Here is a 69351-nt window from a genome sequence, read left to right on the forward strand (position 1 = left end):
CACTTTTTTGTAAATTCTATATTTCGGTGGTGTTAATCTTCAAAGTGCGCATTGTGTTACAGTGGCTTACAAGATTAAAAACACTTCCTCGTTTTTTATTTTAAAAAAAGTATTTGTTTTTAAGGTGATCCTAGACGTCGGAGAACAACGGCTCCACTTTAAAAAAAAAATGATGAGCGCTTGCCGCCCTCTGCTGCATGCCTATTTGCATTACAGCAGCAAAAATCAATCAACCAATTGCGTGTGACCTGAAAGACACCAAAAAAGGATGAATACTGTACTTTTATACAGTGATTTTATTCAGGATGATTGTCATGAGTGCAGCTGTTCGAAAACAGCGCTTCGGCAACAATAATATGGTCTAACGTGCAACAAGGCACCAGATTCTGTATAAAAAAGAAAAAACATGTTTCATTGTATATTACTAAGGACAGAATTCAAATAACTATACACCAGTAATAAGACACTGATAAACAGTACTCAAATGATGTGTGCAAATTGACAAGGTGAAGTCACACAAGCTCTGATTTGACACAGCCCGGCGTTATAAAGAGAAGAAAAACGGAATTCAAGTAAGGCTACGATCTGCAAGCTGCAGACAAGCCTAACGGATCCAAGTTGGGATTCCAAAAGGGACCGCGGCAGAGCTCATTGACTTGCACCTCCTTCGCCCCTTGCGTGGCAGCCATCGCGCGAACGGTTCAGAGCCAGCTGCATGGCCCAGATGCTGAGCGGCCTCATGTACGCCAGCGAGCGGTAGATCCCTTTCTCGCAGTAGGCTTCGGGCGTTTGGAAGGCCATGCCAAGCCTTTCCCAAACGGTCCGGTAGCAACCCTCTGCCGTGCGCATACCTTCAGCCAACATACCCTGAGAAGGGGGGAAATAAATAAATAAAAATCATGCCACTACTAGCTTAACGCTAACCTATAACAGAAAAATTACATTCACATGCTAGTGGTTAGCAATGATTTGTAGCGGTTTTACAACCCGTTAAGCAATGAATATTAGAACATAAATTATGGTACAACACATAGACTGGTCGGATAACAATAGTTAGAGGTGTATATTCTTTGTCCTCCACAATATAAGATCAATTTTATCACAAGTGGGAGTAGTCGAAGTCTTCTTCACTTGTGCCTGCAGACTGCATCGTACGGTACTGCCTAGCAGCGGCCAGTGAGGGCACACCAAAAGGAGCGGGACACTGAACTGGATTGCGGCATTAAATCATAACTTACAAACAGTTTAATGTTATACTTAATTATGTTTTTACTTTTACCTCGTGGATCATAGTGGCGGCCAGTCCGTAAACCACGCCGATCCAAACCTCGTCAGACTGGACGCTGGAGCGGTCGGCTACGCCCTCGGGCCGCATGCCGTTGACGGCACCCATCTGACCACCGCCGAAGCTCATCACGTTCAAGTCAAAAACTGATTGGAGTGCGGCCCTGATGTTTTCCTTGGGAAAAACCTGGATGGTGAGAGGAAGTGTAATCATGAAATTGACACTTTTGATTTGATCATTTCCAACTTAGGATCTTCAAATATACCAAGAATATAATGTCCACTTCAAATTGTAGCTTTTGGTTCTGTCATGGCCACTTTGGGAAAAGGAAATGTTTTTCTATTTCTTATTTCCTAAATTTTAATTTAAAGTTTAACTTGGCCTAAAATTCCAAGCTCAACACTTAAACATTTTCGTTAGTATTTTCTACTAGATTACATTATTTATCAAGTTATGGACAGGCTAGCAATTCATTTTTAAGTTCCCAAAAAGGCTTTCCTGCATTCCAACGGAGCAAATAAATGAACCAATTCTGATTGAAGAAGTTATGTGACTACATGAGAAAAATGACATTTTCTACAACGACCACAATGAAAACACATGACGTTAGCTAAAAACGTTATGCCATAACATCTTGCAGTAAGTTAGTTGCCTGGAAGTCTCCTTCTCCGAGTCCAGAAGCTCTGAGGAACCATTGGCCAGCACACTGGTCGGACATGATACTGTTCGAAAGGTCTCTCCCACTGCTGTCGTAGTTGTAGTACTTGCCTAAATTATTTAGGGACAGATTACATCAAAGTTGCCCTTGTTTTAAGTACGATGAGTTCAAAGTGTTTGGGGATCAGGGTGTTATGAATGCAGGCATCCATCAGGGATCAATTCCTAGCCCCTGGGAATAGCCAGGGCTCACCGAATATATTGGGTCTTACCATTCCACAGTAGTTTATCAAAAGCGACGCTGCCTCTGTCTAAGATGTCTTTGTAGTGCCGTTGAGCCGCCTCGTTGTCGAGCAACGCGGCCATTTTGCACATGACACACAATGACGCCAGCCACAGCCCGCCACAGTACGCACTGCAACACAGAATGGGACACTGAGCGTACAGGGAAACCACGCAGGCGACAAAGATACAATCTTGAAATAAGAGATGTAACTTAGGTTACATTCGAGTGTCAGTCCAAGATGGAAAAGCCCCAATTTCCTGTTTTGACACAAGTCATGCTTTTCCTATCGCGATTTCCTTCCCTTCATCCCTCCTCCCAGCTGCCCAGAGCAGACACTGACTTAAAGGAAATGCAGTGTCCCCCCACCCCCATGTCCCCCTTACCGTATCTATCAGAGAACTGACTTTTCACAAGATGAAATGACGTAAATGGCTTGTGTAGATTAGATAGTGTTTGGATATAAAACATTTCATTCTCTTTTCGTTCATGTGTCAGTCAGTCTTACAATGAAATTTTACTGGGAGTGCGGATAAAAAAACAAAACAAAAAAAGCAGGTTAGGTCTCTTCGGAAGTCTCCTCTGACCTTGGTCCAGTTACTGTCCAGCCATCATAAGTCTGATCAGGAAAGCCAGAGTTTTCAATCAGGCCGTCTCCGTCCAAGTCAAACTTCAGCTCCGACTCCATCACTGCCTAGCAGAGCGAGCACTAATCAATCCACAGTCAAAAAAATAAATCAATCTGACAGTGCAAAGAAAGTAAGGTCAGCTCTACCTGGCAGATGGGCCACATGTCCTGCAGGTACTGCTTGTCCTGGGTGAGATGGTAGTCCCTGTAGACCTGCAGGACAAACTTGAGGTTCAAGTCCTTCCAGTAGGCCGTGTCGTGAATGAGATAGGCGTTCACCCTTTGCCACGGCTCATCGTCTACACAACAAGAGACATCAATGACTTCCCTGCATTCAACTGGTCCATAAAATGTCTCATTTCATGCCAAGACGTGAAAGTACTTGTGCCAAAACGTAAAAAGACGCTTGACGTCTGAAGTGAATCAATATTTAAGTACAGTTAATTTGCAGTGCTAATGTTGTCCTTCTAGGCTCGTGTATTTCAATGTTGGTCATGAAGGGGGTGCCTGGAGTGGCGAGACTTTTTTTTCAGAGCGTACTTGGTTCAAAACGTTTGAGAGCCACAAAGTGAAGTCATTCCAAAGCACTCGCTCCTTGTACCTGGATCCCCAATGTCGTGAGGCACCACATTTTTGGCCTTGACTGCAGCGCACTGGCCACTCATCAGATGCAGCCTCTCAGTTAAATCCTGCTGAACCACACTGCCAGCTAATAGGAGATTCAAGTTAGGGAATGGAGTGAAATATTACCACCTCTCACCCCACCCCCAAAATATTTATCATACCAATATCATATTGCACACTCAAGGCAAGTTTGGGCCACAGCATGATAAGTGCAAACGAAGCGTAGAAGTGCACGTCGTAGGTATTGTACATCCTGTACTCTTGACCTGAGAGACAAAAAGCGAGCATGACATACATACACACAGAGCGGCTGGAGCCCAATTACGTTCCGTCTACCTTCGAGGTAGGCAAAGCGGCCGTACTCTTTAACGACGGCCGGCTGAGCGGGCAGGCCGCCGTCTTGGCTGCGCACGCCGCCGCTGACGTCGGCGTCCTTCTGCAGTTCCGTCCACACCGTGCCACCGTCGGCCACAAAGTACAGCTCGTTGAACAAGGCCGACTTGTACCAGGAAGGGAGAGAACTACAGGTAGCATATAAATTGCAAATGTGTGTCGGCTTAATTTGCCGAGCGCATAGACATTGTGCAGAGCACTCGATCAGCAAGGGTGGGATGCGTCCGGTGAGACTACTTCAGTCGATTTTTTTTTCTTTACAAGGAAAAATTTGTATTTTGGAAGGGCATCGCTTTGAAGTACCTGTCCTGCAGTATGGCCGCTTGCCACTCCTCAATGTTCTTCTCCCACAGTTGGTAGTGCGTCAGGGCGTAGTGACTGAGTGAGGGCGACGCGTCCCCTTCGCTCCCGAAGAAACGAGTGTACCGCCTGGAAGCAGGACCAGCTGCCTTGTTTTTATTTCGGTAAACATACGTTAGTAGCGCTGGCTGACTGATGGATATTTCGCATCCATACCACACAGCCAATCTGAACCAAAGAACCCACTTTGAGGTTATTTTGTTGCTTAATGTTCCATGGATTTCGGACAAAGAGATGAGGTGGCTGAGAGGCTTCGTACATGCCTGTACCGTACCTTACACGCCACCGGCAATCATCCAAGGCGCGTGATTGGTTCCCTGCGCGACATCGACCAATGATAGCACGAGTGGATTGATCCCGTGAGCCGATTAGCTGCGCATCATCGCAGCCTCACCCAGCATTTTCCCTTATCTGGCATGCTCTATCCTAGTGTTTTTTTGTTGAAGAGAGAACTTTTTTGGATGGCTTAAGCTGCGCTCCAACCTCCCGCCGCCCGCTGAAGCAATGTGTCCCAGGTATGTGGGAGCAAGTAAGCCCGCACGTCCCTCCACAGAGATGGCACAATCAACGGGGACACATTGCATTCGTTTGACCCAACAGTTCGGGTGAAATGGACAACCCAAAAAGTTGGGTCGGTCCCTTTTTGAGCCACTTTGCATTTGCCGTCTTTACCTGTGGTGCTGCCTCTCGCGAGACCCAAAGGTGATTTTGGGCATGTCCCACGCCAGACAGAACTCCAGGGTGCTCCGGCCCTGCGGCAACACGGAGCAGCCAACGGCCAGCGCTGCTGCCACCTCATCTCCTTTGGGCGTCGGCGGGCTGGAGCCTGCGGGGTCGGACGGAGAGGACGCACCTTTGAGTTGCTGATCCTCCACCTAAAGAGTGTTCCTCTCACTCGTTTAGTGATGCTGACCCGTGGGGGAGTCCAAGCGTCCATCGGCGATGAGGTCACCCCACAAGTGGCCGCAGGTGCCCTTTGGACTGAATGCAGTCTGATGGCTGATGTCCCGGTTCGTCTTCAATCAATCAATCAATCAATCAATCACGCTGTCATGGAATTCCCATGAGCAAAAATCAATTTCAGAGGAATATTGAACCTGCTCTCGAGCTGCGATGCATAAAGTATAAGGGTTGACGGTTGTGGAATGATGCAGCAACACTCCAGACACGGCCTCTCCCTGCTTTTCGAGATGAAATGGTTCATTCCAGTGGCCCCCACTTTTGTCATCCTTGTGCCCGGACCCGTTGAGCATTGTGAACATGATGGTGACATCCAGAGCGTAGTCATTCTTGTTCTCCACGTCCCAAATGAACACCGCCACTGGCAAACAGGAGTCCTGCCAGAAAGGAGACGCCGCTTGTCCAAATCTATTTTCTTTTTTTCCAATGGATGCTGCTTTTGTATTTTCTTTCTAAATGAGTGTTTTTAAATGCAAATTTATTGGGCACCCCTGGTGTACAGAGTGAACATTGATTTGAAGAAACTTGTCAATATGGATCTAAATTTGTCAGAAAAAAGAAAATCGCAATTCTCTCTTTTGCGAAACAGGTTCGGCCCTACAAAGCACGGCCACCGTGTCGTTCAAGTGGGTCACTGCTTACCTGGTAGTCGTGAGGAATGACGGGCGAAACCTGTCTGCACGTGAGCGTGACGTTTTGCCCCGGGAGTTGGTAGACGGTCCAGGCCCGGGGGTAAAGGGCGTGATAGAAGGCGTACTCGCCGCAGTAGCCCCAGTTCCAGCCTTGCAGCGTGGGAGGGCGCTCCACCGAGAGCACCTGTTGGTAAACCGTTTGTCCCCCGCGACGCAAGCACACAGTAAACTGAAAAAAGACAAACCACAGCGTTTAGAGAGAAGTCGCCGTTTGGGTTCATTATTCGGCGTCTCTTGTGGCTCTCTCGTTTGGTGGACGCCACCAGGATCCACTGTATACCTGGTTTGCCGCGACAGTCTTGTAATGGTACATCCCAGGCGTCAACTGCCATCGACAGAACTCACCCCTCCACCCTCGGGTGATAGTACCTCCTCCGATACCGCCCAGCGGGGCACCTGCCGAATGCGGAAGCGACTCGATTGGAGTGGATGCATCTCAGAGAGAAAGGCATGAAAGAAACGTGACGAAAGAGAGCGCGTGAACCCACCATAAATCTGTCGCAAGGGCTGTGCACGAAACATGTCGATGAAAGGTGCCTTCCTTTCCACCTGGGTCTTTTTGTACCACCATTTTAGATACCTGGATGAGCACATACAGTATTTTACATGACAAAAATCTGACAGCACACCACCAACAACTATATGCAGCACACCTCCCTCACCCTCGCACTGATTTTTGTTGCGAAACCGACCGGGAGCGAACAATTCATTCAAGTCAACATCGCAATGCACAATTGGGGGAAAAACAATTACTCATTTCACACAAAGTCTCAGTTTGGCAGATGGTGAGCAATTCTTCAAGCAGTTCACTGCTTCTCCCGGTTAAAATTCAGTGTCAAACTAAACATCAATCAAAGAGAATTACGTCTCGTGTATTTATAAAGTGATAAAATCTCGGAGGAAATGGCTTTGGAGAGAGAAGTCTGGGCTTCCCTGCTGAAGCTGCTGCCTCCGCAACCCGACCCCAGATAAGCAGTGGACAATGGACGATGGACGGCCCTCACATGTGGGAAAAGACATCCTCTTATTGAACTCCACGAGAACAGTAAGAGAGTCGGTGGCTACAAGGTTCATCAGAGATGCCCAAACACGTGATCCTGACTTGTAATCAATTACGCTGCAAGTGACTGCCAGAGAACACAATAACGGCCCATCCATCCACAAAACGAGATCAGATGAAACGCGAGGCCGTGGCGGGTTACGTCGCTTGTTATTCCGCAGGGTCAGCCGGGGACAGCGACAATGATTGTCATCCCGATCAGGATCTAGGACGGCAAGCCACAAACGCGGACCCGAATCCAACCTCAGCGCTAACATGGAGGAAAACAGGTTGCACTTCAGCTTACACATTTAGCGGCTAAATCCTTCAGCTATATTGCATTTTTTAAGGTACGTTTTTAGGATATAGAGGCAAGTACAAATGAAAGATTTGTAATAATGCGGCTTCTCCTGTTGTGCATGCCCCTGCCGCCAGGCGGCGGTACTCTACACATAGTACAAATATATGTGAGACGGTCACAACTGAGGATGCTTCAGTAATGTCAGTCGTTCTTTGCAGAGGATAAAGAATATAGGATGCGTTTATGTCTTTTCGTGATAAGTGGCCAAATTATCCGGCCTGATGTTGGTCGGTTGTGATTTCCCTTGGCCAAAGTGTAGAAAGTCTCCCTCTTCAAACAACCCGGCCGCCGGTGCAATGATTAACAACTGTTGCCATGGCGACAAACGCCACCACACCCTGTGGACAAGGGAGTGTTGTCCTCCAGATTGCAAAAGAAACACAGCATGCAGTTGGGCCAGCTCGGAAGCAGGATCCTGTTTGTGACAATTACATTATGTATGACCACATCCCAATCGCGTAACTGAAGAAGTCAGGGGGAACATCTTTCAGCCCGGTAATCGAGCCCAGGCCACAGAAACCTCCACATACTGCTGAGGATGATCTTCTTTCATTTAAGACATTTTTAGTGGCTTCCGTAGTTCAAAGCGCATCATCACTGACCTCCACTAACAACAAAGAGGAGCTAGTTTACAAAATCACAGTCAGTGGTGCCAACTTTGCTACTTTTCCCACCCCTGTCGTGATCATTTTTCAAAAGATAGCCCTGACAATTTTATGCCCGCCAAGAAACAGTAAAAACACAGGGAATTATTTCATTTTTTGTTTTCCATTTCAATGACTCAGTTACTGGTTTAGAAATACCTCAAAATGCTTCTGTAAACAGTGAACCAATAACGTGGTAATCGATTAGTAATCAATTAATCACTTAATTGTTGCACCTCTAATGATGAATAAAATCACCTGATCCCAAGTCCAATGTGCTCCACCATATTAGCCAGGGACACATCCTTTGCTTGAAAAGGTTTCCTCTTCTCCTTGAACTCATGGGCCAAACAGATACGCCAGCCGGCCGTGGGCACCCCATGTCCCATTTCTTTAGGCAGGTACTTGCTCATGAGCTCCGCAGTGGATCTCTCCCCCCAGTCTTCAGTCATCTTGGTACTTGCTGTTATTGTTGTTGTTGTCGTGAGTTCGAGCAGTGAGGGGAGTGTGACTACAAAACGAAGCTGCCACCACCCTTTGTCAACACGGTGTGTTTATCATAGAATTGGCGTGATCACTCTGACACACCAACCGGTTTCCACTCGTTTCTGGGCGAGGGGGCGAAAAGCCGATAACGAAGCCTTTATGTTGGAGTGCCCAGTGCCGTTATAGGGATATTAAAATCCACATGAGAGGCCGGGCTTCTTTGTGCAGCCTCGATGCCAGATCTTCGCCTGCGGGATGGGGGAACTCGACATGTATCGGTGACCCCTGGAATGGTGTGAAAAGCGCCATTACAATCCTTGTGTCGGTCTGCATTGACTAGGACTAGAATAAAAACAGCCATTAATTGGCACGGAAGAGCAGCAACCCGGAGTTTATTTTTTCCCCATCAACAATGTGCACAATACAAATGGAAAGCGCACGTACCTTGAAGTAGAACAGAGAGCTTTCAGGGCAGAGGATAACTCGATTAAGTGAGCAGGAAGCCTCAACCTTGTCTGACAACAATCAAGAAGCCCAGACCACCAACGGACGACTAAACCATATTTGAGTACAACTGCGGGGCGGAAGAGCTTTTAGCCATACTGGTTATCATAGTCTGTCAGCGACTGGCACTATCAGAAGCATGGACATATACGTTACAGAGACTTTCTTCCACCAATCAAGTGTCAAAAAGCTTTTAATGACGCGAGGGTAAAAATGAACAAATACATAATATGCCCACACCCCTAAAGTTAAGATAGCAACAAGCCGCCTGTAACGTGTGTTGGCTGTGCCACGTGATCTTTTATTTTTTTATTTTTTTGAGGTGGCCAACCAAAAAGCGGCGCTGTTATTCTATCAATGTTTTTGTTCCCCAAATTGTAAAACATGGAATTGGTTTACTGGCGCAACGTCTGATAAAATCGTACTGTTAACAAGTAATACAACATATTGTGTTTTTGTACTTTCATCCATTGAAAGTTTGTTTTTCCATGGTTAGATTTTGGTCGTCCTTACGGACACACTTTGTTTACCTACTGCGACTAGATACATTTTGCTAGGTGCGGATGAAAAATCTATGACAATGTATTAAAACAGCATTCCGTTTGCTTTGTAACTCGGACAAGAAAAGAACCGATACTATCTGGACGCAGACTTCCTGGGAAGAAGGTGTGTGTTCAAATTACGAGGCCAAAACATTAGCTTGGTTTAGCATACTAGCTTACGTCCGTGCAGTCGCTACATTGTACGCTGCAGATTATATTATTCGGTTTATAAATTGTCGTGTTCCCACATGCAGATGATCGAAGTGGTGGCTTCCATGGCTCGGGGTCCCGTGTTTCTGGCCGGGGAGCTAATGGAGTGTCTCATCACTTTCAGAAACCCCATGTCCCACGTTTCTACCTCCGCGAGCAGGTAAAGCAGGGACTTTAGTAGCATGCAGTGGCCCAAAAATCACAAGCACGGAGCTACAGTACATTTACAACCTAAAGTCTCATCATGTGTGTGTTGCCATGGCACTCTAATCAGCACAGAGCCTCCAAAGTGCTAGCCCATGTAACTTAAACTTTATTAGTAATGGGACTGTCTATTTTACACACTAAAAGGTCTGACGGTGCACATACCAAGTACACAGACCGCCTCTAATTTTTAAATTGGTTTTATTGTTCTGTGCCCCAGTGAGATTTTGGCGTGGGCCAGCGCCCAGATCCACTGCCAGTTTCACACCAGTGAGAGCCGAGTTAGTCTGCCAAGCCGGGACAACAAGCAGGATGTCCAGGCTGACAGCGACACCGTCCTCATTCCAAGCAGAGGTCAGTTAGTGACAAGGCAAAAGGCATCGTATGGTTTCCTGCGTGTGCTGAAATCTTACTTGACATCTTTCCGTCTTCACCAGGAGAGCGAGGCCAGTGTGTTCTGGACACACCACCCAAAATCCTGTTCTGTGACCTGTGTCTGGATCCAGGAGAGAGCAAAACCTGTGTGTCAATGTGCGATTGAAAATGGCAACACTGTCACAAATTTTTAAAATGATGTGCTGTTCTTTTGTATCGCAGATTCGTACGGCGAGGTCGTACCCGTTGACGGTCCTCCAAGTTTCCGCGGCCAGGCCGTGAAATATGTCTACAAATTAACCATCGGGTGTCAGAGGGTCAACTCACCCATCAAACTGCTTAGAGTTCCCTTTCGAGTCCTGGTTCTCCAAGGTGAGACCCTTTTTTTCCCATGTTTGAAAAGTGGATGGCAGGCCGCAAATGGCCCCCGGGCCGTAGCTTGGATTTAGTGTATGTAAACCTCTGGTTTGAACTGCTATTACTGCAGGTAGCTTAGTAGGGGACCTTCTCTTCCTCTTCTTGCTCTGAATGAACACGTTCAAATGTTGTACCTTCGGGTAACTGCTGTTGATGCTGTGATCATCTCTCCAGGCATGCCAGAAGCCTCATTCACGCAGGATGAGGAAGTGTCACCCTCAAACCCGTTCCTGGAGGAGGAGGAGGCGAGCCGGAGGGATGCGCGACCTTTGGAGAGAGCGCTGGACATGCTTATGGTCTCCACGTCCAGACGCTGCCCTCGTGAGTTGTGCTGGTTGTTGTCCGGATGAAGTCATGCGTGTTCACGTCGAAATTTGACCTCCTCCAGACATGTTCAACATCACCAACGTGCGGGGGAAAGTGGCAAAGTTCTGCATCTTCAAGACTATGTACAGACTCGGAGAGGACATCATCGGCACGTTCAATTTCTCAGAGGGAGACATTCCGTGCTTGCAGGTACTTTGTAAAAAGATTGTTGGTGTAAATATGTGACAGTGGGGGCCCTAATCAATCAACGCCCGTGGACAATTGAGAGATTGAATTTCTTTCGGAAATGAACAAACTTTGAAATTCATTAGGGGGATCAAATAATTGTTTGTAGCACTGTCACAGAACAATCTGTTTGTTTCACTTTGTTTTGTTTTGTTTTTTGCAAGTATTCGGTGAGCCTCCAGAGCGAAGAGGAGATTCAGCAGGAGTACCAGCGTCGTCCCGGTCAGCCTCTCAGTGTGGCGGGACACGGACGGCATCTGGAATCGTGCCTGCACACGGCGTCCAGCCATTTCTCCCTCCCCGTGCCCCTCAACGTCACGCCGGGCTTTGCCACAAACGTCGGTCAGTGGACAACATCAATGCGTGTTTCCTTTGTTCTTACTATTTTTCAACTGGCAGTCAAAAATCAAAGATCAAAAAAATGACCGATTACATTGTTTTCTCTGTTTTAGTTAACTTACAAAATAATTTTTGGACAATTCATTTTTGGCAAAGATCACAAACATTTTTTCGAGGAAGCTCTTCAAATGACTTCAACATGTTTCCATGACACCAAAATGCTACAAAATGGCGGCAAAGCTCTTTTTTTTTTTTGTCCGAATGAAACCAAAATGCCACAAGAGGGTGGCAAAGTCCACTCTTTGTCCAAATAAAAGTCCTCAACTCACTTCAACATAATTCCGTGGTCCACCGTGGTGCCAAAGCCTCATTTTTGTCTAAACGCAACTCCTCAAACTTACTTCAGCATATTTCCCGGACACCTTTCCCCCATCTTTTGGCATCTTGCTACCAAGGAATGATAATGTTATGTGAATTGAGGAATTTCGTATAGACAAAAGTAGTGCTTTACCACCGTCTTGTGGCATTTACAGGTAATTATTAACATTTGCGGAGTGGGGGGTCTTAAATTACTCCTAGATTGTTGCTTTTTTCAGGGGTCACTTTTTTTGGGGGTGGGGGGGGATTTTCAACTGCCAATTGAAAACGGAAAGAACATCCAGACTGCCATTATGTTCCCACTTAACAAAAGGCAACATTCCAGTGACCTTGAGGTGGCGCCTGCACTTTGAATTCGTCACTGCTCGGGAGCCCGCCGAGCCTCCCGTCGTCTGCCAGAATGAATCAAAGGCGACGGTGTGGGCCGGTGCCGAGAACGTCGAAGTCGACACATTCAGTTGGGACTTGCCCATCAAGATCCTGCCCACCAACCCAGCCTTGGCATCCTACGAGTCGCAGTTCACGGGGACCAACAGCATCAACATTTGACCGTGAAGGGAAAACATGCCCCTCAAAGCTTCAACACGCGCCATTTGGTGTCAGATGAACCCTTTTTTTTTTTATTGTTGAAATTCCAGTTTCACACCACAGACATGTACATTTTACGTGAAGACATCCAAGTTAAAAATGGGATGGAAATTGAACATGGCTTCAAATCCCTGTATTTTGGAACACAATACATTTCTTGACATTTTAGCTTGGTGGGCAATTTTCATTTATGACAAATGATACTTTTTTTTTTTGTTCATCAATCTCCGTCATCAGCAAAATAATGGCTGGTACACTCAAGCTGTATGGAAAAACCCCCAAAGGAAATTATATTTATCTGTTCTGTACCCGCCCCCTTCAAAATATTTTCTTTTGGGGGTGTATTGCGTTTTCAATAAGGAATATAGCACTCTATAATATTGTACTTGGAAAAAAATGCACTCTTCTCCAAATAGAAGGTTCAGCATGCTTGCTTGAAGCGTTTACTTGGAAAAAAAAAAAGATTGTAATTCTGACGCATAAAACAAAAGACAATGAATATACGTATATACACATTTAAAAAAAAAAGAAAGTTGAACCAAAGCATAACTTTTGGTTTCACTTTAACGCCTGCGTGTCAAGCCTGCAAGCTGATTGTGTATCTGAAGCGACCCGTGGCTGGGGTCCGTCATGCGCTCCCCTGGAACGCATGGCAGGCGCGTGTCCGCAGTGAGGACAAGGAATGCCTTGCAGCTCACCGGCTCCACTCGCACCTCGCACCAAGCAGGGAAATCCACCGGCCGTTGTACCCTGGAGAGCATTTATTTCTTTAAAATGTTGGGTTCAAGAAGACTAATGTCAGACGCCCAAAAAAACATTTTCGAGCCATTTGGTACTCACATTTCACAGCATCCGACCCCCGCCGGCTGCAGACAGGTGCACTGCATGCAGGTGTCATCCAGCCAAGTATCGCCCAGCGCGTAGTGACGCCCCTCAAACACACACAGCGCTGAGAAGAAGACAGCAGTGAAATCCCCAATAAGAAACATTCATCCAAAGCAGGGATTCTCACACCAAGGTATGCAGCCGAAAGAATCCCTGGATTTAATACAAATAAATGTCAATTTCCCATTTAAAACACGAAATGTAATCAAAGTGAATGAATGCAGCCTGCGTGGACGAAGCCTGCTTAAAAATGATTTTGAATCCAATAGTACCTTTAACATTTAATCCCAAAACGTAAAAATACATTTGCAAAAAACTGATCACTTAGAATTGGTCCAGTTTTTTTTTTTTTAGTGTCGTATTATCACCTCTGGAGTTGAAGTGGCAAAGCATTGGGGCCGCTGCGCCGCCGCTGGTCCAGGACAGAAGAAACGCCGCGACCCGGAGTACCCACTTCAATGCATTAAGCTCCATCGCCCTGCACTTTTGCCTCCTCCATTTCCTCCCATTTATATGTTCAGATGTGGTGTTGACCAGGGTGAGGGGGTGTGGCGACACACCTCACTGGCGGCCATGGCAGCGAGTGGGGGGAAAAAAAATGAAGGAAGAAAGGCAATGGAGAGGCCTGGGAATGCTTTAGGCAACACAAGGTAAGCAGCTTTTTTTATGCAGTGCATTTCATACACAAGATGCTTCACATAATAAAAACAAACAAACATTTAAAAGCATTTACATACACAGTACGATCAAAAGTAGGTTACGAAAATCACTAACATTGTCAAGTATAACATTTTTTTGAAAGCAGTTGTTTTACAAATGCTTTGAATGACCTTAATCGTAGGTATGAGGAAGGGGGGGGGGAGCATAGTTTTTAACAGGATTTAAAAACATTTACACTTTGGGCTGACTTAACTTGTGTTCATCTTATTTGTGTGCAGCATAACAGCTGAATGCTTCTGAACCATGTTTGTTTGGAACTCTGCATTCAACTCATTGACCCGAGTCTGCGAGTCCAATACTTGGTTTATATTCAGCCGAAGCCCTACAAATTCCCACACTAATGAAAATACCAAATTCATAGAGCAGGCGTTTCTGCAAAGACAGGGAAAATCTTCCCCGAGGTGCTGCACTGGAACTCATCATCCATGGAAGTTTGACTCAGCAGAATAATCTTTGCCTCATTTTAGCTTTCTGAGCTCCTCCGCCCCAACGCAACTGCCCAGTGCTTCAGGTCTGCGGACCAGACCCAATGAGAGGTACTGAGAACTAAGCGGCGGCTCAGAGGGGATCGAGCCTTCTTCGTTGCCAGACCCTCTCTTTGGAATGAATGTTCGGCGAGCGCCCTCGCTTATTCAATAGGCTTTTGACTCAGCATGAGACTTGATTTTGATAGTTTTATTATAAAGCGCGGGCTTCATGCTGACAGTGAGAGCTATTTGGATGGCAAGTGTTCCTCCATAAGTTCCGGCAGAGCTGGTCTAACCCCCACGAAGATGAGATCACTCCCTTTAATGGAAGGAGTTGAGGTCATTGTTGATGAAAGGCAAGGGGGCCGGGGGGGGGGGGCGGGGGACACCCAGGGGGCCCACCCAGAGTCTTCCCGCAGAACTTTTGTTTTATATCATCAAATGAAAAACAACACACGCAGCAGTAGTAAAGTCACAATGACTACATGTCTTAATTTTTGTTTTCTTCCTTTCTTGCTTCATTTTGTGTGCCTTCCATCCTCCCTCCCTTCCTTCCATGCATCCATCGTTCTTTACTTTCATACAGCCTTGTGTCCTCCTTCCCTGACTTACTTGTATACCATTTTCAGTGCGTCTTTCCACATCCTCTTCCTACTTTCCGTCCTTCCTGCCATCCGCCATTCCCCCCTTTCATAGCATCCTAGTTGCTTTCCCCCGTCCTTCCGTTTGTCCTTCATCCATCCTTCTTCTCACACCTCCTTTCTTCCATTATTCCTTCCTTCATTTGCCCTTCCTTCTCCTGCCTTTCCTCCATTGTTTCATCCATCCTTGTTTCCTTACCTTCATTCTTCCATCCTACCTTTGTTCCCGCCCTCCTCCCTTTCTTCCATCATTACCACCGTTCATACCATCCTTGATTGGTATTCATACAGTTTTCCTTCCAATGGTCCTCCTTTTGCACTTCATTCTTCCTTAATGATCCCTCCCTCCCTTTTCTTCTTCATTTCATCCATTTTCCCTTTTACATTATCCTTGTTTCCTTCCCTCCATCCTTTCTTTAACTTTAACTCTCTTTGTTCACCTTCCTTCCTGCCCTCTTCCTGGGTTCCTTCAAGCCTTTCTTTCCTCCTCTAGCCTTTCATACTGAACTCTACATGGACTATGATTAAGTTGTTGATGCACTGCAGTTGCTTTATGACCATGAGCGGTACCTGAATGGAGATTCAATTAACATCTGCTATCGATCTGCTAACTCAAGCCCAGTGTGCACATACGGATTCCACGACTTGAGACGACTTTGAATCTTATGGATAAGATGGATGGACGTTGTCTTAAATGTCCCTTTGCTCAGTGACTCTTTCATTTGCTGATGTCACAACTGCCAGTGAATAGGTCCACGGTGGCTTAAATAGTTTAAAGTAGAAAGTGTACATTGTCCCCAGTTTTGGTCCTCTCTGTGTACTGACGCAAACAAAGAAACGAGACGCAAGTTCAAATCTTTTCACTACGTTCACTGTTACTGGCCCTTTAAATTCAAGTTTGGCTCAAGCGCCAAACCCCGCCTTCTCCTTCCCAACTTCCCTCATTTCTCCCCACCAGTGGTTCTAATCGAGATACGATACAATCGATCGCCCTTCTCTTCTAAATTCCGTACACTGACATATCGGCAATGGGCTGCCTTAGTCTGAGAATAGCTCTCGCTCCTTGCTGGGTTGTTGTGTAGCTGTAAATAAAAGATCAACAAGGCCCGGAAAGGGCTGTCTAAATGACACATTTGCCTTTTATGCACTATTTTAATATCATAGCTGAATGCGTATAGACCAAGAGCATCTCGAGGTCCGAATTGTGGGGCTTTTTCGCCGGTCCGAGGTCTTGTAGCAAAACAAACTGCACACACACAGAAGTCTTCCTCGGACAAGCGAGTGTGAGCTTTTTTTGCTCCAATTATGGGTGCTTTCGGAAATTCCATCTGACGCCCTAAGTTTGCTCCGAGAGTGCGAGTGTTGCCTTTCATTCAGCAACGCTTTTGAGTTTTCGAACGGTCCGAAGCGTAGAAGCACGCACTCTGGATTTTGCCCCGCATGAAAATGGACACGGATAAGTTTAACTACGTTTACAGCTGCGACTTGGACATCAATGTTCAACTCAAGATGTAAGTCGTGTCCTTACAAGCGCACACAATTGTGACTTAGTGGAGGATAATTGGTGCCCTATGCCCTGAGAGGGCGTGAGTCATTTATCGGACTTGCCATATATAATGTTTCGTTTCTTGTTCTTTAGAAACACACACACACACACATGACAAAGGGAAATGTTCATAAAAGCGTTAATGTGAAAAGGGTTCTCAATTTACGACGGACTTCCGTCGTTAGGGCGGCGAAATGTACGTAAGTCGGGCTATATCGTTATCCTACGCTAGCGTAGTTGTAAAGTCATAATTTCGGCACATTTAGAAAACTTGAAGATCACAAATTTTAAAAACATAAAGTACTGCGCGTGCCTCCTTGTGCCACATGACAGTGTATTCCTACAACAGGCCATAGTCTGACACTAAGCTACCCTAACACAATAGTAAAGTTGTAACCGCGGTAAAAACTTTAATACAAATCATTTCTAGAGCATGAATACAATGTAACAACAATAAAGGTAACTGCACGTGCCTTCTTGTGCTGTCTGATGTCCTATTCTTATACCAGATGTAGTGTAGCACTAATTTATGCGAGTGCGGTAGTAAGGTTGTCAGGTAGAAATGTATGTGAAAAATTAAACTGAATAAAATATTGACTAGCAAAGTGTCAATTGGCTGCAGTCGAATCCTAACCGAAACGGATGCACTGTTGTCGAGAAAACCGTAGAATGAGAAGTTGAAAATCAGTTTCCACTATTTAGGATTATTAACACCCATAAGAATGGTTCCTGGAGACTGCAGCAGCCCCTTTTTGTGTGTTTACACTGCCAACAGAGGCAGTTTGGAAGGCAAGCGAGAGCAAAAGAGCTACAAAGCCCTGCTGGCGGACCCCATGCTGCGCTTCTCTGGCCTCTACCAGGACCACTGTTCAGACCTCTACGTCACCTGCCAAGTGTTCGCCGAAGGAAAGCCTCTGGCCTTGCCGGTTCGCACCTCCTACAAGGCCTTCAGCACGCGCTGGAAGTGAGTCTCAAGACGTGTCTCTGGGCATCCGCTTGCATTTTCAAAAATGACCACTTACTCATGTACAGTTGGAACGAGTGGCTGCGACTGCCGGTCAAGTACCCAGACCTTCCCCAAAGCGCCCAGGTGGCCCTCACTGTGTGGGACATCTACGGGCCTGGTCGAGCTGTCCCTGTCGGGGGTACAACGGTCACCCTGTTTGGCAAATATGGGTGAGTTGTCGATACATTTTATCCTAAAGCTCGGGGTGCTGGAATGTTGCGCCATACAGAGAAAGAGAAAGAAATGTCCTCCTGTCTCGGCACAGGATGTTTAGACAAGGAATGCATGACCTGAAGGTTTGGCCCGGCGTGGAGGGCGACGGCGCAGAGGCCACCGCCACGCCCGGACGCACTAGCAACAGTCTCACCGAGGACCAGATGGGCAGACTTGCCAAGGTATTTATTTATTTATTTGTTTATTTTTTTGTCAGACAAAAGCGCAAGTCCCTGACTGGCCTTCACTCTAAAGCGTCGTATTGTTCTAGGGCCCCGACTTGGAGGTACTTTGTGATGTGAGTACGAGTGGGGCAGTTAGCCGTCTGTGTGTGTGTGTGTGTGTGTGTGTGTGTGTGTGTGCGTGTGTGTGTGTGCGCGCGCGTGTGTGCGTGTGTGTGTGTGCGTGCGTGTGCGAGGATGCAGTCAGGGTTCATGAATGTGCACGGTGAATTGTGACTTGCCCTGCCCTGCAGGAGAATACACAACTGATTATTTAATCACAACAGTGACTTTGATGCTAATATTTGCTGTAGAGATTCCTCAAAACATCTGAACAGTACTTTTTTTTTATATAAAATGCCAACAACAATAATGATGCATTTACAAATATTCACCAGTGTAGCAATTTTAAATTTGACAAACTTTCCTAAGTGTGTGCATGCTATTTAATAGTCTTGGTAGTAGTAGTATCTAGTAGCGTGTGTGCATGTGCATAAAATACATCATCACTTCTACATTTAAATGATCCCTGTCATGTTTTCTCTCTTTTGTGACACTCTTTGTAGTAGATTTAATGTGACAAACAGCTGGACCACAAGCTAGTTGTAAAATTCACATTTCTGAGGGTCGGCCATGTTTTAAGGGCTTACACATTGCTTTGACACACAGCAAGCTCATCTAAAAGAGAGACAATGCTGCCATCTGCTGGCCATAGTTACTTTTATGATTACTTTTTCTCTGAATGCTTTTCCGTCTTAAGAATCAAACTAGAGCGGCCCAAGACTTTTCTCTCCCCATTCCCAGAAAAAATGAAATTGATGGCAATTGTCGTCGCTGGTGCTCCTCGTTAGGGTGCTGTCAATGGCAGTCAAGAGTTAATAATGCAAAATTGATGGTCGATGGTATTAATCGATTCCAAAAAATATTAAATAGCTCCAGCCCTAGTTATGAGTACATTTATCCTAAAATAAGAAATAGAATTCATAATTCTAGTGGTGTAGCTAGTATAAATAAACTTATTGAAAGAAATAAGGGCCAAGTCAAATTTTCCTGTTCATTGGCAGATCATTTTGCTTCTGTCAAGTTAGATAGTCCTCATTTCATTCCTTGTTTTTTGCCAGGTTTTGTAGTGTTATACGCTTATTAACAAATAATCACATGCAAGGAATGATGACGACCTGAACTGGTAAATGTGTGCACCATGTAGTTTGTTGCGTGGCATAACGGGAGCTCAGCTCTCTTGTCTTCCCCACTCAGTTGACCAAGGCCCATCGGCAGGGCCACATGGTCAAGGTGGACTGGCTGGACCGCTTGACCTTCAGGGAGATCGAGATGATCAACGAGGTGAGTTTGTGGCAGCGTTTTGTGAACAGTTTCACTGAGGTCCATGACGTTTGCTTGGCGCGGCAAGTGGGTTGATATGCATATTTTTATTTGATTTCTTTTTGCCAGAGCGAGAAGCGTAGCTCCAATTTCATGTACCTCATGGTGGAGTTTCCCCGAGTGAAAACAAATGACAAAGAATGCAGCATTGTCTACTATGAAAAGGTGAGCTCACTTTCTTTGACATCCAATGAACACAAGTGCAGATATATATATTTTTTTACCGTGACGACTAAAGTCATAGTGGAGATTTAAGATTTAAGAGTCTCGATGCGTTTACCGCCGTGCAGGCAGCACTTCATTAGCAAGCCACGTGTGTGGCGCAAGGTGCAAAAACCCCACCGAAAAGAAACCACAATATAAAGAGACCATATCAAAAATAAGAAGTCGTCGTTTTACCCCTCCCACACACATTGAAAAATATTATAGATCTACTGTATGTTAAAACACAAACAAGTGCAAGATTAAAACGTGTAGAAAATACTGTGCGTTTTAATCAAGGTGTGGGCTTTTCATATTTATATGAAAGCAAAAAGCCATAAAAACGGCTGATATAGCGTGGGAACTGTCATGACCCAAAGACTCGGAACGATCACTCATTAAAATGTTTTGTTTTATGTTGTGTTGTGTTTGCACTTGTGGAACCTAGTTGACCTAGCCTATCTATTTGCTGAAAACTATCTTTTTTTTTTTTTTTTTTTTGGTGCTCTTTTTGAAATTGCTTGAGCCCTGTCTAATAGGAAAGTAGTAGATTGGTGTCAAGGAAGTCTGTTTTGGGCTGTTGGTTGATTACAAGGCACGGACAGGCAAATAAAAAGTCAATTTTCCGTCATATGTCCTGAAGAGGAGGAGGAGGAAAATTGATTGCGTGTGCAGGTGACAGATTGAAGACTTGTTTGTTTTAGGATGGAGATGACGCAGCTCCCACGCTCACCAGCTGTGAAATCGTCAAAGTTCCTGACCCACAGATGGGGATGGTGAGCGCACGCATGCACGCACACACACACATTCGGAGCAAGGAAGGAGTGCCATCCTTCCATCCATTGTAAAATTTTTATCCTCACGTGGGTCGCGGGCCAGTCAGTCAATCACCGTGCCGCCATGCAAGGAAGGAGCGCTCTATCATCATATGTTTACCATTCGCCCGTCGCAGGAGAACCTGGTGGAGAGCAAGCATCACAAATTGGCCCGTAGCCTCCGCAGCGGGCCGTCCGACCACGACCTGAAGCCCAACGCTGCCACGCGGGACCAGCTCAATGTAAGTTACATTACGTGGCCACCTTCGGGCCATTAAAACAAACAAACAAATAAATAAATCAATAAATGGAAATCCAAAATGGAAAAAAAAATGGAAGACAATAAAACAAACCTGATGATTCCTCCCTTCTTTCATTTTTGACCAAGCTCTGATGTGATTGTCAGATGATCACAGGACCTTGTGATCCTTCTGCATGAATAAAATCAATTCATTTTGAAGAGCTTTAACATACTTTTTTCACTAGTGGAGTCCTATTTTTAATTTTCAAGAATAAAAATAAGAATGTGTATTTTTGTAGTGGGATATGTCAAAACTTTTAGAGCTAAAAACAATACGAATTGAAAAAAAAAAGCATGACACAGTAAACTGATTGTCATGTGCGTGCATGCGTCAACAGATCATCGTCAGCTACCCTCCGACGAAGCAGCTGAGCTCGGAAGAGCAGGACCTGGTGTGGAAGTTCCGATACTACCTCACCACTCAGGAAAAGGTCTGTTCCGCCCTCAATCGTCCACCCTGGCATTTATATTCTTTATCGTTGCAGTTCTTAATCCGCTACCGCCGCAGGCGCTGACAAAGTTCCTGAAGTGCGTCAACTGGGATCTGCCCCAGGAGGCCAAGCAGGCTCTGGAACTGCTGGGCAAATGGCGGCCCATGGATGTGGAGGACTCCTTGGAGCTGCTCTCTTCGCAGTTTGCCAACCCGACGGTGCGACGCTATGCTGTCGCGCGGCTGCAGCAGGCGGATGACGAGGTACTTAGCGAAGAAGAATGATCAATCAGTTCCTCCAAACTTTAGTGATAAAGCACTTTTCATACAGAGCTTGTGACCTTGTGTGGATGGATTAAAATACGCTGACTGTAGTTTAGCTGAATGTTTTCGCTCTCTGTGCTTCGGGACCAAGGACTAAACCTTCAGTTTTGTCCTGGTTAAGATGGAGAAAGCTATCTGCCATCCGGGATTTGACATTTAAGAGGCAGTTAAAAAAGTGCATCAATGGGCCTCGTCTCACCGGGAGACCCAGAGATGTACAACTGCGTATTTTCTGCGTAATTGTTCATGTGGACTCCGTGTCTCCTGATGACATCACCAAGAATGAGCACGTACTGGTGAAAAAGCACTGGGCCTACAATCGAACCCTGGGGGACACTACATGTAATTTTTTGAAGCATGAAGCACCTCTCTGGCTTTTGGAGATCATCAAGTGTGTAGCGGGAATCATCCAAGTTCTCGTAATTTACTACAATAAATGTATCTTCCCACCAATTGATGGCTGCATCGACTATGTAACGATGCCAGCGACCTGTAGTGACAGCCAGATCTGACCCGATGGCAGAAGGTACAATACAGTATTTTCTGCGACGACAGGGTTTGGTGGTGCGGCGTGCGATTGTTAATCCTGACTCGATCAATGTTGGTAAATACTGCTTTAATCCTTGAATCTGAATTTGTCTTCCACACTCTGTAGGACCTGCTCATGTATCTTCTCCAACTGGTCCAAGCACTCAAGTATGAGAACTTCAGTGACATCCAAGGAGGCCTGGAGCCAGGCAGCAAGAGAGAAGGCCAGGGACTTTCAGATGACTCCACACTCGACAGGTCAGCGCTGTTGGATGTTGTGATGCTTTTCACTGCTATTCTGGCTATCAGCTGTTTGTCTAAATTTAACTCAGAAACGCTGCCTGGGTGGCGACTATGATTATTTTTCTTTGGCACACCGACACGAGCCGTTGGCGCGTTTGAATTTTTCTGGATTAGCAGCCAGAATCATGCAGACTTGTCTTCGCCCCGCATTTTTTATGCTGCGTTTATTGGTCGTGCAGCTCCCAGATCCTGACGGCCACATCTGCATGCCTCGCCACTACGCAGAAAGGCAAAGAAGGAGCAGATGGTGAGAATCTTGAGGTAAGACATGGTTTCTGGGGGGGAAAAAAAGCACACTGTGTCTAAGTGATGAGATGCAGAAGAAAGAAAAAAAAAACATTATAGGGGAATTTAAAAAAAGAATCCCAGAAAACAATTGAGGTGCAATGACTAATCGACAACTAATCAATTATCAAATAGATAATTATTTTTGAGAATCAGTTGAACGTTTAGAGACCTAGTTTGATTTCAAATGGTCCAAATCCTTGGAATTTCAGTCTCTCAACAGTAAATATTCTTAGATTGCTGTCGTCCTCCATGAAATCAGATTGTGTCGGAAAAATATAAACATTAGCAAACATCTGCCTTCTTTGGAAAACAATGCTCACCATTTTTGCATATTTCTGGCATTTTACAGAACAAACCATCAGATTTTCTGCAATGACAGTTTGAAATAATGTCCTGTTTTTTTTTAAAGCGATGAGGACAGGGGGGACTAAATCGATGTATCAATTAATCACCAAAATAGCCGACGAAGTTTTGTCTTATTTGCAGCAAGACCTGTGCACGTTTCTCATCTCGCGTGCTTGCAAGAACTCCACACTGGCCAACTACTTGTACTGGTATGTGAGCATGTCTCGTGTTTGTGTGCACTCGCCCCATCGCCAGTCGAAGATTTTTACTCACCCATCACTCCTCCTCAGGTATGTTATCGTGGAGTGCGAGGACCAGGACACACAGCAGAGGGACCCCAAGACCCACGAGATGTACCTAAACGTCATGAGGAGGTTCAGCCAGGCTTTGCTCAAGGTTGGCCAAAGCAGCCCTCATCCGTACTGCCCCCTGCCTTTTGCTAACTCAGTTTCTTGTCTCCAGGGCGATAAGAGTGTGAGGGTGATGCGCTCGCTGCTAGCCACCCAGCAGACCTTTGTTGACCGGCTCGTGCAGTTGATGAAGGCGGTGCAGAGGGAGAGCGGCAATCGCAAGAAGAAGGTGAGGGGGGGTTGGAATTTGTGGACATACCTTGGAAATGACACGGTGATGCCGTGGCACGAAGGTTTAATATGTGACACACACACGGTGCCGCTCATTCTGGTAGACAGACGTACATTTTGGTAGTAATATCGGTCATTCTTTGGAGATGATAAAGAATACATGCCTGTGAGTAATTGTATACGATACGCCACATGTGTTGCTGTGGCAAACCGTTTGTGTTCTGATATCCGTTGCTTTAGCAGGCATGTCCGGCTCCGGGCCTGGAGGGCCACTGTCCTGCCTGTTTTCCATCTCTCCCGGCTGCTACACACCCGATTCAGATAATCAGCTCATCAGCCAGCTCTGAGGCAGCATTAGAAGAATCCTGATTATTTAAATCATTACTCCTGGGAGAGCTGGAAAACAGACAGGACAGCGGCCCTTGAGGACCGACTTTGGACACCCCTGCTTTCAGGGCAACAATGCGCCAATGCTAATTGTTAGCCTATGGTGTTTCCTATTGTAAGTTGCGTATGCGTTAGCCTAGCTTTTAAATACACAATGTGTAAATCAGTTTTGTTTTGTTTATTGTTTGCTGATAAGGGTAACACACATTTACTTATGGCACCTGCTAAGCTTTTGCTTTTTCTCAAGTGCCACCGTATAATGCTAAGAGAGAATAGTCATTGTGGTGAATTGACATATCTCAACTGTGTGTGTGTGTGTGTGTGTGTGTGTGTGTGTGTGTGTGTGTGTGTGTGTGTGCTCAGACTGAGCGGCTGCAGGCGCTTCTGGCTGACAATGAAAATGTATACCTCTCGGAAATCGAGCCCATCCCACTCCCGCTGGAGCCTCAGATCCGGATCCGAGGCATCGTCCCCGAAACGGCGACTCTCTTCAAGGTGCCCCAAAGCTCTTGCTCCATTTTTTAAAAATGTTTTTTTTGTTTTGTCTTTCGCAACGATGCACGAGACTCACTTGTGTGTCTGACTTTGTGGCATCAGAGCGCGCTAATGCCCGCCAAGCTGATTTTCAAAACGGAGGCTGCCACCACCTATCCGGTCATCTTCAAACACGGCGATGACCTGAGACAGGATCAGCTCATCCTCCAGATCATCTCGCTCATGGATAAAGTATGCGTACCTGTTGGGGACATTTCTGTGTGATCCCCTGTGTGGTGGTGGGGGAGGGGGGATTTTTCAAGTTTTTAACTTGATGTACATTTGCATACTGTATAAATACTGACACATAGGTGTATATAGATGTACATGTCTGTGTATTTCTTAGTGTTTGTGTGTGTGTGTGTGTGTGTGTGTGTGTGTGTGCGTGCGTATATATATATATATATATATATATACAGTATGTGTATACACATACATACATATGTATGTATGTAAGTGTGTGTATGTATATAATTATATATATGGTACATATATAATATACAGTATATGTATATAATGTGTGTATGTATATTATATTTACTCCGGTTTCCTCCCAACCATCAGGCTGATTGAACACTCAAAATCGTCCCTAATTGTGAATGCGAGCTCGGACGGTTGTTGTTCTCTGTGTGCCCTGCGATTGGCTGGCAACCGATTCAGGGTGTCCCCCGCCTACTGCCTGAAGACGGCTGGGATAGGCTCCAGCACCCACCGTGACCCTTGTGAGGATTAAGCGGTTCGGAAAATGGATGGATGGATGGTGTAATCATAATCATGTCCATCCATCCATCCATCCATCCATCATCTACCGCTTATCCGGGGCCGGGTCGCGGGGGCAATAGCTTTAGCAGGGAAGCCCAGACTTCCCTCTCCCTAGCTACTTCTTCCAGCTCTCCCCGGGGGATCCCGAGACGTTCCCAGGCCAGCTGGGTGACATAGTCTCGAGCGTGTCCTGGGTCTTCCTCGGGGTCTCCTCCCGGTGGGACATGCCCGGAACACCTCACCAGGGAGGCGCTCAGGAGGCATCCGAATCAGATGCCCAAGCCACCTCATCTGGCTCCTCTCGATGTGGAGGAGAAGCGGCTCGACTCTGAGCCCCTCCCGGATGACCGAGCTTCTCACCTTATCTCTAAGGGAGAGCCCGGACACCCTGCGGAGAAAACTCATTTCGGCCGCTTGTAACCGGGATCTCGTTCTTTCGGTCACGACCCATAGCTCGTGACCATAGATGATAGTTGGAACGTAGATCGACCGGTAAATTGAGAGCTTCGCCCTTTGGCTCAGCTCCTTCTTCACCACGACAGACCGATACAACGTCCGCATCACAGCAGACGCTGCACCGATCCGCCTGTCGATCTCTCGCTCCCTCCTGCCCCCACTCGTGAACAAGACCCCAAGATACTTGAACTCCTTCACTTGGGGCAAGATCTCCTCCCCAACCCGGAGGGGGCACTCCACCCTTTTCCGACTGAGGACCATGGTTTCAGATTTGGAGGTGCTGATCTTCATCCCAGCCGCTTCACACTCGGCTGCGAAACGCTCCAGTGAGAGTTGGAGAGCCCTGTTTGAAGGAGCCAACAGCACGACATCATCTGCAAAAAGCAGGAATGCAATACTGAGGCCCCCAAAACGGACCCCCTCAACGCTTCGGCTGCGCCTAGAAATTCTGTCCATAAAGGTTATGAACAGAATCGGCGACAAAGGGCAGCCTTGGCGGAGTCCTACCCCCACTGGAAACGATTCCGACTTACTGCCGGCAATGCGAACCAAACTCTGACATCGGTGGTATAGTGACCGAACCGCCCGTATCAGGGGGTTCGGTACCCCATACCCACGAAGCACCCCCCACAGAACTCCCCGAGGGACACGGTCAAACGCCTTCTCCAAGTCCACAAAACACATGTAGACTGGTTGGGCGAATTCCCACATACCCTCGAGGACCCTGCTAAGGGTGTAGAGCTGGTCCACTGTTCCACGGCCGGGACGAAAACCACACTGCTCCTCCTCAATCTGAGTCTCGACTTCCTGACGGACCCTCCTCTCCATCACCCCTGAATAGACCTTACCAGGGAGGCTGAGGAGTGTGATCCCTCTGTAGTTGGAACACACCCTCCGGTCCCCCTTTTTAAAAAGAGGGACTACCACCCCGGTCTGCCAATCCAGAGGCACTCTCCCTGTTGACTACGCGATGTTGCAGAGGCGTGTCAACCAGGACAGCCCCACAACATGCAGAGCCTTGAGGAACTCCGGGCGGATCTCATCCACCCCTGGGGCCTTGCCACCGAGGAGCTTTTTAACCACATCGGTGACTTCAACCACAGAGATAGGAGAGCCCACCTCAGAGTCCCCAGGCTCTGCTTCCTCCAAGGAAGGCATGCTGGTGGAGTTGAGGAGGTCTTTGAAGTACTCTGCCCACCGGTTCACAACGTCCCGAGTCGAAGTCAGCAGCGCCCCATCCCCAGTGTACACAGTGTTAGTGGTGCACTGCTTCCCCCTCCTGAGACGTCGGATGGTGGACCAGAATTTCCTCGAAGCCGTCCGGAAGTCGGCTTCCATGGCCTCACCGAACTCTTCCCACGCTCCGGTTTTTGCCTCGGCGACCACCGAAGCCGCGTTCCGCTTGGCCAGTCGATACCCGTCAGCTGCCTCTGGGGTCCCACAGGCCATAAAGGCTCGATAGGACTCCTTCTTCAGCTTGACGGCATCCCTTACTGCTGGTGTCCACCAGCGAGTACGGGGGTTGCCGCCACGACAGGCACCAACCACCTTACGGCCACAACTCAGATTGGCCGCCTCAACAATAGAGGCACGGAACATGGTCCACTCGGGCTCAATGTCCCCCGCCTCCCCCGGAACATGGGAAAAGCTCTGTCGGAGGTGGGAGTTGAAACTCCTTCTGACAGGGGATTCCGCCAGACGCTCCCAACAAAGCCTCACAATACGTTTGGGTCTGCCAGGACGGACCGGCATCTTCCCCCACCATCGGAGCCTACTCACCACCAGGTGGTGATCAGTTGACAGCTCCGCCCCTCTCTTCACCCGAGTGTCCAGAACATGCGGCCGCAAATCCGATGATACAACTACAAAGTCGATCATCGAACTGCGGCCTAGGGTGTCCTGGTGCCAAGTGCACATATGGACACCCTTATGTTTGAACAAGGTGTTCGTTATGGACAATCCGTGGCGAGCACAGAAGTCCAATAACAAAACACCACTCGAGTTCTGATCGGGGGGGCCGTTCCTCCCAATCACGCCCCTCCAGGTCTCACTGTCATTGCCCACGTGAGCATTGAAGTCCCCCAGCAGAACAAGGGAGTCCCCAGCAGGAGTACTCTCCAGCACACCCTCCAAGGACTCCAAAAAGGGTGGGTATGCTGAGCTGCTGTTTGGTGCATATGCACAAACAACAGTCAGGACCCGTCCACCCACCCGAAGGCGGAGGGAGGCAACCCTCTGGTCTACCGGTGTGAACCCCAATGTACAGGCACTGAGCCGGGGGGCAATGAGTATGCCCACACCTGCTCTGCGCCTCTCACCGTGAGCAACTCCAGAGTGGAAGAGAGTCCAACCCCTCTCGAGAGAACTGGTACCAGAACCCAGGCTGTGTGTGGAGGCAAGTCCGACTATATCCAGTCGGAAATTCTCTGCCTCACACACCAGCTCGGGCTCCTTCCCTGCCAGAGAGGTGACATTCCATGTCCCAAGAGCTAGCTTCTGCAGCCGAGGATCGGACCGCCAGGGTCCCCGCCTTTGACTGCCGCCCAGCTCACATTGCACCGACCCCTTTGGCCCCTCTCATGGGTGGTGAGCCCATGGGAAGGGGGACCCACGTTGCCTCATCGGGCTGTGCCCGGCCGGGCCCCATGGGTGTAGGCCCGGCCACCAGGCGCTTGCCAACGAGCCCCACCTCCAGGCCTGGCTCCAGAGGGGGGCCCCGGTGACCCGCGTCCGGGCAAGGGAAACCTTGGTCCATATATTTTTCTCATCATAAGGGTCTTCGAGCCGTGCTTTGTCTGGCCCCTCACCTAGAACCTGTTTGCCATGGGTGACCCTGCCAGGGGCATAAAGCCCCAGACAACTTAGCTCCTAGGATCATTGGGACACACAAACCCCTCCACCACGGTAAGGTGACGACTCACGGAGGGGTCATAATCATAATCATGTGTGTAATCATAATCATCATCTTTTTGTACATTGGCTCAGCGCTGCATCTATTTTTCAGTTACTAAGGAAGGAGAACCTGGACCTGAAGTTGACACCCTACAAAGTGTTAGCCACCAGCACCAAACATGGTAACTTTGCCAATGTAGGACAAGCGCGGTTACTCAGCAATGTATTATTTAATGTTTATTTGGGGCTTTTATTTTTTTAGGTTTCATGCAGTTTGTGCAGTCGGTTCCGGTTGCCGAAGTGCTGGCAACTGAAGGCAACATTCAGGTCAGGGCCACTCGTACAAGTTGCTGTCATATTACTGTGACCGCATTAGCATCAACACACTACCGGCCCCAAATCATGTTTCATCTTAAAAATTTAACGCACTGAAGTCGTGTTGTGTGCTTTAGAGCTTCTTCAGGAAGCATGCGCCGAGCGAAAAGGGGCCGTACGGCATCAGCTCGGAGGTGATGGACACCTACGTGAAGAGCTGCGGTGAGTCTTTTCGGGACAGGTCTTTTGGGGACAGCGGGACTCAATGCTCGTTCTGATGCTTTCCAGCCGGTTATTGCGTCATCACGTACATCCTGGGCGTAGGAGACCGACATCTGGACAATCTGCTCCTGACCAAGACGGGTAGAGTAAAGAGAGCCCTCCGCACCCCAAAGTGGGTTTTTATAATCGCTTGTTCATGTTTGTCATCCTCCAGGGAAACTCTTCCATATCGACTTTGGCTACATCCTGGGCCGCGATCCCAAGCCGCTTCCGCCGCCTATGAAGCTGAGCAAGGAGATGGTGGAGGGGATGGGGGGCATGCAGAGCGAGCAGTACCAGGAGTTCCGGAAGCAGTGCTACACTGCCTTCCTGCACCTGCGCAGGTACTCCAACCTGATCCTCAATCTCTTCTCCCTCATGGTGGACGCCAATATTCCCGACATCGCCTTGGAGCCCGACAAGACGGTCAAGAAAGTGCAAGACAAGTTCCGGCTGGACCTGTCGGACGAGGAGGCGGTGCATTACATGCAGAGTCTGATCGACGAGAGCGTGGGCGCCCTGTTCGCCGCCGTGGTTGAACAAATTCACAAGTTTGCTCAAGTAAGTCACGCTCGCTGGTTGCTCTGTCGACTTGCAAGTCAGGAGATGATGGCAAACCCCATAAACAGTGCGCACGCTCAAATCTGTGATTCATCAAGTCTGTTCTGACTTGAATTTGTTCCGAATCCGCGAATAAATTTAGAACCTCGGACCATGCTTACGGACAAATAATGCTCACTTTTCCCCCCTGAAAATGTAAAACACACATCGATTAAGCAAGATGAACAACCGATTGAATCTTTATTTGACCACCGTTCATGTACCGTATTTTCACGACTATAAGGCGCCATTAAAAGTCTAAAATTTTCTCCAAAATGGACAGGACGCCTTATGATGCGGAGCGTCTTGTCTATGCGCTGAGTTCCAAAACCTGACTGACAGCCGACACGCTGTTTATATAGAGAAAAGGCGGACGTGACTGTGGACAGGCATGCGGCAAAGAAGTCGGCCAATCAGTGAAGGGTGGGCGTGTAAGTGGACGCTAAAGGGACGCGACAAGCAGGTACCAACACCTGTATAGAGTGTGGCTATGTGCATTGTTGCAAAACAACTTCGGTTTTGGTTTCTAAAAACCCCCGAAAATAAATTCTACAAAGAGACACGCCTACGAAGCTCAGTTCAAACTTCAAGCCATCGGTTATGCTTTTGGCATGCGTGCCCATCTCACAGCAGCGGTGAAAAACCAAGTCAAGCAAATGAACTCTGAGCTTGCCGTTATTCCCAGAGGCTTGACTAAAGAACTCCAACCGCTGGACATCGGCATCAACCGGGCGTTCAAAGTAAAGTTGCGAACGGCATGGGAACAATGAATGATCGATGGCAAACACAACTTTACAAAGAGTGAGAGGCAGCGCCGGGCGAGTTACGCCACAATTTGCGAATGGATTGTGGCTGCTTGGACGAACGTGTCTGCTTGCACTGTTGTTCGAGTTTTTGGCAAAGCCGGCATCATTTCTGTGGAGCCACATGGCAATGAGAGTGACTGACAACGAGAGGGAACACGGCGTTTTTGATGGATTACCGGTACTTGCACAATTGTTCAATTCTGATACAGAGGATGAGGACTTTGATGGATTTCTGGGTGATGATTGATCGAAAAACGTGAGTACATTGTACGATGGCTAAATAAAATACAACGGAACTCAGTTTTCCGTTGCCTTTTTAAAAACGTGTTTTTAGCTTGTATCTGTATGTCTTGGCATGCTAGCGTATGCTACAAGCTAACGTGTTTTTAGCGTGCGCGCATGCATGCCGTATGTTTAAGCTGGCGTATGTTTTACCACTTTAAAATTGCGCCCAATCATACAGTGCGTTTTGTCTATGTGTAAAATACAGAAATAGCACCCATTAATGAGACTGCGCCCAACCATACGGTGCGTCGAATGGTCGTGAAAATACGGTACTTAGAAGTAGGGCTGTAATTCATACTGTTATTGTCGTAAGCGTTACGGACCAATAATTAACTTATTCCATTCATTACAATCTATACTTTTTTAATTGCTTGGCCGATTAATAGGTTATTTATCAGAATCGATCTAAAAAAAAATCTTGGTCGGGCCTTACCTCTATGCTTGAATCGTCATTTCAACACTTCATTTTCAAAGCAAAATATGAGCACGAACGTCACCACTTTGTTTTGTTTGTTTGTTTGTTTGTTTGTTTATTGAACATAAAACATATATACAGTAATAATTTGACAGAAAATAAGGTAGATAAAAAAAGTAAAAAGAAAGAAATCAATCTTCATTCAACACAGTTATTATGTTCAAGGGAGTAGGAAGAAGTAGAAGAAGAACTTTCACTGTTGTTCTTCTCACACGCTGTATGCCAATGATGTTTTTTTTTTTTTTAACGGTACGGTGATAATCTTGAATTGTTCCCCGTCAAGAATAATGCATATTTTTCCCCGCGTGTGTTCAGTACTGGCGTAGGTGAGCTGTGGCATGAGGCCAAACCTGGTGGACCTGCAGAGAAGGAAGCTACGGGGGGGGGCAAGAATGAACTGCAAGAACTGACTGATGAGGACAGGCTTTTTTTTTTAATCTTGTAAATATCATATAGTGTACTAATGAATTAATTAGATGTATAACCCAACACATCTTTTCAGCCTGTCATCATGCTATTGTTTTTATTTATTGCGTGTCAGTCAGGTCAGCATTGCAAATGAGATTCTGTTCTCAATTGCCTTATCTTGATAAATAAAGGTGAAATGAAAAAAAAAATCATCTGGATGGTCCCAGATGCTTGTGTCAACATAGTCCAGCCTTTCTCTGCTTTGTTTAACATTACAGGTCTAATAATAACTCAAATCCAAATCTAGGGGGCTGCACAAAGGGGATCGGTGAAGTTGGTGGTGGTGGTGGGGGTGTGCGGACACGTTGTTCTTGTTTATAAAAGTTGGCACTGTGAGGCAAACCACAACCGCGCTGTTTTTGCTTTTTTAGTCCCCCTTCAGTCCAATCCCGTAAACTATTTCCACTTCATTAGGAATTTGTACTCACCAGGCGCTCTTGTGGTCCATGACGTCATGACTAGCACACCATTGCCAGTCTGGTAAACACCCCCCTGCCCCCCGCTCCCCATCTTAACCTTGTTTTAAACACGTAAGCACACATAAAAATGACAATGGTATATTTTTACCGCTGCTATAGTGAGTGGGTTGGCCCGGGGCCGCCAGTGTTTAGCGCGTCAACCTCACAGTGCAGAGGTACCGGGTTCAATTCCAGCTTCGGCCTCCCGGTGTGGAGCTTGCATGTTCTTCCCGGGCCTGCGTGGGTTTTCTCCCGGTATTCCGGTATCCTCCCACATTCCAAAAACATGCATGGCAGGCTGATTGAACACTCCAAATTGTCCCGAGGTGCGGGAGTGAGCGTGGATGGTTGTTCATCTCTTGTGTGCCCTGCGATTTGGCTGGCAACCGGTTCAGGGTGTCCCCCGCCTACTGCCCGAAGATGGCTGGGATAGGCTCCAGCACCCCACGCGACCCTAGTGAGGATGAAGCGGATCAGAAAATGGATGGATGAATACAGTGAGTGGTGCGCAGTGGTGCAAACTAGAGGATAACACGGGAGTGGGTTTTCACTATGGTCCCATCCCACTCCCACAGAAAAAAAAATCCCATTCTGTCCCAGTCCTGGGTCATAGTAAAAAAAAAAAAAAAATCCCGTCCCATCCCCATGCAAAGCACTCACACTCCTGTCTTGCTCCCGTTCAGAATGACTCCCAGTCCCATTTGGCTCCCATTTTGGAGGTCAGCTACATTAAAAAAACAAAACAAAACAAAACACAAGTTGCATTTTACTAATTAATTGAACAGTATCTCCTCATGGGTTCTCCAAGGTTGTTTTTTTTTTTTTACCACCACCACCTTAACTTTTTACCGATACCGTGACAATCCCCTTAAAGGTAGAGTGACTTCCATCTTGTGGGAATCCTGCAGGATTCCTTTGACCCACAGGATTCCCGACAGAATGTCCATCTGAAATGCAAATTTAGCAAATGTGTTGCTGGATTTGGCGTTTTTTTTCTGAGTTTATTTTACGTTTGTTTGGAACACTACTTGTGCATTCAAGATTTCGAATAGTTTCTCAAATATCAATGAATGACAGAAGGAGCCATTGTTCCACTTTATATATTGCCAAACTTGACATGTGATTCTGTCGTCAAGGTGGGTAAGATAACCGCACTAACATAACATAACATAACATAACATAACATAACATACCGGTCTTACAAAGAACTTTTTAACAGAACAAAATTACCAGCCATAACTTCACTTCAGCTAAATAGTTCCACAAAGCTCAATACTTTGCCTCGTCTTGTTCATGATTTACATGGGCCACTTGAATAATTACGACGATTATTTTTTGTTCGTTTGCCAGTTTATCTTAAATTGGTGTGTAAAATTGTTCAAATCAAAGGGAAAAATTAAATCTTTGCTCATTTCTATGGCAAGTGGTGTTATTTTGAGGCGGTACAGTATTGTAAAATGTTTTGAGGCCTTTAAAAATAGCACCATCTGCTGGATGTTGAATAAATGGCACGCCATGGATGCAAGCACAACAGAATGGCACGAGATCCGTGTCCACATATTCATAATTTCATTCGTAACGGTAACTGCTTTCTTTTTCAAACTGCTCATATCAGAATCAGAATCATCTTTGGCCAAGTATGTAGAACACACAAGGAATTTGTCTTTCGCTTCTCTCTTTTCTGGATGTGTCGTCGTGGAAGTGCAAGCTCCGCCCCCGCTGCCTCTCAGACAGCCAATCGAGTCATGCCATGTTGGGACGCCGCAGCCAATCAGAAGACGGAAGAGACGTCTGACCGAGAGCGGGTCGGCTCAGTGACGCAGCTTCCAGACTGTAGATGACACACATACACACGCGCTACTGTATTAACCCCCCCCCCCGCTCCCCATTCTCCGCCCCCTGCTCGCTCATTTGCATAGTGACTTCCGCCCCTGCTCGACGCGCGCGTCCTCCCCAAGCGCGCGCGCGTTCGCCGGCGACCTAGCAGCGATGGCGTGCGGTTCCCCATGCCGCACCGGACCTCTCGAAGCGGAGCAAATCGGAAGCGGTGGGGAGAAAGCAGCCATGTGGTTCCTTAGGAACCGGAGGAGGAAGTCCTTTTTTTCTTTGTTTATTTTTTTGTGAACAGGCAGCTTTGTGGTGAAGAGGAGGCGGATCTGCACCTACGTGTTTATACTCGACTGTACGTGGAAGTAGGGCACTACTTGACAACAACTCGCGGAGCCTGGCGTGAGGATTTTACAATCGATTCACTGACGTATCGGACGTTTTTTGGAGGGGCCCGGTTTGAACGTTTGGGATTTCTGCACATAACCCCCCCCCCCCCCCCGCCCCCTGCCGTGCACGATCAGATGCGTGATTTAGTTGACAGCTGATATCATGGGGGAGCCCGCAGCGCGCAGCTTCTGGCAAAGTACCTGTGGAGGCTGGTAGTGTCGCGCGTGGGACGTTTCCGAATCTCAATGAGCGCCCCAGAACTGCCACTTGCGTGTGAACATCTTCCAAGAGACCGATTTGGCTCATGATCCCAACGTCTTAGCCCACTGCCGGATCTTTCTCCCACCCACACGTCCACGATGTGCACCATCCCCGCGGTGCTGATCGTCTTGCTGCGTGGACTCGTCATCTCTGCGGTACTGGGATCCAAGTCGTCGGACACTGGAGATGGAGCCACCCCAGGTAAGCGCAGCTCATGTGGAATGCAAGCCCCCCCCCCCTCCCCCCCCCAAACCCCCACAGCCTTCCACACCTCCCACTGGGGAATACCCTCCAGGTTTAAAATGTCGATCCCCGTTTTCATGTAAACAATCAGAAACGAACTTTCTGTCTTGGGATTTGAATTCAATATGTTAAGTATGGACCAACAGACGTGTTGGCACAGCGCCACGCGGTTCTGATGTGTATCAGCTGGCAACCGGCCGCACTCGATCACTGGCAGGGAGTAATGACACACGTGACGGAATCCGGGGACATGGCGTAGTCAGTTTGCGGGACAGCATGGCACATCGATATACCATTTGTAAAAAGCGCCACAACATTTCAAAAGGGGATCACGGGGGGGGGGCAGAAGAACCCCTGGGCGTGACGCAAATATTGGCAGTCAAAGGTACGGCTTCCCGTCAACTCTACCTGACGTTTAAAATGCTAACCTGGAAATGTTTGCTCTCGCACTGCAGGCTGTTGGCACACAAGCATAAACTCCGTTTTGGACAGCTAACATTGACAAGAGGTGGAAGACACCTGAAAACCGGAGAAACCGGATGCCCGTCAAGGCCAGGCGAACCCTTCCCAGGATTTGTAGAATGTTGAGTGCTTCATGTCGTAGTCCCTTCATGATTTAGCAGGCTTCTCGAGTGATTGTTGTAGACTAAGATTTCACGACGCCGTGTGTGAGATTTTCAAGATATTCCAAAGAATGACATTTTGTATTTAACCAGACCGCGGTTAGCTTCATGCTAACACACAGACGGCCTAACAAAACCAGCATCACCGTTCTGGTCATCAGAAACCTTCGACACGAGGGGTCACAACACATGTTGGCGAGATTATACAGCGATGCTCGTATGCACGTCGTCTTGATCGTCTGCGAAAAGACGACGGCTATCGTTGCAGGTTGGTCTTCGGTGTTTCATCATCAACTTTGCATTTGTGGTTCGGTTGAAATCACGTGAATTGTTGCAAATTCCCGGAAGGACCGTCAACGAAACTTTTCCCAGTGTGAGATTCTGATCTGTGTCCAGTAGACCCGTGGACAAAGACGCGTCACAAAGTACCCGCCTGCCTGCCCCCCCGCCGCGGCAATTTGCGTCAGCTCCACTGCGAGAGCAGAAAGCGAGTCCTTGTGTGCCCCTGCGGACGCCCCACCCGTCTCCTAAACGGATTAAAGAAGATTAAAAAGTTGGCGCGTTTTTTTTTTTTATTGTTTTCCGGTGGCGCTTTGGAATGTTGGCGCCGTGATTGAGCGTGTTGGGGTCACGAAGCAACAGCGCCGTCCGAGGCGAGTCGGTTGAGCGGCGGCATGAACGTGGCGTCTTCCAGTTGGAGTGGTCTTCTGTGTTGAGCTGATTTGAACAAACAAAGCCCTTCTCAGTGGGTGCAAAGCGACAGCCAGTTCTTGAAGTCATCAGCCTGCAGGATGATGGTCACTTCTGGTCGGACTGCTCGTCTGGAACCGCTGCATGATGGCAAATTGAGTCACGTCGTTCCGTTTCACTCAACGCTTGCACTGTTGTTTCAAAAAATTTTAAAAAATGAGGTCAACTCGCAATATTCAGGCAACAAACTGATGGTGTGATTTTAAGTTGAGCAATTTGACTAAAAAAGTTTTGCCGTTGTGAAAATTGGCTTGACAAGAAAGACGTTTCCAGAAGTGCTGTCTCGTGCTTTGGCCCCGCAACCTCAAGACAGAAGTCAAAACAACTCTGCAAATTACTTGCTCGCTTTGTTGGACTAAAGACTAACATTTTCCCCATAAATGTCAATCATCTATATTTTTAACTCATTCACTCCCAATGACGTTTTTAAACGTCTTTTCAGACTTGGTCTAGAATTGGCTGGTACTGAATGAGTTAAGTAACTTCAATTACTAGCCCCCCATTTAAGAGAGAACAGCAAAGCAACCGAGTCGTTTGCTCCGAAACAATTTGATGAGTTGCTTTTACTAACAGTTTATTTTTGAGAGAGGGAGGGGGGGGGGGCATTACAAGGGCCAACACAGTTCTGTCAACACTTGTAAAATGTAGGAAAGCCCAATTTTGACCACAGGCAAAGCTTTGGAATATTTCGTGAAAGTGCTCAACTTAATGTTATGGAAGTTTGTTGCCTGCAAATGTTGAGTTGCTCCATCATTTCTGTATTTTGACCGTGCGGCCTTAAATAAGAAAGTGGCCTCAGTCGTCCCACTGGAGTCTTGTGTTACACAAGTATCTCTACTTCTACTTCGGTCCAGAGTCCGAGTACTTTTGCCGCCTCCGGTTTCTGCAGCGTCATGCGTGGCGCATTTCAGCATCAAGCGACTCCAAAGCCAGTCAGGTGTTTCTTCGAGCTCAACACGCAGACGATATCCCGACGTTCGGATTTATTCTTTGTCGTGTTTTAAGTGTCGCGTGTGTTCGGATTCGTTCTCTAAAGACTCATAGTGAAGGTCAGCTTTGCGTCGCCGACTTGCCTCTTGGGCGTCCCCGAAGGTGGACAGCTGCTGCTCCAGTCTCAGTCCACGGGCTTTAGGGTTGTTATTCAAGCTAACGAAGCCCGAGAGCAGACCCCCGCGAGAGTATTTGTAACGTTTCCGCTGAAGTTTTGCCTGCTTATTTTCCACCGGGCGGCAGACGAATGCCGATTTCGCACGCGCGAATTCCGCTGTTGTCAGGTTCCGGGTGGTAAAAGTTAAGTCACCGTCAACGGTGAAAGGCGGACCCCCGTCAGCGCAGAGGCAGCCGACTCTGCGGTTTCTCGACACGGAAGCGCGCCACCCCGTTGCCGGCCCCTCGTAAAAGGTGTTTATCCCCTAGTTGGCAGTGCTCGCCGTCAGGCCCCGGCTGAACCCGTCGACTATATTTCAAGACGAGAACGTTTGGCTTTGGTTTCGCCGAGGGACCGGACAAAACCTTCTCTTGATGCACCTTTCGCGTGATGCCGAACAGGAGGAAGGGGGTCCCGAAACGGACGGATCACTGGCTCCATCTTGCGATGCCAAACGGACAACAAGCTCTCCGGTGCACTTGTCATTGCTTTTATGAATTGTGACATTGCGACAGCACCTGTTCACCGGGCCCCTGAATCGGCTCTCGATTATGTGCGGCACCGCTAAGGCTCGTCACCCTAGCACGGGAAGAATCAAAAGCTTTGCCCTTCACAGACACCCGAGACAGTCGCCGCGGCCCATCTCTTTTCGAGAGTGACTTCCGCTGTCGCATGCGAATGACGGTTTACGGTGTCGTTTCGGATATGCCGAGGTGCGGTCACTTTGCGCGTGTTCGGGACTTTCCCGCCGCGTGAATGTGGTACAGCCTTCGGGGAGGTGTGGATTTCTTAGGCACGTCGCTCGCCGCCGCGCTCGTCGCGAGCGGGTCAACGAGTGCGCGGCCCGGTTTGTCGCACGCAACCGAAAGCCAAGCTGCTTCCTGGAAGCCCGTGTTTGAAGATTAAACGCTAACGGGAACGGTGATGCGGTAACTACCTTTTGATTACCGTGTCAATATTTGTCAAGTCGAATCCTGCATCTACAGCCAAACTCTGATCCAACTCGCCCTGAGATGAGGCCTGATCCCTTCCATCGCCATCGGAGTGGCAGGTACCTGGCGGGGGCCCCAAGGGGCCCCGATATGCCTAACACACCGCACAGTGGGATGACCAGGTTTACTTCCGGACCGAAAAAGTTTCCCACAGCACCCAGAAAGACTTGTGGCCGAATTCCCTGCGGCTTTTCTGTGGCGCTTAACCGGTCAACGCGGAGCAACCGGATGGCGTCTAATTCACAAAGCCCGTGAAATGCGTCACGAGCGAAGATGCCCCGGGAGAATGCCTAGAGAATGCGAGCCTCACCTCCATGCAAATGAGCTTCATCGATAAAGAGCGTCCTATCCCCAAACAACTTTGTGTGTTCGGCCCCAGGTATCCTCCCGACTCCACCTACCCGCTGTCTGTTTGATGACTTCCTCGGCTCGCCCGTCCTTCCTAAGCCGTCACCCGTCGCGCCGGCACGCATTCGCCGGCCAATCGTCAAGATGGGAAAAGCCCCTCGACAAAGAAGTGGACTGTTGCGTAATGGCTGGCGACCTCATCACGCCTCGGCTCATTGCGGCATTTCAGCAATGCCATCCAACCGGATCTGGGCACCAACATGACAAATCACATGAAGAATGACGCGTCTCTCTTTACTTTTGACCCGCTTGGTATTGCGGCTCTTCCTGTTCTCGCACCCGCGTTTCAAAGGGCCTCCCTTTTGATCTTTCCGGCCAAGCGTGCTCACGTGGGCTTGTTCTTTTTGTTCGCAACAACGAAAGATGGCTCGAGTCGCCGGCAGCGGGCTCTCCTTGCTGCCCTAACAAGAACCATGCCGTGACACTTGGACGCATTCGATTCTCTCTTTCAGCTCCCCACGGGCAACTCCTTCCGCTTAACCCTGACTGCAACTGTCTGCCGGCAAGCCTCGTCTAACGACCTCTTGTCACACAAAACTCGCATGTCAAAGACTGAAGTGCGTGTTCGACCTCGCCTCGCCTTCCCGGTCAACCCGCGGGCTCCCCCCCGGGCCGACGCGGATATGGTCAACCTCGTGTCAGGGGTGCCTGTTATTCAAACGTTCCAGCGAAAGAATCCTGGCTCGAAGGAGCATCTCCTTTTCTGGAAGCGTTTGGCTCCGTTAAAGCCGTTTCATTTTTTTCCCCCCCCTTTCAAACGCCCAAGAAAGGATGAATGATTACTTGACGGGGGCTTTGGGCATTCGGGGGGGAATGATGGTGGCAGCCAGGCGCTTCAAGTGATCAGTGGGAAAGCAAACGGAGAGGAGGCGGGCGGGGGTGGTTGTCTCCCGAGGACACGCCCATTTCTTCCATTCCATTCTCAACAGCGCTCATCCTGAACCGGGTCACGGGGAGTTGCCGGACCGGAAGGCAGACGACACCCTGAACTGGTCGCCAGTCCGTCGCAGGGCACGTATAGAGACAAACGAACGTTCGTACCCGACATGGAGTGGGAACCGATCCCACCCCGCCCGCACCCAAGTGTGGCGAGTGGACCGCTACCCCTTCGGCAACACCCTTCACACCTGTTTCTTTCCTTGTCTGATCCACCCGCCGATTGCAGCTCACGTCATATCGCGGTCGGGTTCACACAAATACTCAAAAAGGACGACCACAAGGACTTATCTATTTCACATGCACCTGTGCTGTGTTAAGAGTAGCCCTCGCAGAATTGAAAGCGTCCGGCAAAGTTGCGGGAAGGTTTGACAGGACAAGATGCGAGCTTAAAAGTTCTCTCCAAATTCCACCGCGACACGTAAAGAAATCGAACCAACCTTGTTGTTGCCGCGCATCTTTTGCTTTGTCCTGGAGGCTGACATCGCAAGGCTTTTGTTTCCCGATTCCTTTGAAGCGCTTTTTTTGTGACAGCTTGCTAAGTGAATGAGCGCTTTCTGCCGATGCGCAAAACATCCGCTAGTGCGCAAGCAAGGGGAGACCTCTGCCATTGTTGGGCTCTTACATCCTGACAAACGGGAGCCCGCCAACTTAAAAATAACTCCGTGCTTTCCAATTTTACAGTCTTTTGGGACCGGCTGTTTTGATTAGATTTTTTTTTGTGCGTGTCGCTCCCCCCTACCCCCCACCCGCCATCTCCTCTCGCGGAATGCAAGGGGTCATTCGTCGTGACTTCCTGTCACATAGTACCTCATAAGCATCCCGCGGCACACAAAAGACAAGAGGACACCAGGGAAGGGAAGGCTTGTAATGTCGTTGTTGTGAATTCCAAACGCTTGTCAGTGTAAATGACAGTTTTTAAAAATATCTTGGGATTGTCTTTCTTCTTAAGCTTCTGAAGGTATCTTCGCAAGAGTTTGGCGAACATGCGGAACAGAACTAGGCCAACAATTAAAGGAAACAGTGGTGTAATTGACATCACGGAATATGAATCCCCCCCCCTCCCCTCCCAAGCAACACACTTTTAAAGCAGTTCCCAGGTGGCTTGAATAAAGAGTCTCGGCCATTCTTTGGATAACATCCAGACTTACAGCACACTTCTGTTGCCTTCTTGTTTTTCTGGGTCAACGGGTCTTTGTGACCGTGACGATCAGGCCCCCACCACCCTCGACATTGATAACTTCAACAACCGTTCAAGTGTGCCTTGCGTAACATTGTGAGCTATTGTATGCTGACTCTGCAGCTCTGCTTACATTTAAGCTTTTCGCATCATGGGCGGGCAAACTCAGTGCTGGGGCGCTATGATGTAAATGAGGCTGACTTAACTCATTCAGTACCAGCCAATTCTAGACCAAGTCTGAAAAGACGTTTAAAAACGTCTTTGGGAGTGAATGAGTTAATAACGTTCAGAACAGATTTTCTAGCGGATGGACACGCACTCCAGAGGCACAACTATTTCTATACAAGCCGTTCACGTTTTTCACAATATGTCCCCTTGAAGCTCTTGAACGCAACTTTTATGTAAGCAAGCGATGACTCGATGACTGTCTGATTACCATTAAAACTCGGTTGAATTTAAGTACTGACAAACTGTAACTGGCTCTCGGTCATGTGTAAACAACCAAGAGTTTAAATTGATTTAGATTTAAGTTGAGCGCCTGTCTGGCCAGCAACGCAAATACCGTACAGTATTTCATATGATGTAACTCTGAACAGCCAATGCTGGATATCATGTGAAGTACCCTCATTGTGTAACTGCTCCCGTTGCTGTCGGGCAAACGATTTCGCAGCCGCCACGGTTTCACTATCAGCCATTTTAGCTCGACCGCCGACATTCTCGTCCAAACACGTGTTCAGTCAAACATCTCCTCTCGCTTCTCAAGTGAATTTCCGAGCTCCAGTCCGATACCGAAACGTGCTCAAAAGGCCGCATTTGCTCAGCGCTGAAGCGAGAACTGACACAAAGGATCACCAGATGGAAGCCAGTGTGTTTCCTGACGCAGTTCGGAAGCTGGCCTTTGACGGTATTTTGTGGCATGACCACTAAAAAGTAGACATACTAAAATGTGCTTCATAGTTAGCGTAAAACAACGATGGCAACACTTTATGTATCAAAAAAGTAGCAAACAGAAACAAAGGCCCCGCTACCTTAATGCTAATGCTAGCATCTACTGAACGACTGCTATTATTGCCGTACTGACAAACTCAAGGGAGAAGTTGAAGTACAATCATGAATCCCGTTCTAGGCAGGGCATGTCCGACTGCCGAGAAGTCTAATGGGATTCAGACAAACAAGTCACTGAAGAGTTTGTTGGTCTCAGAAACGCCACTCTAAATCTCCTGATGGCTGCTTTTCAGAAACCCCCTCAAAAAATGGGTGCGTGAATTCACCTGCTAGGGCTATCCTTGCGATTTCCTCCCCGCCCCTCCCACCCTCAATTATGAAATTGCCATTTAAGAGTGAGTGTTCACCACTTTGAGCCCAGCCAAGAGTCGATTTAAACATTTGAAGACAACCCTCGATATATATTGACACAAAACGGTGACGAATGAGAGGAGTGGTCAGGGCCTGAAGGCAAATGGATGTACCCTCATGCAAATCGGTGAACGCGCGGGAGGACGCTCATTACACAGCTCCCCACGATAAAAGTGACGACGTGACGAGTTTCACACACTTCCCGCGTCAAGGCTACCGAGAATGAAGTGTGCCGGGGCTGCCGCGCTTTTTGGCGACACGCTAGTCTTTGCCCGGTGCGTCTCCCACATAACCGCGGATGGACTGACTTTAAGCTGGTCCCACGTTCTGACAGCAGAGGTTTTGCGCTTGTGCTTGGCTCTGTTGCAGCTGAACAACGCTCATCTGCAAGGTACGCCGTTTTGGTCGGAAAACAGAGAGAAGTAGATCACGTCCACCGAACACACCACTCGGTGTCTGGACCCGCTGATTTGCAACCACAGAGATCAGGCGGTGTCGGCGCGACATCTCCCGCGTTTTTGGGACATTTTCCCGCGGTGTTCGAATGTGGTCCCTTTGGTAAACGCTGACCGGGCCCCCTGTGTGTCTCCCCATCTAGAAGACCCCTGCCTCATGGTCATCCCCCCGTGTGTGAGCGATGCGGACCGCTTCAGCCTGGTGGCCTTACGCCACATCCATAAAGAGCTGGACGACGACAACGATGGCGGCATTGAAGTGAACGAGAGCGTGGAGGTGAGTTTTGCAAATATACATTTGCCCACTACGGCCAACTCCGGTGTATGGATGTTGACGCCGACACGACATTGTTAGGATAGTGTTTAATGCTGGAGCGCCAGCAGCTGACAATAGCAGTCTTCCAACATTTGGTTGAAATCATCGAAGAGCGTGTCTCGAGTTGACACAAGAAGGCTTCCCGGCTCATATTTAGTTAGCATGCGTCTCCTCAAACTCCCTGCTTTGCTCGTGCGCTTCTGCGGGCATCCGGTACGGCTGACATCCGGGAGCTCGCTGCCCCGACGTGGCCCACTGATTTCTCAGTAATTGACCTTCTTGTAAGGGCCGCCTTTGCATCGCATGTCGCTGTGAGTGCCGGTCTTTGTTCCGTCAGCTGACAAGTCCTCACCCGTGACGGGAGTGACACCGAGTCGAAATGCCAAATGGGACCGGCCGGATGCGAATGGCAAAACAATTGCCATCGGTCGATCCCTCAAATTTGTTTCATCTCGACATACGGCAAACTACAAGGCCACAATGTTTTGACCTTGTTTCCCACTCAACTTGCAGCATGACTTTTGAAAATAAATGGATGTTAGATGACTACTTTTCTTTGCTGTCCCCGTGAGACATGGACTTTTTTTAAAAATCTCTCTTGAACTGTAAATTACACCTTCTGTACATCACAGCTAGCTTGGAGCTAGCTGTAAGGTAGCCGCTAGCTAGCTAGCTAGCTAGCTGCCAATCATTATCTTGCTATTAACTGCGGCAACGCCGTGGCCTCCTTGCCCAGTGTTTGGGTGAACTAAATGCTTGAGGTATGAGGACCTTTAATTGCGTGTTCATGGCGGCCGGTTGCTCGAAGCATTGAGACCTCGACACCCTGCAGGCGGCAGAGCCCGCTTGGAACGCAAAGGCAAATTCCAGTCGACCCGGAGTGACACGTGTCACCCGACCTGGACATGCCAACGGCCGGAAAGTTAAAGCTTTCCGGATGCGGCGACTCTTAACGGGACAACAATGGGGAAGACCTTCGGAGGAGAGGGCATTAAGCGTAGAGCTTCTCCTCGCTCCCCGCCGGTTGACACCCTACACCCGTGGAACAAAGATTCCACTGGCGTTTGCCGCCTTGGGTTCCCTCCCGCCGCCCACCCCCACCTACCGACTGACCCGAAGGCCTTGCTGGTCATTATTGTCGGGGAACATCCGCGGGCTGGACATCCGCTTTTCCGTGACCTGCATTTCAGGCATTCTTGATCGACCATGTGGGGTAACATCACGGAGACATCAGCTGGACCTTGGCGCACCAAGGTGGTTCAGGTATAACGGAGTCATCGGTTCCTGTTACCGACTGATTCTCGAGCTCAACGCCCCCACGTCGGGTGGCGTTCGGTGGCCCGCCGGGATAATCCGCACCGAGGTTGATTGCGCAAGCTCCCGCGGACTAAACGCGTTCCTCGGCATGATATTTGATCATCTGTTTGCATTTCAACTCGGGTTTATTCATGGACTTGCAAAGACAACTCCTCAAAGACCCGCCTGCAGCTTTGATCACACTGTTCTCATATCAGCCTGAGGCAACAACAACTACAACCTCTTGATGATTATTTATAGTCCCGGATTTGTGCCACTTATTTGGTGTAACGTGGCTATTCTATGAGTTCCACCCAGTAGGTCCCCGTTTGCTCCGTCTTCTTCTTGCCTCAGCATGTGTTTGTTTGCGCCTCACGTTTTCTGGCAACAGTGAGGTTGCTTGAAGCCGCTGTGCACATTGCCACGGCTCAATACGCGTTTGCAACCATACCTGAGGGATGGGGAGTGCCCAAACGGCAAAAGTGAGGATGACAATCAGCTGGAGCTGAAAGTCTTATGGAATGTACAAAACAACACGATACAACTGTGCACAGAGCCGCTTTCGCTCGGAGATGCTGGGCACGGTATCACCGGGAAGCACAATGCAAAAGGGTGCCTTTGAAATGTCATCGCGGTTGATCCTGAGATCGTTTCGTCCCTGCAATGGGACATTTAAGGGCAAAAGGTGTTCTGGCATTTCTTTTGTTGTGGCTCAGGCTTCTCTACAGGACTGTGAAGCTCCCAGCTGTCAAAAGGAGAGCTGTCGGAAAGTTAACGCAGACACAGGTGGAAGTGCAACTCTTGCTGGCTTTTCAAAGTCCCTAAAAGGCAAAAAGATGAGAAATGAGAGTGTGTGTGTGTGTGTGTGCGCGTATATGTGTGTGTGTGTGTGTGTGAGAGAGAGAGAGAGAGAGACACACACACACACAAGTCGAACACTGTGTATATCAGTGGTGGCCCACCCACGGCTCGCGAGCCGCATGTGGCTCTTTGGCTGGTTCAATGCGGCTCCCGGGCTTTCACACCACTAGCGTCGAAAACGCCTCGGCAGTGGCGCTGCCATTCAAACAAAGACGCTAAAGGCATCTCATCAATCCTGTTATTTGATTGACATTGAAGGCAACCAATCAGATGACTGAATCACCGCTCAAGCGCAAACAACGGCGCTAAGCGCTAAGCTAGTCAGCGAATTACCTCTGATTTTAAGGCAGCGGGGCCCAATACGTCGATCGCAATCGACCGGGAGCCAGCGGACTGGTCCCAAGTCGGCCGGTTGGTCCCCCTCCTGGTGTCTACTGTCAAACGCACAATAGTTGAGGAGCGGGGGAACGTGTGCTGTTAAGAAACAACCCCCCCCCCCCCCCAGAAAAGCAGATGGCAATAAATATGATCATCTCTCCTTAGTTTATAATGGAAGACATGAAGCAGCAGCAGACCAACAAGCACAGCAACCTGCACCGCGAGGACCAGCACATCACCGTGGAGGAGCTTTGGAAGGGCTGGAAGACCTCTGAAGGCAAATACGCGCCACTTTTTTTGACACCATCAGCACAGCGAAACAACTGTCACCTTGGGAGTTGTCAACCTCCGTCATGCCTGTTACCTACCGTACACGCTATTTGCTCCGGACATGGCCTCGTGAGATGATCGTATGCCTGTTTTTTCTGTCTGTTAGTCCACAACTGGACGGTGGAAGACACGGTACAGTGGTTGAAGGAGTCGGTGGAGCTGCCCCAGTACGAAAAGAACTTCCGGGACTTCCGCGTGACGGGCAACACATTGCCACGGTGAGTCGACGCTTCACTTCATTCATTTGTCTTACGGGGCAATGCCGCCATCTGCTGCTTGCAAAAGGCAGCACAGGTGTGTGTGTGTGTGTGTGTGTGAGGGGGGCGATGAAGACATGCGGATATCTTTGGCGGCCACATGGGATCGTATTCCAGCCTGAACATGCGCGTCTTAAAATAGGGCAGAGTCTTGGAACTGAGAAATGTGAAATAGGAGCAAAGACGTGCCCGAAGAACACAAGAGTCGACGGTGACGATCGTTGGACTTTGTGTTGCAGGATCGCCGCAAATGAGCCGTCCTTCTTGTCAATGCAGCTTAAGGTGTCAGACCAGCGACACAAACAGAAACTCAATCTCAAGGCGCTGGACGCGGTCCTTTTCGGGCCCCCGCTGCGTAAGTATGCGCCTGGCATTGCCTTGACCCAAGCGCGCGTGGCCTGCGGACGCTTGAAATCCCACCGCCGGCGTCCCCCCCCCCCCCCCCCCCCTTTCCCTCAGGTCCGCACCACAACTGGATGAAGGACTTTGTCCTCACGATCTCCATCGTCATCGGCGTGGGCGGCTGCTGGTTTGCCTACGTGCAGAACAAGTCCAGCAAGGTGCACATGTCCCAGATGATGAGGGATCTGGAGAGCCTGCAAAACGCCGAGCAAAGCCTCCTCGACCTGCAGAGTCGGTGAGCGGTAGAAGCACAAATAAGCAGCGGCCGGAAACAAGGCGGCTCACGTTCAAGACGGGTTTCCGTCCTTTCAGCTTGGAAAAGGCTCAGGAAGAAAACCGCACGGTCATCGTGGAGAAGCAGAATCTCGAGCAGAAGATGAGGGACGAGATCACCGGCGCCAAGAAGGAGGCCCACAGACTGAGAGACCTGCGGGAAGGCGCTGAATGCGAGCTCAGCCGGCTCAAGTACGCCGAAGAGGAGCTCGTACAGGTGAAGCCTTAAAAAGTTTGCAAAGTCGGGAGACAATTTGGCACCACACGTCTCAAGCCAAACCCGTTCAACCCGGGCAGGTCCGAAAGGCGCTCAAGCGAGCCGAGAAGGAGATGCAGTCCGAGCGGTCGCTGCCGGAAGCTCTGCAGAAGTGGCTGCAGCTCACGCACGAGGTGGAGGTCCAGTACTACAACATCAAGAAACAGAGCGCCGAGCTCCAACTCTGCGTCGCCAAGGACGAGGTAACTGTGACCGAGCGTCCTCTGGCCCTTTCTTTCTTTCTTTCTTTGCAAATGTTTCCTTTTTGGATTCCAGGCGGAGAAAATTAAAAAAAAGAGAAGTTCTGTGTTTGGAACTCTTCACGTCGCACACAGTTCGTCACTGGATGAGGTGGACCACAAGATACTTGAGGCCAAGTAAGTGCGAGGGGGATCTCAAACGTTTTTTTTTTAGTTTGGTCATATAAAGTTAAAAGGCTAGTTTTGACATGTTTTTTTTTCTTTAGAAAGTCCTTGTCGGAGGTAACGGCGTGCCTGAGGGAACGCCTGCACCGCTGGCAGCAGATCGAGAGGCTCTGCGGTTTCCCCGTCGTCAACAACTCGGGGCTGCCGAGTCTGACGGCCAGCTTGTACTCTGACCACAGCTGGGTGGTGATGCCGCGCGTCTCCGTCCCGCCGTACCCCATAGCCGGCGGCGTGGACGACCTGGACGAGGACACGCCTCCCATCGTTCCACAATTCACGGGTGAGAGCTTCGTAGGGAATGGGAACAGGGACCTGGGGGGCCGCGTATGCGGAGCGTTTGGCAGGCATCAAACGCTTGTTCAGAAAATGTCTTTGCCTCAAGCTTTCAAGCTTCAAAATTAAACATTGTGTATTCACCCAAACCGCAAAGCTTTGTTTGCCATCAATCTGGTAGCTTAACGCAAACACGTAATAATGTGAAATGCTAGAGACGGGCCAGCAAACCTAGCATCGAGACAATGAACTATTAACCTCGAAACAGCTGATACTTGAACACAAACTCTGGAACAAGTGACACACACAGGCATGTGTGCTGTATGCGCTACAAAAAAAAACTAAACAAAGCAAATATTACTGCAGCTTAGTGAATCAAGGCAAATTACATTTGTAGTCAACTAAAGCACATACCCGTGATCTTGTTAAAGTCTAGTAATTTATGCTAACACTTCATGTGAAATGTTTTTTTGGTTTGTTTTGTTTTTTTGAACATAAAACATATACAGTAATAATTTGACAGAAAATAAGGTAAAATGCATTACGCAAGCTAACAAACCTAGCATCAATATCTCCGTAATTATTAACCTTGAATCACAGCAGCGCGTGCCGCACACAGAGCATATAACGCGCACGCGCACACACACACACACACACACACACACACACACACACACACACACACACACACACACAAAATAAATAAAAAGATAGATTGAGCTAAACGCATAATTTTGTCTTCTGGAAGTCAGGTAGCTTGATGCTAACACATGTTGTGAAACACACTAAACAGGCCTCCGAACCTCGCCTTGAAATTGCAGTTGTTATTAACGTTGAAACAACACTAGGTCGCAAGCAACACACGCATAAATTTGTCTTCCAGCAGCCTAATACGAGCACATAATGTGTAAGCCACTAAACGGGCTAACAAACCTAGCATGGAAACCACACTAATTACTAACCTTGAAAGTACTGATATCTGAACACTAAAATTCTTTTTCATCTGTGACTTATTTATTTTTTTCTCAATAAGCCACGTTGATGCGGCCCCCGCTGACGCGCAACAGCAGCGCATGCCGCTCCCGCCGGAGCCTGATGAGCTCGTCGCCGTCCTCCGTGATGTCCCCGGATCCCGACCTGCTGTCCATGGCCAGCTCGTCCCTCTCCTATCCCCCCGAGGCGGACGACGAATATGTCATGTTCAGCTCGGATAGGAGGGGGTACGTAGCGGCGGCCAGAATCCCGAGGAATGGTTTGAAAGTGTGGACTCTCAGGTGTTTGATTCAGACATTTTCACTGGTGCTTTGGGGCTAAAAGTGGTGATGGTGATTCATGCATGAAGACCTCCAGGCGACGTTCGCATTGCAGGCAAATCCAAACCAGATTGCATTTTTTTCCGCTCATTTATGACCTGCCGTTGAAACAGCTCAATTCCGATTTTCTTTTTTCAAATCCGACCAAATCCTCTTTCATATGGAGGTCCTCGATCCCAAACGTGTCGGATTTTTTGCATTGCAACCGCAGTCTGAATGGCCAGGTTGCATATATCTGACCAAAAACGCCAAGATGCCAGACGGTTTATTTACGATGAGTGACGATGACATGAAGTCATCTTCAGCAGACGTGATTGAAAAGCCTTCCCTCGTTTCCTCAAAATATTTCTACCTCCTCTTCCGGCGCTCTTCTTTAGATGTGAGATGGTAAAAAGCCGATACACACCGGGCCACATTTACTTCAGCAAACGCTGAGTGACGTCGTCTCTTCTTCCGCGTATGTGGGTTTGGTTCACACACCAGACAGACTGATATCACATTTAATACAGTATGTACGTGAATGGGGCGGCCCGGTAGTCCAGTGGTTAGCGCGTCGGCTTCACAGTGCAGAGGTACCGGGTTCGATTCCAGCTCCGGCCTCCCTGTGTGGAGTTTGCATGTTCTCCCCGGGCCTGCGTGGGTTTTCTCCGGGTGCTCCGGTTTCCTCCCACATTCCAAAAACATGCATGGCAGGTTGATTGGACGCTCTAAATTGTCCCTAGGTGTGAGTGTGGGCGTGGATGGTTGTTTGTCTCTGTGTGCCCTGCGATTGGCTGGCAACTGATTCAGGGTGTCCCCCGCCTACTGCCCGGAGACAGCTGGGATAGGCTCCAGCACCCCCCGCGACCCTAGTGAGGATCAAGCGGTTCGGAAAATGGATGGATGGATGGATGTACGTGAATGCTTATGCCCAAAATGAAAAAAAAAATCGACCGAAAATGCCATATAGCTGTCACCCTTGCTTAAAGGTGTGTGTGGGGTGGGGGTGGGGAGCATAGGACAGCCGGGTTTTGTTGTGTGTTAGTGGTGATCACAAAAAAAAAGCAAAACAAAATAACCACAATTTGAATAGCTGAACCTTCAGTCAGCGTGCAACCTGCTCTCAAGACCGAGCCAAAGCCACCCACCGAGATTGGCATGCAGTTCGTGCCCTGCTGGGAGCCGGTGACACCGGCAGGACAGCTGGTCACCAGCTATCACCAGCTCCTGTCAGTGCTCCCGCAAAACGCTGGCACCTGTGGCTCAGTTTGCAGGTTGCACGACTGAACGTTCGGCTGTTTGAATCACGTTTATTTTCGTATAGCTTTTGCTGCTGGTCAAAACCAGCATGAAAACACAACAAAACCATATGGTATCTGCTTGAGTGTATTCAGAAGTGCAGTTGTTCAACACAAACCATCTTCAGATGAGGCATGGCCTAGCTTACTAGCCTAAATAACACGCTAGAACGGACGTCACGTCACACGTGGGAACCTTGCTAGCTAGCTAGCAGTTAAAGTCACTCCACTCACCTTTGGGCATTGACACAACAGGAAAGAGGCAGACACATACTTTGGGTTTCAACAGCAGCGCGAGAACCACCGATCGGCGTGACTTGTGACGTTTTGGTGTCCTCCTCCATGTCTCCCAGTGACCAGGAGGTCAGCCCCGACACGGACGCTCCAAACTCCTCGATGGGCCGCAAGCCGCCGCACTCGTACCGCAAGATTTCCCGCGAGGAAATGCTGCTCTTCAACCAGAGCTCCGAGTTCCCCACATCCACCAGCATCAGCGGGGACTCCACCCCTCCTCCTTTGCCCCCGACACCCGCCGCCAGCCCCTCTGGGCCACCGTCCACCTCGCCGTCGCCGGACCTCACTCGCGTGGCGCCGGACCTCCGGGCCGTGACCCCGCCGTCGGGGAAGGCGGCGTACAACGGCGTCCTGGAGAAGTCGCACAGCTTCGGCGTGCTGCCCGCCGTGGGCCGCTATCCGTCGCTCACCTCCCTGGACTCGGAAGGCCGCAGCGTGGGGCGGGAGCACAAGCTCCTGAGTACCTCTTCCCAGGACTCCAGTGACAACGGAGAGAAAATCAAGCGCTCCTCCTCCAAAATCAAAAGCCTATTCAAGAAGAAAAAATAAGTCACGTGCGCCGGACAAAACAAGGACGTCGATCGCGAGCTCCGACAGCTCTTCCACCGCGGTACGTAGCTCAGTCGCCAGCGGTTCGGCAAGGCCCGTCATGCCACAACCAAAGGAAATAGAGGACTGCCTTTATTTCCAAGCACACCACAACTTTGCTGACCACGGCAATCTCCATGACAAAAAAAAAAAAAAATTGTTCCCTCTGTCACATAATTTCTGGATCGAGGTGGTCCTCAGCACTTGATTTCTTGTTACCTGGAGGGGGGGGGGGCAAAAAGCTTTATTGCACTACTTCCTGTTTTTGGGGAATACAGCTGACATTTATGACAAAAGAAAAGGTCACAATATGCCACTTGAATGTTGATGCTCATTTTAACGTTGTTTGCTCATGTTAGAGATTTCAATTTTGGGAGAGGAGAGGGGAGGAGGGGGCTTCCTGAAGTTGTTGATCTGTTGTTCCCGGTTGACCTTGCACTACTCCATTGCCTTCCCTGCGTGCCGACGCCTGGTCTCTTCAAGAAGAACATCAAGGCAACTTCTTGATTTGGAGGACGCACAGGTGTGTCCGTGCCGTGATGCTGGTGCGTCTGTATCAGACACAGGAATTTTTGCTCACCCCAGTCTTACCCTCCTGGAAAAAAAAGGGTCTCGGGGTGGGCCGAGGGGGAGCGACCAGGACACAATACGGACGTCCTGGCGTGATGATGTCAAAAAGGCCCTGCCTCACGCCGTGGCTTCAACGCACTTCTCACCACTGATGGTGGCCGGGAGGTTGACGCTTTTTACGAGGTGTGCGCGACAGGATGATCAATCAATGCAATTGTTATTATTATTATTGTCGTAACGGGCTAAACAGCACACACTGAAGGAGTAAAGAGTCAGAACTGCACGGTGGGGAGAAATACAAAAGTGTTTTTGAGAACATTTTAAGTGTGAATATTTGTATACTGTAGAAGAATTAATAACAAATAAATGACAAAAAAAATGGCGGGGACAGTTGTTGAAATTTCTCATGGACAGTAAGTAAATTTTGGAAAACAATGATCAACATCACAACATCCGGAAGTGATGCTTTTTGGAAAAACGAGGTGAGTTAAAATGTGCTGCAATTGCAGCCTCCAGTCACAAGGTGGCGTCGTGGAAAAAAGATGGCCAAGTACAGCTGCGGTGTTGTTTCAACCACAAGGTATATTGCAAATGAAAGTACAGTGGTACCTCTACTTACGAACGTAAGTATCGACCATGTATCTAGGAAGGCGTTTTTAGCCAAAAAAAGCCCCCCGAACATGTCTAGTAATCCGTTTCTAGCCGAAAAAAACGACCATGTATCGTAAGGCGTTTTTCGACGAAAAAAACGACCACTTATAGTAAGGCGTTTTTAGCCGAAAAAAAAGACCATGTATAGTAGGGCGTTTTTTGCCGAAAAAAACGACCATGTATAGTAAGGCTTTTTTTTGCCAAAAAAAACGACCATGTATAGTAAGGCGTTTTTTGCCGAAAAAAAACGACCATGTATAGTAAGGCTTTTTTTGCCGAAAAAAACGACCATGTAGAGAAAGGCGTTTTTAGCCGAAAAAAATGACCATGTATAGTAAGGCGTTTTTTGCCGAAAAAAAACTGCCATGTATATATAGTAAGGCGTTTTTAGCCGAAAAAAACGACCATGTATAGAAAGGCGTTTTTTGCCCAAAAAAAACGACCATGTATCGTAAGGCGTTTTTTGCCGAAAAAAACCTGCCATGTATAGTAAGGCGTTTTTAGCCGAAAAAAACGACCATGTATAGAAAGGCGTTTTTTGCCCAATAAAAACGACCATGTATCGTAAGGCTTTTTTAGCCGAAAAAAACGACCATGTATAGTAAGGGTTTTTTGCCGAAAAAAAGCGACCATATATAGTAAGGCTTTTTTTGCCGAAAAAAACGACCATGTATAGTAAGGCGTTTTTAGCCGAAAAAAACAACCATGTATAGTAAGAAGTTTTTTGCTGAAAAAAAACCCGACCATGTGTAGTAAGGCATTTTTAGCCGAAAAAAACGACCTTGTATAGTAAGGCGTTTTTTACCGAAAAAAAACGACCATGTATAGTAAGACTTTTTTTTGCCGAAAAAAACGACCATGTATAGTAAGGCGTTTTTTGCCGAAAAAAACCGACCATGTATAGTAAGGCGTTTTTAGCCGAAAAAAAATACCATGTATAGTAAGGCGTTTTTAGCCGAAAAAAACAACCATGTATAGTAAGAAGTTTTTTGCTGAAAAAAACGACCATGAAGAGTAAGGCGTTTTTAGCCGAAAAAAGCGACCATGTATAGTAAGGCGTTTTTAGCCGAAAAACAACGACCATGTATAGTAAGGCGTTTTTTGCCGAAAAAAACGACCATGTATAGTAAGGCGTTTTTTATCGAAAAAAACGACCATGTATAGCAAGGCGTTTTTAGCCGAAAAAAACGACCATGTGTAGTAAGCCATTTTTAGCCGAAAAAAACGACCTTGTATAGTAAGGCGTTTTTTACCGAAAAAAACGACCATGTATGGTAAGGCGTTTTTAGCCGGAAAAAACGACACAGTAAGGCGTTTTCTTCTGAAAAAAAAAGACATAGTATATATAGTAAGGTGTTTTTAGCTAAAAAAAAACAAACGACATAGTATAGGCGTTTTTAGCTAAAAAAAAACGACATAGCATCGTAAGGCGTTTTGAGCGAAAAAAAACAAATCGACATAGTATAGTAAGGTGTTTTTAGCCCAAAAAAACGACATAGTATATAGTAAGGCGTTTCTAGCCCCAAAAAAAGGATATAGTATAGTAAGGCGTTTTTTGCTCAAAAAAAACGACCATGTATCGTAAGGCTTTTTTAGCCGAAAAAAAACGACCATGTATAGTAAGGGTTTTTTGCCGAAAAAAAGCGACCATATATAGTAAGGCTTTTTTTGCCGAAAAAAACGACCATGTATAGTAAGGCGTTTTTGCCGAAAAAAACGACGATGTATAGTAAGGCGTTTTTAGCCGAAAAAAACAACCATGTATAGTAAGAAGTTTTTTGCTGAAAAAAACGACCATGAAGAGTAAGGCGTTTTTAGCCGAAAAAAAGCAACCATGTATAGTAAGGCGTTTTTAGCCGAAAAACAACGACCATGTATAGTAAGGCGTTTTTTGCCGAAAAAAAACGACCATGTATAGTAAGGCGTTTTTTACCGAAAAAAACGACCATGTATAGCAAGGCGTTTTTAGCCGAAAAAAACGACCATGTGTAGTAAGGCATTTTTAGCCAAAAAAAACGACCTTGTATAGTAAGGCGTTTTTTACCGAAAAAAAACGACCATGTATGGTAAGGCGTTTTTAGCCGGAAAAAACGACACAGTATAGTAAGGCGTTTTTTTCTGAAAAAAACGACAGTATATATAGTAAGGTGTTTTTAGCTAAAAAAAAAAACACCGAAAAAAACGACCATGTATAGCAAGGCGTTTTTAGCCGAAAAAAAAGACCATGTGTAGTAAGGCATTTTTAGCCGAAAAAAACGACCTTGTATAGTAAGGCGTTTTTTACCAAAAAAACGACCATGTATAGTAAGACTTTTTTTTGCCGAAAAAAACAACCATGTATAGTAAGGCGTTTTTTGCCGAAAAAAACTGACCATGTATAGTAAGGCGTTTTTAGCCGAAAAAAAACCACCATGTATAGTAAGGCGTTTTTAGCCGAAAAAAACAACCATGTATAGTAAGAAGTTTTTTGCTGAAAAAAACGACCATGAAGAGTAAGGCGTTTTTAGCCGAAAAAAGTGACCATGTATAGTAAGGCGTTTTTAGCCGAAAAACAACGACCATGTATAGTAAGGCGTTTTTAGCCGAAAAAACCCACCATGTGTAGTAAGGCATTTTTAGCCGAAAAAAACGACCTTGTATAGTAAGGCGTTTTTTACCGAAAAAAACCGACCATGTATGGTAAGGCGTTTTTAGCCGGAAAAAACGACACAGTATAGTAAGGCGTTTTCTTCTGAAAAAAACGACATAGTATATATAGTAAGGTGTTTTTAGCTAAAAAAAAAAAAACGACATAGTATAGTAAGGCTTTTTTTGCCGAAAAAAACGACCATGTATAGCAAGGCGTTTTTAGCCGAAAAAAACCCGACCATGTGTAGTAAGGCATTTTTAGCCAAAAAAAACGACCTTGTATAGTAAGGCGTTTTTTTACCGAAAAAAAACGACCATGTATAGTAAGACTTTTTTTAGCCGAAAAAAAACGACCATGTATAGTAGGGCGTTTTTTGCCGAAAAAAACCGACCATGTATAGTAAGGCGTTTTTGCCGAAAAAACCGACGATGTATAGTAAGGCGTTTTTAGCCGAAAAAAACAACCATGTATAGTAAGAAGTTTTTTGCTGAAAAAAACGACCATGAAGAGTAAGGCGTTTTTAGCCGAAAAAAAGCGACCATGTATAGTAAGGCGTTTTTAGCCGAAAAACAATGGCCATGTATAGTAAGGCGTTTTTTTGCCGAAAAAAACGACCATGAATAGTAAGGTGGTTTAACAACAACAACAACAAAAAAAACGACCATGTATAGAAAGACGTTTTTAGCCGAAAAAAAACAACCATGTGTAGTAAGGCGTTTTTTACCGAAAAAAACGACCATGTATAACAAGGCGTTTTTAGCCGAAAAAAACGACCATGTGTAGTAAGGCATTTTTAGCCGAAAAAAACGACCTTGTATAGTAAGGCGTTTTTTACCGAAAAAAAACGACCATGTATGGTAAGGCGTTTTTAGCCGGAAAAAACGACACAGTATAGTAAGGCGTTTTCTTCTGAAAAAAACGACATAGTATATATAGTAAGGTGTTTTTAGCTAAAAAAAGAAAAACGCCGAAAAAAACGACCATGTATAGTAAGGCGTTTTTTTACCGAAAAAAACGACCATGTATAGCAAGGCGTTTTTAGCCGAAAAAAAAACGACCATGTGTAGTAAGGCGTTTTTAGCCGAAAAAAACGACCTTGTATAGTAAGGCGTTTTTTACCGAAAAAAAACGACCATGTATAGTAAGACTTTTTTTTTGCCGAAAAAAACGACCATGTATAGTAAGGCGTTTTTTGCCGAAAAAAACCACCATGCATAGTAAGGCGTTTTTAGCCGAAAAAAACAACCATGTATAGTAAGAAGTTTTTTGCTGAAAAAAACGACCATGAAGAGTAAGGCGTTTTTAGCCGAAAAAAGCGACCATGTACAGTAAGGCGTTTTTAGCCGAAAAACAACGACCATGTATAGTAAGGCGTTTTTTGCCGAAAAAAACGACCATGTATAGCAAGGCGTTTTTAGCCGAAAAAACCCACCATGTGTAGTAAGGCATTTTTAGCCGAAAAAAACGACCTTGTATAGTAAGGCGTTTTTTACCGAAAAAAAACGACCATGTATGGTAAGGCGTTTTTAGCCGGAAAAAACGACACAGTATAGTAAGGCGTTTTCTTCTGAAAAAAACGACATAGTATATAGAGTAAGGTGTTTTTAGCTAAAAAAAAAAAAAACGACATAGTATAGTAAGGCGTTTTTAGCTAAAAAAAAAACGACATAGCATCGTAAGGCGTTTTTAGCGAAAAAAAACAAATCGACATAGTATAGTAAGGTGTTTTTAGCCCAAAGAAAACGACATAGTATATAGTAAGGCGTTTTTAGCCCCAAAAAAACGATATAGTATAGTAAGGCGTTTTTAGCCCAAAAAAAACGACCATGTATAGTAAGGCGTTTTTAGCCCGAAAAAAAAAGACATAGTATAGTAAGGCGTTTTTAGGCCGAAAAAAACGACATAGTATAGTAAGGCGTTTTGAGCCCAAAAAAACGACATAGTATAGTAAGGCGTTTTTAGCCGGACAAAAACGACATAGTATAGTAAGGCGTTTTTAGCCCGAAAAAAACGACATGGTATAGTAAGGCCTTTTTAGCTCGAAAAAAACGACAGTATCGTAAGGTGTTTTTCGCCGACAAAAAACCGACCATGTTTCGTAAGGCGTCTTTAGCCGAAAAAAAACTACCGTGTATATAGTAAGGCGTTTTTTACCGAAAAAAACGATCTTACTATACATCAGCGTTTTTTTTGGGCTAAAGACGCCTTACTATACATGGTCGTTTTTTTCGGGCTAAAAACGCCTTACTATGCATGGTCGTTTTTTTCGGCTAAAAACCCTGTACTATATACGGTCGTTTTTTTCAGCTAAAATGGCCTTACTATACTTGATTGTTTTTTTTGGCTAAAAACGCCTTACTATACGTGATCTTTTTTTTTTAGCCTAAAACGCCTTACTATACATGGTTGGTTTTTTTTGTCAAAAAACGCCTTACTATACATGGTCGCTTTTCTCGTCTAAAAATGCCTTACCATACATGGTCGTTTTTTTGGGCTAAAAAGGCCTTACTACACATGGTCGTTTTTTTCGATTAAAAAGGCCTTACTACACATGGTCATGATTTTTGGCTAAAAACGGCTGACAATACATGGTCGTTTTTTTCGGCTAAAAACGGCTTACTAAACATGGTTGGTTTTTTTCGTTGAAAAACGCCTTACTATACATGGTTGTTTTTTTTCGTTGAAAAACGCCTTACTATACATGGTCGTCTTTTTTGTCGAAAAACACCTTACTATACATGGTCGTTTTTCTTGTCTAAAAACGCCTTACTATACATGGTCGTTTTTTTTCCGGCTAAAAACGCCTTACCATACGTGGTCGTTTTTTTCCGGCTAAAAACTCCTTACTATACGCGGTCGGTTTTTTTCGTCTAAAAACGCCTTACTATACATGGTCTTTTTTTAGTCTAAAAATTCATTACTATCCATGGTCGTTTTTTTTGGGCTAAAAACGGCTTACTATACATGGTCGTTTTTTTCGTCTAAAAACGGCTTACTATACATGGTCATTTTTTTCGCCTAAAAACGCCTTACTATACATGGTCGTCTTTTTTGTCGAAAAACACCTTACTATACATGGTCGTTTTTCTCATCTAAAAACGCCTTACTACACATGGTTTTTTTTGGGCTAAAAATTCCTTACTATAAATGGTCATTTTTTTTCGGCTAAAAACGGCTTACTATACGCGGTCGTTTTTTTTCGTCTAAAAACGCCTTACTATACATGGTCTTTTTTTGGTCTAAAAATTCATTACTATCCATGGTCGTTTTTTTGGGGCTAAAAACGGTTTACTATACATGGTCGTTTTTTTGGGTTAAAACGGCTTACTATTCATGGTCATTTTTTTTCGTCTAAAAACGCCTTACTATACATGGTCGTTTTTCTCGTCTAAAAACGCATTACTATACATGGTCGTTTTTTTTTGCCTAAAAACACCTTACTATACATGGTCGTTTTTTTCGTCGAAAAACGGCTTACTATACATGGTCGTTTTTTTTGGCTAAAAACGCCTTACTATACGTGATCGTTTTTCTCGTCTAAAAACGGCTTACTATACATGGTCGTTTTTTTGGGCTAAAAACGCCTTACTATACGTGGTCGTTTTTTTTCGGCTCAAAACACCTTACTATACATGGTTGGTTTTTTTTTGTTAAAATGCCTTACTGTTCATGGTCGTTTTTTTTTGCCTAAAAACACCTTACTATACATCGTCTTTTTTCTCGTCTAAAAACGCATTACTATACATGGTCGTTTTTTTTTGCCTAAAAACACCTTACTATACATGGTCGTTTTTTTCGTCGAAAAACGGCTTACTATACATGGTCATTTTTTTTGGCTAAAAACGCCTTACTATACGTGATCGTTTTTCTCGTCGAAAAACGGCTTACTATACATGGCCATTTTTTTTCGTCTAAAAACGCCTTACTATACATCGTCTTTTTTTGGCTAAAAATCCTTACTATCCATGGTCATTTTTTTTCGCCTAAAAACGGCTTACTATACTGTACATGGTCATTTTTTTCGTCTAAAAACGCCTTACTGTACATGGTCGTTTTTTTCGTCGAAAAATGCCTTACTATACGTGGTGGGTTTTTTTCCGCAAAAAACGCCTTACTATATATACATGGCCGTTTTTTTCGTCGAAAAACGCCTTACTATACATGGTCTTTTTTTGGTCTAAAAATGCATTACTGTACATGGTCGTTTTTTTTGGGGCTAAAAAAGGCTTACTATACATGTTCATTTTTTTCGGCTAAAAGCACCTTACTATACGTGGTCGTTTCTTTCGGCTAAAAACACCTTACTATACGTGGTCCTTTTTTCTCGGCTAAAAATGCCTTACTCTTACTATACATGGTCGTTTTTTTTTTTTGTTAAAACGCCTTAATATTCATGGTCGTTTTTTTCGGCTCAAACACCTTACTATTCATGGTCGGTTTTTTTCGTCGAAAAACGCCTTACTATACATGGTCGGTTTTCTATGGGCTAAAAACGCCTTACTATACATGGTCGTTTTTTCCATCTAAAAACAGCTCATCGTTCACTTCAAAGAGCGAGCTCTTTGTACCGGCTCGTTCGCGACTGACACATTACTTGTGAAAATGTAGGTGATAGAACAGTCAGAGGTGCTGCCAAAAAGAACCCTTTCTGCACTGATAAAAAATTAAATTAATTTTGATTCTGTTTCCTTTAATACAAATCGGATACTTCATACTTGACCATAAAGTTAATTTATAACTTAGTACCTCAATTCAAAAACAAAATCTGACGTTGAAATGAAGTTTTGTATTTGTAAGACTGAATATGAAAATAAACAGAATTTAATTTTCAGTGAGGATCAAATACAGTTTCAAAGAAAAAAAAAGTCTATTGTTTCAAATTCAGATTGTACAATTCAGATTCAGTTATTCAATATGATTCAGAGTAAAATATACAAATGCATTCATTATCCGAGCCACTGACCTTCAATTCACGTAATTCAAATTCAGTATAAACTATTTAAAAGTTATTCACGTTTAGTGTTTGGTGGCAAATATTCCGCCCCACAGCGTCACACCTAGTTTAGTTTTGGTTGTAAAGTGTCCTTGAGTGTCTTGAAAGACGCTTATAAATGAAATGTATTATTATAAGAAATTTCAAGGGTTATTTTACTCACCATTCATTGTTCATGACATGTACAAATGTTTGTTTTCCTAACACACTGTCCATTCTTGTTTTCTTACAGTTCTTACAGCCGCTGTGAGACCTAACAGCCTAACATCTTGGGCCTCAGACCAGGAAATTGATGACACAATCAAAAGATGGCTACATCTGGCTCCTGATCGGGATGGTGACAGGAAGGAGAGCATGAGAAGAAAAGAGGACATGGAGAGCGCAACAATTTGATGGACAGACAAATACCGTTCAAGAGTAAGCTGCATCCCAATTTGGACTTTGTGTTCACTGTTAAATAAAGAAAAGTGCATTTTTCCAGTGTATGTGGAGTTATATGTGAGGTTCACAAATTATGACAATAAACATATTTTTATAACAGTCGTTTTTGAGACTTTTAAAAAAAAATGTGGGTCAAATATGGCTCATGAAAGATTTGGCTTTGTTGAGGTTGAATTCAGGATATCATTCAAGATATGAATTCAGGATATCAGGAACCTGTTCTCGCCTAGCGTCGGGCCGCAGTAGGGCCAGATATGGTTTTACAATGCGGCTCCGAATGCGGCCCACATCATGGATGCCAGACGTGGGCCACTGCAGGACCGTCATTCATTGAGGTATGTGGGCCGAGTGTACGTGCCGTGTCTGCCCAAGAGCCTGGCCAGACCTATTTTGCAGACTGGGGAGCTGGTGGAGTCCTGCTTCGGTGGAGCGCGTTGCCGGCTCGGTACACGGCTCGCGTGAGGTCCACCTTCTGGACAAATCGAATCACAAACACATTCATTCTTTCAGCACCACGTGAGCAACAACAACAACACCACTGCAATGTGCAATTTGGCTTCCTCAACCAATCGATCTCAACGCAAAGAGCGGCAACGCAGCGATAACACCTCCCCGTGACACCCCTCCACACCCTCCGGCCATTTGTCTCGCGGCCGCTGTGGAGAGCATCCGTCATGGCTTTATCAATATCAAGTAATGGTGACTCAAGCGGCGTCGATGGGTCATCCATTCACTGCAGCGGCGACATCTGCCGGTGATGAATGCGGTTTTTGCGCTGCGCCTGCCTCCCCCGAGAAAAGGAGCCGGAAGCCTCTGCGCCTGCGCGTTGCAGCCACACGGAGGCAGCAGAGCATCAAGCTTGACTCCCTCACAACTTCCATTTTCAGCTTGGATTTCAAATCTCATGCCCATATCGATCCATTTTCAGGAGCAAGGTGGGCTTGTTTGGGTCACGAAGGGTCATCAGACAATCCAGCCCAAGATGGATCAGGTCCCTATGAGGCTTTCACATTCGCTTCTGAGCCTGTGAACGAATGTCAAATTAGATACGACTATTTTGGCCTTACTGACATTTTCGTGTAGCACTTGATTAAAAAAAAGTTTAATTGGGAATGTCACAAATAAAAACCCATTTTGCTGGATCCAAAACTATACAGAAAGTTGGGATCAAACAAAAGCAAAAATCCCATGCTACCTCCTCTGCAGAGGTTAATACAAAAAGCCAACATTAAATGAAAATGTGCTCAACTGAAGTGGATGTGAAGCCAAGAGTTAGTCATTAAAAAAAACAAAAAAAAACAAACAAAAAAAAAAAAAAACAGAAGCCACCAGCACCAACACATTTGCAGCCAGCTGTAAAAAAGAGCGCACAGACGCCACGTTCCCAAACAGCCCAAGCTTGTCCGTGTCGATAGCTGCCATGTTTAACCTCTCTGGAACGGACAAAGGCGGCACTGGCAGCGGCCGTGCTCTGTAAAAAGAAAAAACAGCGAGTGTTTGCGCTCCAAAACTCTGCCGGGGAGACCCGCAGTCATTTCGCAGCTTATAATGAAGCCATTTCGGTCGGTCCGCTGTGCTCCTGTGATTACGAGAGCGGAGAATTCATCTGAGAGTTGCCGCCAAAAAGGATAACAAACTTTATCCGCTTTTAACCACAACAACACGAAAGGTAGAATCATTTTGTCTGTACCCGATGGTGGATCTAACTTTCTTCAAATAATTTTCATGCAAGACAACCACTGATGCTGCAGCTGATATGAGAACCTGTGCAGAGTCATGAAAAGGAATCCATGCATGTCACCATGGGCTTTGCATTCAATAAAATTCCCCATTGTCATGAAAATTGGAGTACAGTAATTGTTGATGAATAACATATTTTGACATCGACTAGTAAGGAAAATGAATCAAAACAGTCTCTTAATTTGAAAAACTGTGTTTAAAATAGTGTCGTTTTTGGCAGCCATTTTAGATTTAGTCTTAGTCTTTTGGGCAAAAATGCTTATTAGTTTTAGTCATATTTTAGCCATGCCTATTCGTGACAGTTTTAGTCGACAAAACCTCAAAAAGTTTTAGTTTCGTTTTCGTTAAAAATCGCCATATCGGGTTTCCTTCGACCCAATCGCACAGACTTTCTGATCTACTGAGGATTATCCCTGACACGCAGATAAAGTGGTAACCGTGGAATCAATGTTCATGACTGCTTCAAACAGTCTACCATCAACCCAGTTCCTAAGAAACCGGCAACATCGGAACTAAACGACTATAGGCCTGTCGCTCTGACGTCTGTGGTCATGAAGTCCTTTGAACGCCTTGTGATGAACCACCTAAAGAACGTCACCGGACCCCTGCTGGACCCCCTTCAGTTTGCCTACCGGGCAAACAGGTCTGTGGAGGACGCAGTCAACATAGGCCTGCACTACATCCCCGAGCACCTCGACAACACAGGGACCTACACAAGGATCCTGTTTGTGGATTTCAGCTCTGCGTTCAACACCATCATCCCGGAACTCCTCACCCCCAAACTTCTCCACCTTGGTGTGTCCCCTACGATCTGCCAGTGGATCCTCAGCTTCCTGACGGGACGGACACAACAGGTGAGACTGGGAAGAACAACATCATCAACACGCACCACTAGCACTGGAGCCCCACAGGGGTGTGTCCTCTCTCCACTGCTCTTCTCCCTCTACACAAATGATTGCACCTCAACAAGTCCAGCTGTCAAACTCATAAAGTTCGCAGACGACACCACGGTCATCGGTCTCATCAAAGACGGCGACGAGTCTGCGTACCGACAACAAGTGGAGCAGCTGGAGCTCTGGTGCAGCCGACACAACCTCGGGCTGAACACGCTCAAGACTGTAGAGATGATCGTGGGCTTCAGGAAACATCCTTCACCACAGTTGCCCCTCACACTATCCAACTGCCCTGTATCAACCGTCGAGACCTTCAAGTTCCTAGGAATCACAGTCTCCCAGGACAGGAAGTGGGAAGTCAACACCATCTCCATCCTGAAAAGGGCCCAGCAGAGGATGTACTTCCTGAGGCTGCTGAGGAAGCATGGCCTGCCACAGGAGGTGCTACGACAGTTCTACACGGTAGTCATCGAATCAAACCTGTGTTCTTCCATCACGGTTTGGTTTGGGGCCGCCACAAAAAAGGACAAAATCCGACTTCAACGGACAGTCAGGACGGCAGAAAAAAATCATTGCCACCACCCTACCCACTCTTGAGGACTTGCACACTGCAAGAATCAAAACAAGGGCACGGAAAATCCTCCTGGATCCCCCGCAGCCTGCCCACCACCTTTTCCAGCTACTCCCCTCAGGCAGGCGCTACAGATCCATGCGCACCAAATCCAGCAGACACTTAAACAGCTTCTTCCCTCTAGCCATTAACTCCCTAAACAGTCACTGACGCATTCACTCTTCTTGTACAACAAATACTGCTACTGGTCACTCTAAAATGGTTCAATGATTTTCTGCACCAACTGTACAACTGTCATTTTTTGGGCAATTGATGTGGCCTTATTTCTGTGGACCAACCTGTTCGAGTGCCATGAACATCCGTGTGCCCAAAATTGGAACGAAACTTTTCGGTGACAATGAGATTTATCACAAGCCGACTGTCGTGTAACATCGAACATGAACACATGTACAGGTATACAGTTGCAGTATGCTCCGATAGCAGGACGAGTTGCGACTTACCTGCGGAAAAATATCTGTGTGATGAGCCTTCATCATCGTCATTGAAAGCAACACCGACTGAAAACAAAACCACGTCAAAGGAAAGGTCTTAGTAGCTCAATGCTAATGCTAATTAACATGTGTTGCGGCACTGTTCTTGGTACGTGACAACAAAATGATTTTTTTCCCCCGAGCAAGACCAATGTCACCGAAAAGAGTTGGAATGAAAGAGCACAACTGTGTGTACATTTTGTCAATATGTTAGGAATCAAGCAAATTATGACATTTTAAAAATGGCTCATTTTTCTGAGAAGGCAAAACTGACCTGCATGATGTGGTCACACGAAAATGACCTCATGAAAAATGGAGGAAATGAGTTCCATACGTAGCTCTTCCCTTGAATGCAAACGGTGAAGGGTTGGCTTTGCTAGCATCCGATTTCAAAGGGAGTCCTCCAGCAGACACACACAGCAGGACTGACACTTGATAAAAGAGAGGCGACAAAAAAGCAAATCAGCAGGACGCCAAGGTCCACCCCAGCAAGAGTGCAGCGAACAATTAACATACCGCGCGTGACCATTAGGATGGCAAACAAGTTGAAGGAAGCAGAAATTCACAACATTGTGTGCCAAATCTGAAATCCAAACATGCCTTGATGTCAGAGCTCAAGCTCAAGAACAAAAGGCGCGAGGGGTCGGAATTCCAGAAGCTTTGCGGAATTGAATAAAACATGGCTTCTCCTTGATGTGGCTCAGAATCGCCAAGTCAGGCGTCACCCTTCTTTAAGCTGCCTCGGTGACACCGCCGGACAGATGAAACCAAGGCTGTGCTGCGGTCTCCGGCGGATACGTGAAGCTCTGACTTGGAGGCGGGATGACTACGCCGGGACAAAGAAACGACGGACTTCTTCAGATGCACCGCGGCCCACAAAGGGAAAGGTGGATGCAACTTGGTGGTCGTGTGCAACTCTTTTGCATGCTTCGATGGATCGATTATTGACGTCCCCACAAGAACAAGAAGTGTAAATGCCACACGCTACTTGACATTTCATTTTTTTTTTGCATTTTCCTAAAAGGGAAATGATTAGTGTTGAAGACAAATTGCTACAAGTGCAACAAAAAACGATTTGAATCAGAACATTTGTTTTTATTCCATTCCATTTTCCGATCTGCTTATCCTCACAAGGGTCGCGGGGGGTGCTGGAGCCTATCCCAGCCGTCTTCGGCCGGCAGACGGGGGACACCCTGAATCAGTTGCGAGCCTGTCACAGGGCACACAAAGAAAAGCAACCATCCGTGTTCACACTCACACCTCGGGACAATTTAGAGCAGGGGTGTCAAACTCATTTTTGTCACCACATTGTAGTTACGGTTTGCCTTGGATGGCCGTTATGAATTTTGGGAAACCATATCAATGTTTAATCACCTCCACATATTACATATACAGTGCACAACAAATTGATGGATAAGTAGTTTTAAAAACAGAATTCAAGAATAATGACTGTTATTGTGGATTGCATATGACAATTTGAAATTTTGGTTCAGACTTTTGCAAGCATCATGGAACTTGACATGGTTGATTTGCTTTCGCGGGCCACATAAATTGATGTGGTGGGCCAGATCTGGCCCCCGGGCCTTGACTTTGACACCTGTGATTTAAAGTGTACAATCAGGTTTTTGGAATGTGGGAGAAAACCAGAGTACCCGGAGAAAACCCACGCAGGCCCGAGGAGAACATGCAAACTCCACACATGGAGGCCAGAGCTGGAATTGAACCCGGTCCCTCGGCACTGTGAGGTCGATGCGCTAACCACTGGACCACCGGGATGCCACAGACCATTTGTTTTAAATTTCAAGATATGAGAACTGAATTGTACTGAATCGTTTAACATATATGAAGACCCGTATTGAATCATCTATTAATGTAGAGATGCACACTCCTAATAATAAAAACAATTTTATATCTATCTATCTATCTATCTATCTATCTATCTATCTATCTATCTATCTATCTATCTATCTATCTATCTATCTATCTATCTATCTATCTATCTATCTATCTCTCTATCTATCTATCTATCTATCTATCTATCTATCTATCTATCTATCTATCTATCTATCTATCTATCTATCTATCTATCTATCTATCAATATCTACAGAGATGAAGTAGGAACGCTACAGTTGTTTGTTTCGTCTCATCAATTCCTTTTTCTTCACACTCTGTACACGTATTCGTAATTGGCATGTTGAGACTGTACAACACATTCATGTTTTTACATCTCTAAATGTTCATACTGCATTGTACATCGTAGTTGGCGGCCATTATATAGGAAATGGTTACAATAACGTCCAGATCCGCGTTGTCCCTCGAGGTACGTCGTCACGAGGCTCGACTGTATCTATGACTCCTGCGCTACATCATAGACACACATTAGCTCATGTAGGAATACCGCAAAGCAAATACCTTGTCGTCACATTTGGAGTCCACGAAATCGTTAAAAAAAAACCTACAAAGAGGAACGAGGAGCTGCCCAAGGTGACAAAGAGGGATGGCCGCCGCACTGGAGGAACAACGTTTGTCCGGCCCGGTGAGAAAGGGGCGGACTCGACAATGAGAAGGCGAGGGCCGCGAACGCTCGAGGAGATGGATGGAGAAGCGTCTGACCCCGCGGTTCTTTGGCGGCGCCGCTGACATTTACAAAGCGCCGCACCGAGAAGAGAGCGAAGGACATTAGCGAATGGTTATTGAGCCAAGAACGCTTTGATGCCATTCATCATACACCACCATGTGTGTTTCAGAGCAGCCCTTCTCAAACTATTGACACCAAGTTGAACCTCAAACTTCTGTTTGAGAAAAGTTTGAAAAGATTCAACACAGTGACGCGCGATGATACGGAAAAGTTAAACTACGGTACGTACTTGATAAAAATCAAATCAAACAACAACCTTTCTCAGGGGCCTCGTCTCAATTCCAAGCAAGGGCTCTTGGGGAAAATGCGACTGGAAATCAGAGTTCACAGAGCCCTCAAACCTACTTTGACCTGGAATAATTGCGCCGCTGACAAACAATCACAAGAAAGGACACAGACCATATGTGAATATGTCCACATTCAGGGGCGGCGTGTTGAATTTCCTTGCCGAGCCACATTGGAGTGTTTGCATTCGGTGGACGGCCTTGTTCTGACGACAGCTTGAAATCAACACTGCGCTCCATCGCCGACACAGACTAAAAGCGCCAGAGAACAATCCGTCCGCCCAGGACGGGCTCAGGAGAACGCTGAAGGCGCAAGCTTGCGCTGCCATGTTCAGTCTGGTGTAAGAAAAACAACAATAACAGCCCCCCCCCCCCCCCCCCCCCCCACAACCTGTTCTTTCAAAATTGAAACATTCTGTCAAATGAGGGGGCGGTCGGAGGAATGGCAAGCGGGCCCATTAAGGCCTCACCTGGTGGAAAGTGACACACAACACTCGTCATTATCACCGGCCTCGACGGGACACAATGCGACAGTCGTCCTTTAATAGCCTCCGCTGGCACGTCTCAAGCAAATCAATAATTTATTTGTGCATACATTTCTCTGACAAGCAACACTGACCATTTAGGACCTCAGAGCTGCGGCGGGAAATGCAGAATAGGGATGAGCCGAAAGACGGGGGGGGGGGGGGGATCTATTTTCAAGATTAAGCTTCATCTTCTCAGCTATAATGGAGTCCCTGGCGTGACCTTATCACCCTGTCACACATTGGGCATAACAAGGAAGCTGATGTTTTTGTAAACAACTAATATTGTTAGTCCCCTCAGCCTCCTGTTCTCAGCCGCCACCGCCTCATTAAGGCTAGATTTAGATGGTGACATTTGGGTTTGCGTTGGACCGCGCTTCCTGCTAAATGACCGCCGACGGAGATGCGAGGGGGGCCGCGGTAGCCGCACGCCACTTTAGCTGCACCGGCGACGATGAGGCATACGAAAACCGGTTGATGTTTACCGAATGCCAAAAGGTCTGCCGGTGGTCTGATTGATTGCGACCCCGATGCGGCCATCGGTCATTTGTGGCCACGTCACGGCCATTTTAACAAGCGAGTCGCTCTCTCGCTGCAAATGCTAAGTGGCGCTCTGAAAAGGGAGACACGGTTTTCTCTCTTGGCATTGAGATGAAAGGAGACACAAACGAGGGGTGTCAGAAGCGTCCCAGAAGCGAAGGAAAAGAGGCTGAGCCCGCCACCGGAATCTCTCTAGGTCAAGAAACAAGACAGCCCAGCGGCGCTTGGGACGCAGCTCCCTCTTCTGATGGAGAAGAAACGAGACGCTTCCATTCGGCAGAGCAGGAAGGGACGACTTTAACCTCTTCTTCTACAACGCAGTCTTTACGTCCACATTTTGTTTCTCGCTAATCAAGGGCATCAATGCCCGACGATCTCATGTCTTTGAACGCTGTCCTGGAAGATCTTTATGTGTCGGGACCGACAATCTAACATATTAACCATGTTGAATATTTACGAGGCGGCCCGGTGTTCCAGTGGTTAGCACGTCGCCCTCACAGTGCAGAGGTATCGGGTTCGATTCCAGCTCCGGCCTCCCTGTGTGGAGTTTGCATGTTCTCCCGGGGCCTGCGTGGGTTTTCTCCGGGTACTCCGGTTTCCTCCCACGTTCCAAAAACATGCGTGGCAGGCTGATTGAACACTCTAAATTGTTCCGATGTGTGAATGTGAGCGCGGGCGATTGTTTGTCTCTGTGCGCCCTGCGATTGTCTGGCAACTGGTTCAGGGTGTCCCCCGCCTACTGTCCGGGGGCTCCAGCACCCCCGCGGATCGGAAAATGGATGGATGGATGGAATATGGGGTTGGTCTGAAACACGACGCGG

General features: G+C 46.9%; 5 protein-coding genes and 1 long non-coding RNA gene across 8 annotated transcripts; 3 read left to right on the forward strand and 3 right to left on the reverse strand.

Moving 5' to 3' along the window:
- Positions 1 to 278: 278 nt before the first annotated feature.
- On the reverse strand, positions 279 to 9090 carry gba2 (glucosidase, beta (bile acid) 2). The gene is made up of 18 exons (XM_086105353.1): positions 8857 to 9090; positions 8185 to 8697; positions 6371 to 6462; positions 6163 to 6278; positions 5833 to 6051; positions 5328 to 5567; positions 5144 to 5246; positions 4903 to 5056; positions 4174 to 4299; positions 3814 to 3998; positions 3639 to 3743; positions 3455 to 3562; positions 3001 to 3152; positions 2813 to 2919; positions 2215 to 2357; positions 1945 to 2053; positions 1280 to 1478; positions 279 to 867 (listed from the first exon to the last, which is right to left on the reverse strand). Exons 2-18 carry the CDS (start codon positions 8376 to 8378, stop codon positions 649 to 651), a joined length of 2571 nt encoding a protein of 856 aa, XP_085961479.1. The 5' UTR covers positions 8379 to 8697; positions 8857 to 9090; the 3' UTR covers positions 279 to 648.
- Positions 9091 to 9243: 153 nt separating this feature from the next.
- On the forward strand, positions 9244 to 12689 carry rgp1 (GP1 homolog, RAB6A GEF complex partner 1). Its single transcript, XM_086105354.1, has 9 exons — positions 9244 to 9582; positions 9713 to 9828; positions 10093 to 10226; positions 10310 to 10393; positions 10470 to 10619; positions 10839 to 10985; positions 11053 to 11180; positions 11381 to 11558; positions 12259 to 12689. The coding sequence occupies exons 2-9, from the start codon at positions 9713 to 9715 to the stop codon at positions 12480 to 12482; spliced, it is 1161 nt and encodes a 386-aa protein (XP_085961480.1). The 5' UTR covers positions 9244 to 9582; the 3' UTR covers positions 12483 to 12689.
- A 395-nt stretch (positions 12690 to 13084) lies between these two features.
- msmp1 (microseminoprotein, prostate associated 1) lies at positions 13085 to 13548 on the reverse strand. The gene is made up of 2 exons (XM_086105355.1): positions 13362 to 13548; positions 13085 to 13271 (listed from the first exon to the last, which is right to left on the reverse strand). Exons 1-2 carry the CDS (start codon positions 13508 to 13510, stop codon positions 13085 to 13087), a joined length of 336 nt encoding a protein of 111 aa, XP_085961481.1. The 5' UTR covers positions 13511 to 13548.
- Positions 13549 to 16275: 2727 nt separating this feature from the next.
- pik3c3 (phosphatidylinositol 3-kinase, catalytic subunit type 3) lies at positions 16276 to 32144 on the forward strand. Its single transcript, XM_086105356.1, has 23 exons — positions 16276 to 16745; positions 17556 to 17744; positions 17813 to 17956; positions 18052 to 18181; positions 19478 to 19564; positions 19673 to 19768; positions 20509 to 20580; positions 20757 to 20861; positions 21259 to 21351; positions 21429 to 21614; positions 22330 to 22460; positions 22685 to 22766; positions 23280 to 23347; positions 23429 to 23534; positions 23601 to 23717; positions 24470 to 24601; positions 24704 to 24832; positions 28863 to 28932; positions 29013 to 29077; positions 29203 to 29287; positions 29354 to 29428; positions 29502 to 29887; positions 31808 to 32144. Exons 1-23 carry the CDS (start codon positions 16675 to 16677, stop codon positions 31820 to 31822), a joined length of 2634 nt encoding a protein of 877 aa, XP_085961482.1. The 5' UTR covers positions 16276 to 16674; the 3' UTR covers positions 31823 to 32144.
- A 90-nt stretch (positions 32145 to 32234) lies between these two features.
- On the reverse strand, positions 32235 to 34299 carry LOC147209436 (uncharacterized). Its single transcript, XR_015100227.1, has 3 exons — positions 34071 to 34299; positions 33079 to 33142; positions 32235 to 32872 (listed from the first exon to the last, which is right to left on the reverse strand). It is a non-coding gene; the product is annotated as an uncharacterized LOC147209436 (long non-coding RNA).
- An 85-nt stretch (positions 34300 to 34384) lies between these two features.
- On the forward strand, positions 34385 to 52478 carry stim2b (stromal interaction molecule 2b). Of its 3 annotated transcripts, none has more exons than XM_086105357.1 (13): positions 34385 to 35097; positions 35595 to 36030; positions 43130 to 43263; positions 46003 to 46114; positions 46274 to 46385; positions 46664 to 46779; positions 46884 to 47061; positions 47139 to 47316; positions 47397 to 47558; positions 47632 to 47732; positions 47822 to 48060; positions 49087 to 49327; positions 50997 to 52478. In XM_086105357.1, the coding sequence occupies exons 2-13, from the start codon at positions 35871 to 35873 to the stop codon at positions 51484 to 51486; spliced, it is 2223 nt and encodes a 740-aa protein (XP_085961483.1). In that variant the 5' UTR covers positions 34385 to 35097; positions 35595 to 35870; the 3' UTR covers positions 51487 to 52478. The 3 variants fall into 3 exon arrangements, with proteins under 3 accessions (XP_085961483.1, XP_085961485.1, XP_085961486.1); XM_086105359.1 differs by having other exon boundaries at positions 34386 to 35097; positions 49087 to 49273; XM_086105360.1 differs by lacking the exon at positions 35595 to 36030 and having other exon boundaries at positions 34386 to 35097.
- The last annotated feature ends 16873 nt before the right edge of the window (positions 52479 to 69351 follow it).

The sequence above is a fragment of the Hippocampus guttulatus genome, chromosome 2 (assembly GCF_054856545.1).
Source record: "Hippocampus guttulatus isolate MCC_2025c chromosome 2, RoL_Hgut_1.0, whole genome shotgun sequence".
In the NCBI taxonomy this organism is placed as follows: Eukaryota; Metazoa; Chordata; class Actinopteri; order Syngnathiformes; family Syngnathidae; genus Hippocampus; species Hippocampus guttulatus.

Bases quoted from the DNA above. Each gene is read 5' to 3' on its own strand.
- pik3c3 (XM_086105356.1), top strand. From the start codon at position 16,675: ATGAAAATGGACACGGATAAGTTTAACTACGTTTACAGCTGCGACTTG. The intron at 21,615-22,329 runs GTACTTAGCGAA...CACACTCTGTAG, and splicing joins TGCAGCAGGCGGATGACGAG to GACCTGCTCATGTATCTTCT. The intron at 28,933-29,012 runs GTAACTTTGCCA...TTATTTTTTTAG, and splicing joins AGCCACCAGCACCAAACATG to GTTTCATGCAGTTTGTGCAG.
- msmp1 (XM_086105355.1), bottom strand. From the start codon at position 13,510: ATGTTTCTTATTGGGGATTTCACTGCTGTCTTCTTCTCAGCGCTGTGT. The intron at 13,272-13,361 runs GTGAGTACCAAA...AATGCTCTCCAG, and splicing joins GGGGTCGGATGCTGTGAAAT to GGTACAACGGCCGGTGGATT.
- stim2b (XM_086105357.1), top strand. From the start codon at position 35,871: ATGCTAACACACAGACGGCCTAACAAAACCAGCATCACCGTTCTGGTC. The intron at 46,115-46,273 runs GCAAATACGCGC...TCTGTCTGTTAG, and splicing joins GGGCTGGAAGACCTCTGAAG to TCCACAACTGGACGGTGGAA. The intron at 46,780-46,883 runs GTAAGTATGCGC...CCTTTCCCTCAG, and splicing joins CCTTTTCGGGCCCCCGCTGC to GTCCGCACCACAACTGGATG.
- gba2 (XM_086105353.1), bottom strand. From the start codon at position 8,378: ATGACTGAAGACTGGGGGGAGAGATCCACTGCGGAGCTCATGAGCAAG. The intron at 6,052-6,162 runs GTATACAGTGGA...GTCTTTTTTCAG, and splicing joins AGACTGTCGCGGCAAACCAG to TTTACTGTGTGCTTGCGTCG. The intron at 5,247-5,327 runs GTTCAATATTCC...GATTGATTGAAG, and splicing joins GCATCGCAGCTCGAGAGCAG to ACGAACCGGGACATCAGCCA.
- rgp1 (XM_086105354.1), top strand. From the start codon at position 9,713: ATGATCGAAGTGGTGGCTTCCATGGCTCGGGGTCCCGTGTTTCTGGCC. The intron at 10,986-11,052 runs GTGAGTTGTGCT...GACCTCCTCCAG, and splicing joins CACGTCCAGACGCTGCCCTC to ACATGTTCAACATCACCAAC. The intron at 11,559-12,258 runs GTCAGTGGACAA...GCAACATTCCAG, and splicing joins GGGCTTTGCCACAAACGTCG to TGACCTTGAGGTGGCGCCTG.